The sequence below is a fragment of the Aphelocoma coerulescens genome (genome assembly GCF_041296385.1).
Source record: "Aphelocoma coerulescens isolate FSJ_1873_10779 chromosome Z unlocalized genomic scaffold, UR_Acoe_1.0 ChrZ, whole genome shotgun sequence".
In the NCBI taxonomy this organism is placed as follows: domain Eukaryota; kingdom Metazoa; phylum Chordata; class Aves; order Passeriformes; family Corvidae; genus Aphelocoma; species Aphelocoma coerulescens.
This window is the reverse complement of record NW_027184085.1, coordinates 69,444,428-69,514,929: the sequence shown is the minus strand read 5'-3', so window position 1 is coordinate 69,514,929 and position 70,502 is coordinate 69,444,428. Positions and strand designations below refer to the sequence as shown.

The following is a 70,502-nucleotide window of genomic DNA, read 5'->3' as shown; positions in this document are numbered from 1 at the left end:
CATGGGAGGGGTCTATTCCAGCCACAGGAAGGAGTCCAGGGACGAAGACAAGGGATCAGGGAAGAGTCCAGGGTTATATACAGGGCGGGGAGAGCATCAGGGGTCAATGATCTGAAGGTGCAGGGGCAGTACACAGGCGGGGCTAGGGCAAGGGGGCCAACAGGGAAGGTCCGAGGGAGTGGCAAAAGGACAGGGGCCCATGGGGGAGCGGGAAAGGGAGAACTTTCCACATCAGGGACACAGAAGGTGGAAAAGGGGCAGGGAGGCCAATGGGCCAGTCAGGGAAACAGAACTGGGGTAAATTAACATAACTAAACAAAGCATCCTGGGAGAGGCTTCTTTTGTCTCCATGAGTAAGAGGTAGTAGACTCGGAACTTTTCCTCCAAGGGACCTTCGAGGTCTCTGAATTGGCAGGCCCACCACCTCCACACCTCTCCTCTCTTAACAAGAACTTTTAACACAGCATCCAACAATTAACAAGGGTACATAGCAATTATAATGATTAACAGTAACATCTAACAATTAATTCACACTCTCAATCATTTACGAAAGCCAACTTCTTAACTGTATTTATAGCACCCTCTTTGGGCATCCATGTCCTTAATTACCTCTTGGAGAATGTGTAAACCAACTCCACATTCTTCCAAGGGATTCGGACACTGAACCGTGCCATAAATCAAATCTCTCCTGATGGGAGAGGGTGTTTTAAAAGTCCTTGCAAGGAGTTTGAGAAACAAACGGAGACTTTCCTGGAGTTTCAATGCTGCCAGATAGCTGTTTCTTAAGTCTTATCAGAGAAACAGAGTCACAAGCGTGACCCAGGCATAACACAGAGCAGAGAATGAAGGAGAAAAGTCCAATTATCAAGATTTACACAGCCTTTTAAAGATCATTTAACCAATGGTGACTAAAAACATATATTATTTTCACTTTCCTACCAATTATTCAGTAACACAGCCAGGAACTGTGGAATTTTTTGTCCAATCATCCCAAATTACTTTTACTGCAGAATATGGAGTAGTAGAAGAAGAAAAAGAAGGTTTGGAGAACAACAACAATCCTCTATTTGGATGTGTTTTGCTCTTATCTCTTTACTACAAAGAGAAGCCTAAAACCTCTAAATTTTTCACCCTGTGACAATCTTACATAGTAGTCTATCACCTAATTCACAACATTGTTTTTTCTAGTTCTTGTCTGACCGTAGGCAGTTTTTCCCAAGGCTGGAGGTTAAAACAGCGTTGTTCAGGAAAAACCCTTCAAAACAGGCAGAGAAATATTCTCAGCACTCTGGGTTCCTACAGATTCTTCGGAGCTATTTTGGGATCATCATCCCTTTTGGTGGGGCCCCTTCCCAGCTTTAGCTGTGCTACCCTCCATGGGTGCCCTGTCAGGTTTACTTCTTGAAGATCCCGTTGTGCTCGCCGGTGAGATTTTCAGTGGTCCTTCCCTGTGAACTCTTCACGGACCACCCTGGTCTGCCACTTGTCTGTCTCCTGGACATTCTCGGGAACCCAATCAATCACCCGGTGCTGGCCACTGCCAAAGGGAACTGATCTCCGAAACCAGGTGAGGTGCGCCTTCAGCTCTGCTCATTGCCCACCAGCCCTGGACAGTGGAAATATCCCAGACAAGAGCCTCCAAATTGTCAGGAAATTAATCAAAAACCACCAGAGGTTTATGTCCAAAAAGGAGACAGAGGAGTCCTTTCACTGTATTTGAATCAAGGGAGAGGCCATGGGGCATTTCCCATGGGGTCTCTCAAATTGTTGGAGGATGCAGCTTCTTTTTCATCCTCCTTTCTTGGCTGCATTTCCCTCTCTCTTTCCCCATTGGCTGAGGTACTTGAGAGGTACAGACTTCCCGAATCACCTAATAGGGACCCCACTTCTAATGTGTAACCCCACTCCCCTTTTTTCTTTTTCCTTGTGTCTCTGTTCTTTTTCTCTAAATTCAGGAATTTATCACAGCCTTGGGTGAGTAATAGTTTGTGTCAATTAGTGGAATTCCTATGGAATTTATGGTTCCTCCCATTGCTTCTTTCACTTCTCAGTATCTGGCTTTATCTCCAGCAGACCCACAGTTTGTAAAGACGCCTCCTTTGCATTCCTTGCAACGGGAAATGAGGAGACATACGCAGAAAACTACAATGGATTAAGGGACCAGACAATCGTAACTTGGAAAGGCTTTTGGCAGTTGCTTGGGAGGTTTACAAGAACAGATCACAGCCAGTTATGTAGCTCTGGCCCAGGCAGCTGGGAGTTTCCCTAAGGGAAGAGGAAGGCCCCTACGTAGAGGACAAAGACAGCAACGCCTGGGCCCTGATCAGTGCGCATGGTGTAAACAGGAGGGGCACTAGAAAAACCAATGTCCCCTGAGCCGTGCTGGGATCCCGACAACACAGCCATCAGCACCATCAGGGCCGGGACCAGTGACTGTAGCACAGCTATACCAAGAGTGACGGGCACCGGCTGGTCCTTCCCTAGCAGACCAACTGGTTAAAGTTAAGCTAGGGGAACGGGAGATTGAATTCTTAGTAGATACTGGAGCCACATTTTCAGTCCTGAACCAGACCTTAAGTCCCATAAGCAATGATTATGTCCAAGTTGTTGGGGCCACAGGAAAAACAGAAAAAGCCTACTTTCTAAGACCCTTAAAATTTGCATTAGGTAAAAAGATGGGGATACATCAATTTTTATATCTTCCAAATTCACCAAAACCCCTATTAGGCAGGGATCTATTAACCTGGTTAGAAGAAAAAATAGAATTCACAGAGCAAGGAATGAGGCTACAGGTTCCCAAAGAAAAGTTAATTATGGTCTTAAGTTTAGCAAATGTCCCTGAAAAATGAGAAATACCCAGAGATAGTGAAATAACAGATCAGGTGATCCCATTAGTATGGGATGCTGAATTTCCAGGGAGATCAAAATGGGCTTCCCCAGTGATTATTGAACTATTGGAAGGGGCACAGCCAGTGTCAGTCAAACAATATCTGCTAAGGCATGAAGCACGAGTAGGAATAGAACCGACAATTACTAAATTCATTAATCAAAGGTTGTTGAAAGAGTGTAGGTCTTCCTACAATACCCCAATTTTACCAGTACAAAAGCCAAATAGAGGTTATCGATTAGTTCAGGACCTGAGGGCAATGAATGCAATAACAAAAGCACTACATCCTGTAATGGCCAGTCCTTACACTTTACTCACAAAATTACAAAGTGACTGGGTGTGGGTTTCAGTTTCAGATTGAAAGGATGCTTTCTTTTGTCTGCCACTAGCTGAACACAGTCAGGAAATTTTTGCCTTTGAATGGGACAACCCTAAAACAGGGAGAAAGAGCCAGCTCACATGGACTGTATTGCCACAAGGGTTTAAGAATAGTCCCAATTAGCCAAATCAATTAGCCAAAGAATTAGAGACTTGGATACCACCAGCTGGAGAGGCTACACTTCTGCAATAGGTTGATGATTCGTTAATTGCCACCAGAACTCAGGAGCATTTTAAGGCATGGACTGGGAGCCTCCTGAATTTCCTAGGACTAAGTCAATACCGAGTATCTCCCGAGAAAGCACAACTCCTTCTCCAACAGTTACATAGAGTGGATACAAATTGGCAGGAGGAGAAAGAGCCCTGGGTAAGGACAGGAAAGAGGCAATCGGCCAAATGCCCCCGCCAGCTGCAATCAAGGAATTAAGAACCTTTCTGGGAATGACAGGATGGTGTGGACTGTGGATTTACAACTATGGACTCATTGTGAAACCTTTATACCGACTCCTAAAAGAAACCAGAGGAACTCACCTATGCTGGACACCAGAGACTAACAATGCATTTGTAACTCTGAAACAGGAGTTAATGCGAGCCCCGGCATTGGGCATACCAGATGTCACTAAACCTTTTCACTCGTTTTCACATGAGAGCCAAGGACTGGTGCTGGGACTTTTGGCACAGAAGCTGGGACCGTACAAAAGGCCAGTGGCTTATTTCTCCAAGCAGCTGGATGTGGTCAGCCAAGGAAGGCCCACCTGCCTGTGTGCAGTGGCAGCTGGGACCCTGAACACAGAGGAAGCCCTCAAGTTCACACTGGGCCAGCAGATAAGTGTTTTTGTCTCTCACACAGTGCCAGCAGTGCTCACACAGAAAGGAAATAGCTGGTTAACCCCATCTCGCTTTCTCAAATACCAGGCTGTCCTAGCAGAATCAGAGGGGGGTTTTTTTGAGTATTCAAGTAACTAACATCTTAAATCCAGCAGCTTACCTCCAGGGCAAAGTTACCGAGGAGCCTGTACAGCATGCCTGCATCGAAACCATGGAGGCAGCTTACTGTGATGACAAATTGTCCCTTCTCTTCTTGTATCCAATTCAAAACATCAGTTGCCATCATTGAAGCAAATCTGTTACCTGTGGGGACATCTGCTCAAAAGGCTGAGGTAACAGCCCTGACTCAAGCTTTGGTATATTAGCCTAGGGAAAACCTATCAACATTTGGACTGATTCAAGGTATGCTTTTGGGGTGGTACACGCTCACGGGGCTATTTGGAAAGGAAGAGGTTTATTAACCTCACAGGAGAAAGAAATCAAGCATGCTACTGAAATCTTAGAGTTGCTGGGAGCAGTCTTAAAACCCTCAAAGGTAGTGCATTGTAAAGGGCACTCCCAGGGTAGCACCATCCCCGAAGTGGGGAATGCTATGGCAGACATAACAGCAAAGGCAGTGGCTAGTGGTGTTCAGATTCAAGTCCTAGCTCTAATCCCTTCTAACATCCTTATGGGTGAAAAACTCCCACCGTATGACAATGATGATTCAAACTGGATACAAGAAGAAAAGGGACAAATAGGATCTGATGGGTGGGCTAGGATAGAGGATCTCATAGTCATACCCTGAATACTGGTAAAATTATTTATCCAAAGCGAGCATCCTAAAATCCACTGGGGAGTTATGCTTTACATGAGCATTTAAAGGACAAAGTGATAGCATCAGAACTAAAGGAAACAATCGAGGACATAACTTCCGCTTGTGCAATCTGTCTCAAAAACAACCCTAATACCACTGTTAGGCTAAACACAGGGACTATCCCTAAAGGAGCTTTACCAGGGGAGGTGTGGCAAATTGACTTTTCTGAATTACCCAGAAAAGAGGGATACAGGTATCTTTTAGTCCTCACAGACACTTTTTCAGGATGGCCGGAAGGCTTCCCTGGTAAAACAAGTAAGGCTAGAGAAGGTGTTAAAGCTTTAGTACAGGAAATGATTCCATGATTTGGGGTGCCCGGGGAAATTAATTCCGATAGGGGATCACACTTTGTAGCCCAGGTGGTGGTGCAGGGAGTGAGCCCTCTACTGAGTATACGCTGGCAATTACATACACCGTACAGGCCTCAGGCAAGTGGGCAAGTAGAAAAGATGAATCACTTCATAAAGCAACAATTGGCCAAAATTTGTCAAGAAACTAACTTATATTGGTACCAGGCTTTACCCGTGGCTTTGCTGAGAATTAGAGAAATTAAGTCCCTTTGAAATTCTGTATGGGAGACCTTACTGGACAAACACGATTCACAGTCATAGTGGGGCTCTGGTGAGGCAGAACTACTTGATTGATTATGTCAAGCAATTGGGCAAGAAATTGCAATCAATACGAAGTAAAGTTGTGAACTGCCAGCCACCACAACTTAATAAGCCATTCCATGATAGAAATCCAGGAAATTGGGTATATGTTAAGTCTCTTACAAGTGATCCTCCGGAGGAGAAGTGGGAAGGACCATACTTGACCCTGCTGACAACTCATACAGCTATAAAAGTACAAGGAAAGTCAATCGGGCTTCATTACACCTTTCTTCACCACAGTGAAGAAAGCACCTGAAGATCAATGGATCATGTCTGATCAATTGCCAGATGGACTCAAGTTGAAACTCAGCTGTAAATCATGAATAATTGGTTGTGTTTTGTTGCTTTTTGGCAAGTTGCAGGGACCTTCCATGAAAACAACTATGTATTCATAATAGGCACAATTGCAAATTATATTGGAATACGGAACTGTTGGTTGTGTGGGGAAATGCAGCAGCTGCAGTTCCCATTCCTAGGCATACCTGCCAGTAACTGGACAGAGATAAAGCCATATACTATACACAATGCTAGTGCACGACGCTGACCTTACCGTTCACCCTTAGGGGCACCTCCTTATCGTTTGGCTCTTGTCAATCAATCTGTGATTTAGGTTAGGACAAGAGTTCCAGGTTGCATCCAGTTTTCCAATACCAATTGGACCACAACCATCACCGCTCCTCCCCAGTGGTGTCCATTTTTGTGTGATGTATAACGCAAGCGGGGGCTTGTAATCACAAGCCCCGGCGTGCCCTCGGGCAGAGGGGACGCAGCGTTGGCCTCCACAACGTCCTCGCTGGACGGCTCAGTAGAATCGGCGTGAGATGGGTGCGTGCGCTGGCTCCTCCTCAGAGGAAGCACGTTGGGCGGCCGATGGATTAGACCCGCGTTAGTCCAGAGGCAAAGAAAGCGGGAGGGGCTTCTGGTGTGGGTTCCAACAGGTTTATTTGCCGGAGGGTCCAGGAACCAGAAAAAAGCGCCTGGAGAAGAAGCGGGCTCACCCCTTTATGGGGGGGTGGAGCAAGGCAGGGAGAGAGAAAACAACCAATGGGGTACAAGCAGAGGGGAGGATACAATTTTTCAGAACAAATGGGGAAAACAGGGAGGCAGGAGTCATAACAGGGAACCAATTAATAACTAAGAAAGGGCAAACTTTCTGGAACAGGGGGAGGTAATTTAGGATTGGGAGCCGCCCAGGGGGAGGTAACCTAGATCTCTTCTGGTCTGCCTTCCGATCCACTGTCCTGGGTGGGGAAATCTACCCAGTGGATGGCCCTGGTTTGACTGACATTTGATGGTTTCAGCCCGAGAGCAGGCTGAGCCACCCCAACAGATGTAGGCTTACAACATACTGGCTGTGGCTTGACAGAAGGCTTTTGGTGGCTGTGCGCAGCCACCAGGCTCATAAACGGCTGTCTGGGTGGTATGACATAAAACAATGCCCTGTGGGATACCTTGTCCCACCTGTACAGGTTGTAAATCATGCTAGCGAGATAAAGGGAATCGTTAAGGGTGTTTGGAAAAGATTGTGTCGGAGTGTATGTTCAAAACTCCTGGTTCGGTACAAAACAGGCTTCCACAGCTTTGTCAGGGCCTTACTATCTCCTTTAGGAATAGCACAATTAGAGACGGCAACAGTAAATATTTCAGCAGACATGGAGAGAATTGCAGATTCGACAGAAGATGCCTTAGAGAGGTTATAAACACAAGTTGAGTAGTCTTTGAAAGGAGTCATTTTCCAGAACCATATGGTACTAGACATGATCACAGCACACATGGGAGGTGTGTGTACCTTAGTCAATTCCAGCTGCTGCACGTATGTGGATCAGAGTGGACAAATATCAACAGATGTCCACACCATTTGGGACCATGCCAAAGTACTACGTGAAGTCATGATGGATGACACTTCCTGGTCAACAAATGTATGGAAAACTCTCGCTTCTTGGCTACCCGATATAGCTTGGCTTAAGAATCTTTGTGCTGTGGCCCTGCTATTTACGCTTCGCATTAGTAGCCACTGTTGTATAACTATAATGACTTGGAACTCACATGCCTATGCACAGTGACGAGAGCATAAGCTTAGAAATAAGATAGAAAAAGGAACTTACTTCCAAGAAATGCAGGAGTTGTAAAAGAATTTAAAAATTTTCAAGAGAAGGGGGAATGAAAGGGTTAAAATCATTGTCCTTGGCCATGCTTTGGTATGCTGAGGTTAGAATAAGATCCATTGTAGCCAGTGTAGAAGTTAGCTGAATAACTTGGCAAGAGATAGGGAACAAAGCCTGCAGAAATAAAGGACAAAGCTTGCTAAAACCAGTTTAAAAACGGCTGAAACAGCTAACAAAACAGCTAGCAAGAGACTGCACATGCCTAGGAAAGAAAGGTGAAAAGTGCAAAGTGAGGAAGAGATGCAGCCTTCACCAAAACTACCACCATGCCTTCCTCAGCACGACCAACAGGGAGCACTGCGCCTGCGCTCTGCGTATGCCAATGATAGCAACGAGTTCTAAGAAATGGTTTGCATAACCACATCTTTTCTAAGGAAAACAATGAATATGCATAAATTGTCCCCATGTATTGTAAACTGCCGGATGCCTGGTGTGTGCGTTCAGAGGCGCCATCCCCCACGCACCCAGCAGGCTGAATAAAGCAAAGACACACTTCTTGGCCTTTGTCTCGGAAGTGTCTCTGGGGCGAATCAGCTCCAGGGAGGATCAGGGAGTGGTGTCACCACAGCCTGGCCACTTCCTGCACCTGATCCAGCAGTACTGAGCCCGCTGGCTCGGGCAGTTTTCCACTCACTTCGCAGCTCACTCGGTCCATACCTCACCAGTCCGGCTGTAAGGAGACTGTGTGGCTGTTGAATGGTTTGCAGTGTCAGGCAGCACCCTCCCTGGTCCCCCATTATTCACAGAGTCCATCAGCTCGGCCAGCCATGATTTCCCCGTGGTAAATCTGTGCTGGCTCTTCCCAGTGCCCTTCCCTCGCAGTTGCTTGAAAGGGTGTCCAGGACCATTTGCTCCATCACCTTCCCAGGCATTCCAAAGGAGCTGATTAGCCTGTAGTTCTTCAGACCCTCCTTTGTGCCCATCTTTAAGACTGGTGTAACACTCTTTGCTGTTCTCAGGAACCACCTTCAATGGCCAGGCTTTTTTGAAGATGACAGACAGCTCCTCAGCCCTGGTGGATGCCTGGCTCAAGAGCTCCCTGGCTATTCTCCCCCTCCCCTACTGCTTCCACAGCAATGTCTGTTCACTCCTTCTGGATAACTTGATTCTTCTTCCACAATTTTTTCTTCCACATTCCTCCTTTCTGAGATGAGGTTGATCACGAGTTCCCCGCTCAGTTGATCTCCTGTCAGCCAGGGCTGTGATTCTGCTTTTCACCTTGCTAAGTTATCTTATTTTAAATTAGGCCCTTGTGAGAAATAGAACTCACTTTTCAATCAAAGTTTGAAAGATTTAATAGGGGAGAAAGTCAACAAGGCAAAAGGTAACAGCGCTGGGTGCATAGAGGCACACAGTCAACAGCAGCAACCCCCCTTACATTCCCCTGGGTATTGCATCAGCTAGTTACATATTTATAAATAATTTTTCACATTAAAACCTTTTTTGAACTAATTGCTCCTCGCCTGTCCCACCTTTTTAGAGCATGTGCAGTTGTCTTTGTCCAGGGCAGTTGTTACTTTTGAATACATTCAAGAGGTTTCGATTCCCTCACTGCTTAGATGTTATCCAGTTACAACCATCCTCCTACCTCAGTACAACCTTCCTGTTAAAAATAGCTCTAAACCCCAGTGAAAGTTAACACCCAGTCTCCTCCCCTCATAACAACAGAACCACTCTCCCGGAGCCAACATTACAGTGCACAACACATCTGCGAAAGCCAACACTATCAAATGTACTTTTCACACCCTCAACCCTGACCTTCTCATCCTCAGCCAGTTCTTGAGCGTTTCCAGGACCAAGAATTCCTCCCTCCTGTCAAAGGTCATAGGAAGATGAGTGCATTATCAACTTCGATCACTCATCATTAATGGAAAAACTGATCTGGAAGGGAAAGGAACTCACAGAATCACAGTTTCAGCCCTTGCCTAGGAATTGTCCCTGATCAAGCCATATAAGCCCACAAAACAGGCACTTATATGGCTTGAAGAACAGCCTTCGAATGATCTCTACACCCCAGCTTTTACCTCCCTCAGAGTGCTCCTTCCCACAGGATGTCACACCAGTCTGGCACAGTTCCTATGCAGGTGACATCCACTGTCACCAACAACAGGGCCACTTTTGCCACTAGTCAGAGTGAGCATGGATCATTACATTTTTTCCCACGTGAGCTATGGAACAGAAATCCCTGTTGTAAATTGTGCCAAATCTTTCTGAATACGTACATACAAGCAAAGACACCTTGCACAAAATCTACCTTCTTGGATCCCTGGTGATCAGGGCCATGAAGTCTAGTGCTGTACCCCGGAGGACAGTGCTGAGTCCAGTCCTTTCTGACACCTTTGTTAGTCATCTGGGTGATGGGGCAGGGTGTGCCCTCCCACAAAACCGGGGGAGTGGCTGATAGGCCAGAGAGAAGTGCTGCCATCCAGAGGGACGACAGTTCAACAAGGGTGACAGTTCAATGACAAGTGCTGAGTCCTGTCCTTGGGGAGGAGCAACCACAGGCACCCGTATCTGCTGGGGGCCACCCAGTTGGAAAACTAAAGTTTGGCAGGGTCCTGCTGGACACCAGGATGCCCATGAGCCAGAAATGTGCTCCTGCAGTAATGCAGAACAGCGTCCTGGGCTGCACTGGGAGCTGTGTCACAGCCGGCGGAGGGAGGGGATCCTTCCGCTCTGCTCCACACCAGTGAGGCCAGCCCTGGGGTGCTGGGCCCAGAGCTGGGCTGCCCAGTACAGGAGACAGGGACAGACTGGAGAGAGTCCAGCACAGGGCCATCAAGGGGATGGAGGGACTGGAGCATCTCTGCCATGAGGAGAGGCTGAGAGAGCTGCCACTGCCCAGCCTGGAGCAGAGCAGGCTCAGGGCATCTCCTCCCTGTGGACAAACACCCGGGGGGAGGCTGCAGAGGGGATGGGGCCAGGGACAGCCCCAGGAGCCATGGGCACAAACTGACACACAGGAGGGGCCCTCTGAGCTCAGGACACATTTCTGCACAGGGAGGGTGGCCGAGCACTGGTGCAGGTGCCCAGGGAGGTGGTGGAGTCTCCATCCCTGGAGAGATTCAAAAGCCGCCTGGACACATCCTGGGCAGCCGGCTCTGGGTGGCCCTGATGGAGCAGGGGGCTGGGCAAGGTGACCTCCAGAGGTGCCTCCAGCCTCCCCCAGCCTGAGATTCTGTGACTCGGAGAAAAAACAGGTTGCAGTTTCCTAAGGACAAATGAAAAAGCTCCACATGTGGCAGGATTCTCCTGCCCTCACCAAAGTGGTTCATGTCACGTGTCTCCCATCTGCAGATTCCTCCCTGGAGTGAGGATGCCCCTCAAGGTCACTCCTTGAGGCTGACAGAAATATTTGCCCACGGTCATTGGTTTGGGTGAGAAGCATCAATCTTTAATTATTAATTGGTTTTGCTGGCTTGAATATAACTGCTTCCATGTTGCTTCAAATATAATGCACTATACTGGAAGTGATAGTTCTCTGTACTGGGTATCAATAACTCTGATAAAGGTCTTTTTGTGTAGTCATAATAAACACTTTCTTTTTCTATAAATATATCCTTCATCCTATGGAACACAGTTGTATAAAGGTTCAATTACACCTATTATCCTACAATCCTACAATTACACCTGCAATCCTTTAAACATAAACTATGGACAAAATCTAAGGCTACGACTGCATCCAGCTGCTGTCTCCTCTCTGACAAGCCTAGGAAGTAAGGAGGTCCTTGTGACTCAACGGGAGCATCTCCTGCCTGCTCCCTGCACAGCTCTCCAGGGAATCCTGCCGGTCCCGGGCCCGCTGTGACTGCAGCAAGGACGCCTGAAAGAGGCAGAAAGCCCAGCTCAGACAAGCCCACGTGGGCAGGAGCATCCGCAGCCCCACGGTACCGGCTGTGGGGGCAGACACAGCCTCCAACTCCAGCCCTCACCAACACTCTGCCCTTGGGGAAGGGGAAAGGAACAGGCTCCCACACTGCCCCTGAACGGAGCTCAGATGATCAAAGAGTCCAGTTCATGGCTGGCAAACCCTTCCCTCATACAACCCTCAGCCACCACAGGTCTGGGAGAGAGAGTTCCGACAGAATTTAGGAACCCAGCTCTGATTGCCAAAGCACGCATTCTGGCCACTGACCCCTTTCTCCACGGGCTGTGCCTCAGCACGGGGGCTGCAGCTCCCCTGAGCTCCTGGAGGACTCTTGTCTTTCAGGGGTTGATGCATTTTTCTGGTCAGACGCGGAGACAGGCAATGTAAAGTAGTCTGGGGGGAACACTCTCCTAGAAGTTCTGATTCTCCTCCCTACCGGTTCCACCTGCACGTTGGATGGGAGAAAGGGTCACAGAAACCTGTCAGCAACCATGGGGCAAAAGGACCTCTGGACATCAAGGCAAGGAGATCTCTGCTCAGAGACCCTCAGTTGCACCAGACAACACTGGGGGCAAAGAGCTCTCGCTGGGGGCTGTGCAGGAGAGGCCAGGGTGTGTCCGGGGACACGGGGCCAGGGAGGGAGGCAGCGGAGTGAAGGTGCCTTTGTGAAAGCCATGGGCTGCCACAACAGAGAGAACAAACCAAAGGGTGTGCCCACAGCAGGGACAGGGAGAGGCAAGGAAACAAGCAGAGGACTCCAAAGCACTGCCTGGCCACACGAGTCATGATCCAGAGGAGCCTGAGGCTCTGCAGAGGCAGTGAAAGCCCACTTTACCTCAAAAGTTCTCCTGAGCTCACGCTTCTTTGGCTTGTCTTTTGCTGCTGCTGCAAGCTGGTCCCGCACACATTGCACACCCTTCCTGGAGTGCTCAGACAGCCGCTTGCCTTCTGCTCCAACAGCCTGATGGGTATTCAGAGAGGAGATGATTCCCTTCTTTCAAACACCACAAGAGCAGTCCCTCAGAAATCTCCCTCTCAGGAAGCATCCTCAAAGCTCCAGCAGTGCAGCTGCTGTTCAGCCCTCGCTACAGAACTCTGCTCAGTTCAGTCCATCACTCTGCTCACCTGCTCCATTCCTTTCCACACCAAATCCGACCCCCACATCTTGCCTCCCCTTGCCTGGGCATGGGAGAAGCAATTCCCCATGCCCAGCTTTTGGCCTGGAGCTTATTTGGACAGCAGCTCCAGAGCTGCATCAGTTGTTCCAGGCGTGCCAGCAAACAATCTGGCAGCCAATGGGCTCTGGCTGGGGCCAGGCAGACACACAAGGCTGCCTGCTGCAGCCCGGGCTGCTTTGCCGAAGCAGGCCTAGACTGACAGGGATCTAGAATCCCACCTCTTCATGGGAAACTTCATTGGATGCTTTGAGAGACGTTGCAGTGGACTGAAGATCAATGCCAGTGCCTACCTGGGGATGACTCTTTCCCTTCAGGAAGGCCAAGTGTTTCTTCAGAGCCTCTTTGGCCACTGGAGCACACAGGACTTGAGCGTTTCCTCTGCCTTCCTTCAAAGCAGCAGCCCCATGCTCCAACTCTTCCTCTTTTCTTTCATTTTCAGTGTCCAATTGTTGCGTTGTTTCCTTTCTTGGAATTTCAGGTGTTTTCATTTCATTCTTCTTTATCAGATCTCTCATCTGCTCCTCGTACAATTCCCGTTCACGCTGCCAAAACAGGGAGGTCACTCATTCCCTCTCTCGGTTTGCTTTTCATACCAGATCGGGACTCCTGCCACAGGCAGGAAAAGGCTGCCCCTCTCTCTCTGCCTCTCGGGAGGCCTCAGACCTTTGCTGGGACCGCCCTTGACGCTGAGTCTTTCCCAGCTCACTCAGCCCATCCCAGCTCCCTTTCGGCCCTTCCCCGACCTCTTGCAGCTCCACTCGAGTGTTCCTTTGGGGAGCAGCTGCCAGAACTGCAGCCAGGATTCCAAGTCCATGCTAAGCAGGATTTAGGCAGTGCCATGAGGATGTGCTCTCCATCAGGGAGAAAGGGAAGAGCAAACACCCCCAACATTTCATTCCCTGCAGCTGGGGTGACAGGAGTGGTTTTGGAGCTCTCCTGTGTAGAGTTTCCATGGCACTATCCCTGAGAGCCCCACTGCCTTCTCTTGCAGCAGCAATGGCCACATCAGTCTGTCATTCTCTGCTGCCACTCAGGATGAGTTCTCCCCTTGCAGGCACACGTCCTTATCTGCATCAGCACTTTGCTTTTCTCTCTTTTCTCCCCACTGGCTGCTCTCTGATGGCCAAGGCCAAACACCTTTCTATTAACAGCAAACTTGGCCTTCTCACCCCTCTTTCCAGGTCCAGGTATTTGAAATCTGAACGTGAGTTTGGACACGAGGAATTGCCCAGACCATGCAATATCCATAGAGACAGCGTGGACATTGAGAACTACAGCTTGTAGGGCACAAAACTCCAGCATGGAGGACACCCAGCAGCCTCAGCACTAACTGGCTTTGACATGACTACGACATCTTTTCCTCCTTATTCAGAAGAGTGCAATTTGAAAAGTTCAACTGGAAAGAGGTGCTCCTTAGAACGATTAACATAAGGGCCAAACATAGCTAGGAAATGGCCCTTCATGGCATCTGCCGTTCTCACCAGCACATCCTTCCTTTCCTTCTCCAGGCTCTCCAGTTTCCTCTGCAGAGATGCCACCTCCTGACAAAGAGTCACACTCTCTTCCTTCAGGGCAGTGGCCTCTTTCTCCAGGGCAGTTTCTCGAGAGGTCTTCTGGTGTTCTGCCCTCCACAGCGCTGCAGCAGGAAGGAGAAGGAGAATGAGAACAGCAAAGCAAAGGCAAACTGATGTGCATCCTGCAGGGACAACAGCACTGTCTTCTCGGCCGGCCTGCGTTTGCCAGCCCCTAAGGCCACAAGGGCTTCCAAAGCTGACAGAAATGAAGGAGAAAAAAGCAGGAATCAAAGGGGCAAGGTTCAGAGGAATAGGAAAGTGTCTTTGCTCTTGGGCTTGTGCAGAGTGAGCAATCCAAGAGAGACAAAGGGGCGGGGATGCCTGTGCAGCCCTGCTCCAGAGAGGCCAATAGCCTGGGGGCTCTGGCAGGGCCTGGAGTTGGGGGGAATGGAGCTGAGGCATCCAGCTACAGCTCCTCAGCACAGACACAGCACCTGAAAGGCACCACCTGTGCACGGGATCAGCCATAGCTCAGCCAGATGGCACTGCCAGCCACGGCATCTTTCTCGAGAAAAAGCTTTCACTGGCACTGGATGGAGAAATCTCCTGCTGGTTGTTTTTCCTCTCTGCCATCTCTGGGCACTGCCCTTTTTCTCTGGGTGGCATCAGAGAGCCCTGCTGGGACAGGATGGGGCAGTGGGTGGGAGAGGAGAAGGTGTACCTGCTCGAATTGCATCCAACTGTTTCAGCAGCTCCTGATTGCTGGCTCTGAGATTGTCCCTCTGAGCCTGCTCCGTGCCCAGCTCCAGCTCCAAGGCCTGTATCTTCTTCCTTGCATCATTCTGCAAGAGGCAAGAGGAGCAGAATCACCTGTCAGTGCCACTGCTGGCAGGAGACAAAGGGCTACAAACACTAAAGCAGAAGTAGCCTAGGTGGGAGAGGGCAGCTGGACCGTACTGGTAGATGAGATCGTCATCCTCCTGCCTCCCCATGCCAGTGAGACAACCCCCCTACAAGAACTTCCACCCATCCTGGCCTTGGCACTCTGCTTGTCCAACAGCCCAGCAGCAGGACAAGATTTCTGGGTGCATATTACCAGATCTTTCTGGGAATGCTCCAGGTGCTGCTGCAGGTCTTGCAGAGCTGCTGACACTCTGTCCACTGTGAGCTCTGCGGGGACATCCCCATCCTGAGAAGCACTTAGGCCCAAGACATGACCCTTTTCTGAAAAGAGAAGACATTCTGTTTCAAGATTTAATCCAACGGTCTCCAACAAACAAGGCCTCTTTCTACCTAGGAGGAGGTGCCTTTGTCCTAGAGCTCGCCTTGCAGCAGGATGTGTGTCACAGGCTGACGTTCTTTTGATGACCACTAATGTCAGCACTGCCCCAAAGACAACTGCATGGGCCCTGTGGCTTGACAGGACTTGGGCCCTTCTCCCTTCTGACTGATCATTGCTCTACAAACAAACATGGACTTGTGTCTCTGCAGGGAGACAAGACTTCCCATGGCCTGAGTCAGCCTGAACTGACAGGGTGAGTGTGTCATACCAGGATGACCAGTGTTATAAATCAAGTATGTAATTCGTGCTATTATATATAAAACTGGAATGGAATCAGACCTTACAGAGACCCAGTTTCAAAATCTCTGCACCAGCCGGGCTGAGAGAAAAATTTCACAACACTAAAAGTATTTCTTTCACAATAAGTGAGGATTCTGCCTAGGTGGGGTTGGATCTTATCACCAGGACATTTGCACCATGAAGACTTGATCACCACACTCTGATATCTACATCGCATCTGATAAGGAATCGGACATTCCGGGAACTAAGAATAACTATTCCAGGAAGCAGAGATGGCCCCTCCATCAGCAGAAATGGCCCACTCATCACCCAGGAGGGACAATTCATCAGACCCAGGAAAGGCTTTGTGCGGCCCAACTCCAGGACAAGAAAACTTCATCAATACGAGAAGAATAGAATTAATTCGGACTCTGCCCAAAAACTGTATAAGAAGGGACCAGCCAAAGCAGCAGTCGTGACTTGGGAGGTCTGGTGCGATAGAGATCAGATCTAGGCGTGTTCACCCAGCTCCGACCCCGGGCTCGGTGCTGCTTTTCTCCATCGGGGCTTTTGAAACCGATATTTCAGGCGCATAATAAATGCCATTTCTTTCTAAATTTTGATTGGGCAATTTTGTTTATCCCACCAGGAACCACCCCCTCGCTCCACCTGCTCTCCCAGCCTCCCACACTTGCCTGAGCTCCAGGTGACCAAGTCTCTGCTGTCCCTGATCATGTGGTGCAGAACCAGGAGCAGTTTGTCCAGCTGGGATTGAGTTTCCTGGTGAGCACCACTGGCCTGTTGACACTTTGTGGCCAAGGCCTCTGCTCTGTTCTCAGAGCTCTGGAGCTTCCTACGCAGCTCAGACACCTCAGCCTCCAGCACCTGCACAGAGTCCCTCAAGCTCCCTTCTCCTGCTCGGGACTCCTCCAGCTCCTGCAGCAGCTGCTTCTCTCGAGTTGCCTGGCTAGCCTCCATCTCCAGCACTGCCTCCTGCAGGGCCCGCATCTGGAAGATGGATGCACAGAGCCTCAGGGACAGGGCTGCTCCTGAGGCAGCAGAGCAGGCAGTAGAGCAAGCAACAAAGGAGAAATGACTTCAGGCAAAAAAACATGCCCAAAACAGAAGGCACAGAGCCAAGGATTCCAATGGAAACAAGTGTCCTGAAAATAGGGAAAGGGAGCCAATGGGCATCCTTGAGGCTGCAGCTCTGAACACCGGCTGAACTGGCTGCGCTGGAAGTGCCCTCCCCAGCCTGCCATAGCCACGTCTGTGTGCCCCCATTGCTCGGTGCCCAGCACAGGCACCAACTCCATCTGGGACAACACTGCTAACAGAGGGATGGAGAAGCTCCAAAGGAGTCTGCTGCTGCTTCTCCTCCCACATTTCCCCTGCTGGGACCCGGGAGAGAACGGAGGAAACCATCGGCAGCAGACACCAGATCCAGCCTTGGCCTGTGGCTGCAGCAGCACCCCAGGGCAGAACACGGCAGCAGTGGATGCTGCTGGGAGGGGAAAGCAGTTGGGGCCTCCAAGGCAAAGGTGATGATGTGTGTCCCTGGAGAAGAGGATGCCAGGGCACACATTACCTGGGTGTTGAGCTCCAGCACTTGTCCTGTGCGGTTTGAACAGAGCTGCTTGGCCTTGCGAAGAGCAGAACGAAATTGAGACACCTGATTGTTCAGTGCCTCGTTCTTTTCTTCCAGTGTTCTGAGGCACAGGTTCTTTTCCTCCAGAGCCAGAAGCAGCCTAAAAGGGAAGCATGCAACTCATTACTACACGGTATCACAGTTTAGGAACTCTTAGGACTCGCAGCACCTCGGGGGAAAACTGCTCTGTCTGATGAGGTTTGTCTAAAGAACGTGGCTGTTTGTTTGTTCCCCCTGCAGTCACAGCCCAGCATGTGCCCACTCTGCTTTTATTCATGAAAGAATGGGCAGTTGCTGCCTACATGTCCTACCTTCTTCTTGAGATGGGAATGTGAATGCAGACCTAACAAAGTCTTGCAATGAAGAGATTAGGGGAGAGGAAGAGTTTTCTTCTGACTACCCAGGCTCCAAGGGGGAAAGGTTTGGTCAACGTGGAAGAGACATTTCCTTGCCCCATCTTGTATGTCCAGGTAGGAGGAGCAGCACCCTACAGCCAGTGGATCTCGGGGAAGTTCCCCAGGATTTACCAGCACCCATCCTACTTCCAGCTGGAGAAACAAAGGCCAATAGCAGAAGTGGCAACAGAGCCTTGGAGCACAACCTGATGGAAGATGCAGAAACCTGCAGGCAAGCAAGAGGGCCCTGCCTTTTCTTTGTCTTCTTCTTGGAAGAAGAATCCTGTGGCACTGAAGACCGGCAGCACTTGGTCAGCTGCAGGAGCCCCGCTAACCTTGCTCTTGTTTCTTGCATTCTTTGCACAGTCAGTATTGCCTGTGACTCTGGAGGCTGGCAGGGACCCTGCTTGAGCCCCCCCAGGCACCTGGGGGCATTTTCTGAGGAACGATGCAACAGAGACATTCTTGGTTCTTGGGTGCCTTTGAGGGCAATCTGGCCTAGGTCAGCAATCAGGGCCTTGAGATGGTTCTGCCAAGCAAAGGCATCAGGATGCCAGGCGGGTCCAGATTCCAAAGGCTTCAAGTTACAGGACCCAAGGCGGAGCGGCTGGATGTGTCCAGCTCCTTACACTGCAGCTTGGGCAGTGTTAGCACACCCACCTCACAACAGAACACACCCCTAGAGGGAAAGAGCTACTGCAAAAGCCTTTGTCTTCAGAAAAACTCTAACTGAAGGCTTGAAAGGAAAGAAAATGAAACACAACATCCAGACAACGAGACGCGTCCGCACGGAGAGTTCAGAACTCTGCCACGTAGGAAATGCTGCCAGAGCCCCTGGCAGGTGCAAAGATGGCAAAGAGGGAATCCATTGCCCACAAGGCAGAGTCCCACAGGCTTTCATTTACCTGGCTTTTTCCTTCTCCAGGGTGTTCGAGTAAGCCCGAAATCCTGAATTTTGGTGTGCCACTTCTTGCCATTGACTTCTTTCCATCTCCAAGTTCTTCAGGTGCACTTGCAGCTCCTTGTTCTGATGTTCTGCCTCCTCCAGCATCTTCTGGAGCTGCTCAACCTCCAACAGCTTCTGCCTTGACTGCTCCTGGGCCTCACTCACATCTTGCTGGGCTCTCTGAACAATCGTTGCCTGGGACTCTCGGGAGGCTGCCAGCTGAGATGTCAACTCTCCCACCTCCAGTCAAACAGAACAAAGCAGTCAGAGGCTACAGCCACAGCCTGTCACTGTCAGCCACAGCAGAGGCTGTGAGAAAAGGCAAAGGCCAACTTTCCATTTCTCCCTGTCCTCAGAGCACCAGATTCACAATGCATACGGACAACTTGTTTCAATCTCTACGTGGCCCACCAAGGGCACCTGAAAAAGCACCTCCCACACCAAGGCTAGCAAGAAGAGGCCAGCAGGAATCCATGCTGATGGTTGCTGGCCAACAGCCCAGAGGACCAGCCCAGCTGTCCAGGGCAGCAGCTGAGATGCAGCAGAGCACTGAGGGTCCTTCAGAGCAGCTGCCAAGGAGCCCAGAGCACGAGGCAGCCCCAGGGACCACCCCAGCAGCTGCTGCTCTGCCATGGAAAAGCAAGAAGGGCACAGACCCCCTGCTGGATGCTGCGGTGCCACTGCTGTTTCACTCACCTGCTTTTCTAGAGCCTCCCTCTGCTCAAGGAGGAGATTCATTTCCTCTTTGATGCCTCGTAGTTCGTCCTTGTGCCTCTTCTGCGCTGCCTGGATTTGCCCCCAAGCTTCCTGCAGCTCAGCTTGCAGCTTTGCCTGGATGGTCTGGCAACAAAATGCAGAGCAACTTCCTGCCACCTGCCCTCAGGCTCAGCTTTTCCCACTTGCTGTCTCAAAATCCCATTCCTTCAGCGACTTTTTTGGCTTCTCTACCCAGCTCTGCTTCCATTGCAAGCCTTCCTTCCCGGGCCTGAGCTCTGGAGCTTGCCAGGCTCTGTGCTGCCAGGGCCTGAAGCAGCCCTTGCCTCCTCACTCCCAGCACCTGCCTTTTGTGCCCTTGCCACTGCCCTGCACTCTGTTCCCTGCCTGCTCAGACTTACCTGCCCCTTCTCTTGCTGCTCTTTCACCTCCTGCCTGAGCTGCTGCACCTGCTGGCAGGCTTGGCTTAGCTGTCCCCGAGTTTGGAGCAGTGTCTCTGATAAAGAATTCTTCTCCTTCTGCTTTTCCAGCAGGACCTGCACAGAAGGAAAGAGCAGAGGGCTTGACACTTCCCCTGCAAACTCTGTGTGGCAAGACGCAAAGACTGATGGGCTCACGCGCTCTCAGAGCACTTGGCTGCTGCTCCCCTGGGCCACTGTCTGCCCTGGGGGGGACACAGCTCCCCAGGAAGTGACTTAGAACACAGCCCAGGAGACATCTCTGGGTTGCTGTTCAGAAATACTCCAGGCGAGTCTTCAAAAAGATTTGTCTCTTGTCAGCGTTCCCGCTGCGCCCTCCCTGTGCCCACAAAAGAAAAGTCCTACAAACTCAGTTTGGCTATGGACTCCGACCAGTACACACCAAAAGAGGACCCATAAGAGAACAGTGAAGATCCTCCGAGGTAAGTCTTAGGAAAACAGAGCACAAGAGCAGCACAAAAATCCCAATGGAAAGCTGATGTTTCTGCCTAGTTTCCTATGAGAGGGCTCATTCCTGGGCTCAAAGATAGCCCTGTTCACCTTTCACCTCCCCAAATTCAATGTAGAAGACATGGAGGGCATGCTCCACACAGCCCCATAGCCTGCCATCTCCCACAGCTCCAGCCTTGCAAAAAATCACACCAATTCTCAATTCTCCTTGCACAATCATTACCTCTTGCTTGGCATTTTCAAATCTAGTTTGTTCCTCTTGTCTTTGAGCCTGCAGGGTGGCAACTTTCTGCCTCATCTCAACCAGCACCTTCTCGTGCTCCTGCTCTCTCTCTGCCTTCTCTTTTCCCCATTGCTGCAGCGTCTCCTGCATCTCTGCATGGTGCCTTTCCCGCTCACTTGCCTGAGGAGGGGAGGAAAAATCTTCAAGTTGAAGTGCCCAGGCAAGCTCCTCGCTGAAAAACGTGAAGCTTCATCCCTCCCACAAACCCCAACCTGAAAAGACAACAGCACTGGCTCTCTGCTCTCCAGAAACCGTGTCCTGTCAGGGAATTTAAAAGCAGGCTCAGCAGAGCCCAGAAGAATCCCAGAACCATGGAATCATTTCTGTTGGGAAAGACCTGCACAAGCATTGAGGCCAACCATTCAGAAAAGGAGGTGTCACCTTCTGGCACCCTGATGCCCCAGTCACAAGGACTGAAGGACCGGGGCCTGTTCCATTTGCTTCCAGCCCAAAGCTAATCCCTCTGTCCACCGTGGGAGCACAGCAAGACAGGAACCGAGTTCCAGCATGGAGGACACCCAGCAGCCTCAGCACTAACTGGCTTTGACATGACTACGACATCTTTTCCTCCTTATTCAGAAGAGTGCAATTTGAAAAGTTCAACTGGAAAGAGGTGCTCCTTAGAACGATTAACATAAGGGCCAAACATAGCTAGGAAATGGCCCTTCATGGCATCTGCCGTTCTCACCAGTGCATCCTTCCTTTCCTTCTCCAGGCTCTCCAGTTTCCTCTGCAGAGATGCCACCTCCTGACAAAGAGTCACACTCTCTTCCTTCAGGGCAGTGGCCTCTTTCTCCAGGGCAGTTTCTCGAGAGGTCTTCTGGTGTTCTGCCCTCCACAGCGCTGCAGCAGGAAGGAGAAGGAGAATGAGAACAGCAAAGCAAAGGCAAACTGATGTGCATCCTGCAGGGACAACAGCACTGTCTTCTCGGCCGGCCTGCGTTTGCCAGCCCCTAAGGCCACAAGGGCTTCCAAAGCTGACAGAAATGAAGGAGAAAAAAGCAGGAATCAAAGGGGCAAGGTTCAGAGGAATAGGAAAGTGTCTTTGCTCTTGGGCTTGTGCAGAGTGAGCAATCCAAGAGAGACAAAGGAGCGGGGATGCCTGTGCAGCCCTGCTCCAGAGAGGCCAATAGCCTGGGGGCTCTGGCAGGGCCTGGAGTTGGGGGGAATGGAGCTGAGGCATCCAGCTACAGCTCCTCAGCACAGACACAGCACCTGAAAGGCACCACCTGTGCACGGGATCAGCCATAGCTCAGCCAGATGGCACTGCCAGCCACGGCATCTTTCTCGAGAAAAAGCTTTCACTGGCACTGGATGGAGAAATCTCCTGCTGGTTGTTTTTCCTCTCTGCCATCTCTGGGCACTGCCCTTTTTCTCTGGGTGGCATCAGAGAGCCCTGCTGGGACAGGATGGGGCAGTGGGTGGGAGAGGAGAAGGTGTACCTGCTCGAATTGCATCCAACTGTTTCAGCAGCTCCTGATTGCTGGCTCTGAGATTGTCCCTCTGAGCCTGCTCCGTGCCCAGCTCCAGCTCCAAGGCCTGTATCTTCTTCCTTGCATCATTCTGCAAGAGGCAAGAGGAGCAGAATCACCTGTCAGTGCCACTGCTGGCAGGAGACAAAGGGCTACAAACACTAAAGCAGAAATAGCCTAGGTGGGAGAGGGCAGCTGGACCGTACTGGTAGATGAGATCGTCATCCTCCTTCCTCCCATGCCAGTGAGACAACCCCCCTACAAGAACTTCCACCCATCCTGGCCTTGGCACTCTGCTTGTCCAGCAGCCCAGCAGCAGGACAAGATTTCTGGGTGCATATTACCAGATCTTTCTGGGAATGCTCCAGGTGCTGCTGCAGGTCTTGCAGAGCTGCTGACACTCTGTCCACTGTGAGCTCTGCGGGGACATCCCCATCCTGAGAAGCACTTAGGCCCAGGACATGACCCTTTTCTGAAAAGAGAAGACATTCTGTTTCAAGATTTAATCCAACGGTCTCCAACAAACAAGGCCTCTTTCTACCTAGGAGGAGGTGCCTTTGTCCTAGAGCTCGCCTTGCAGCAGGATGTGTGTCACAGGCTGACGTTCTTTTGATGACCACTAATGTCAGCACTGCCCCAAAGACAACTGCATGGGCCCTGTGGCTTGACAGGACTTGGGCCCTTCTCCCTTCTGACTGATCATTGCTCTACAAACAAACATGGACTTGTGTCTCTGCAGGGAGACAAGACTTCCCATGGCCTGAGTCAGCCTGAACTGACAGGGTGAGTGTGTCATACCAGGATGACCAGTGTTATAAATCAAGTATGTAATTCGTGCTATTATATATAAAACTGGAATGGAATCAGACCTTACAGAGACCCAGTTTCAAAATCTCTGCACCAGCCGGGCTGAGAGAAAAATTTCACAACACTAAAAGTATTTCTTTCACAATAAGTGAGGATTCTGCCTAGGTGGGGTTGGATCTTATCACCAGGACATTTGCACCATGAAGACTTGATCACCACACTCTGATATCTACATCGCATCTGATAAGGAATCGGACATTCCGGGAACTAAGAATAACTATTCCAGGAAGCAGAGATGGCCCCTCCATCAGCAGAAATGGCCCACTCATCACCCAGGAGGGACAATTCATCAGACCCAGGAAAGGCTTTGTGCGGCCCAACTCCAGGACAAGAAAACTTCATCAATACGAGAAGAATAGAATTAATTCGGACTCTGCCCAAAAACTGTATAAGAAGGGACCAGCCAAAGCAGCAGTCGTGACTTGGGAGGTCTGGTGCGATAGAGATCAGATCTAGGCGTGTTCACCCAGCTCCGACCCCGGGCTCGGTGCTGCTTTTCTCCATCGGGGCTTTTGAAACCGATATTTCAGGCGCATAATAAATGCCATTTCTTTCTAAATTTTGATTGGGCAATTTTGTTTATCCCACCAGGAACCACCCCCTCGCTCCACCTGCTCTCCCAGCCTCCCACACTTGCCTGAGCTCCAGGTGACCAAGTCTCTGCTGTCCCTGATCATGTGGTGCAGAACCAGGAGCAGTTTGTCCAGCTGGGATTGAGTTTCCTGGTGAGCACCACTGGCCTGTTGACACTTTGTGGCCAAGGCCTCTGCTCTGTTCTCAGAGCTCTGGAGCTTCCTACGCAGCTCAGACACCTCAGCCTCCAGCACCTGCACAGAGTCCCTCAAGCTCCCTTCTCCTGCTCGGGACTCCTCCAGCTCCTGCAGCAGCTGCTTCTCTCGAGTTGCCTGGCTAGCCTCCATCTCCAGCACTGCCTCCTGCAGGGCCCGCATCTGGAAGATGGATGCACAGAGCCTCAGGGACAGGGCTGCTCCTGAGGCAGCAGAGCAGGCAGTAGAGCAAGCAACAAAGGAGAAATGACTTCAGGCAAAAAAACATGCCCAAAACAGAAGGCACAGAGCCAAGGATTCCAATGGAAACAAGTGTCCTGAAAATAGGGAAAGGGAGCCAATGGGCATCCTTGAGGCTGCAGCTCTGAACACCGGCTGAACTGGCTGCGCTGGAAGTGCCCTCCCCAGCCTGCCATAGCCACGTCTGTGTGCCCCCATTGCTCGGTGCCCAGCACAGGCACCAACTCCATCTGGGACAACACTGCTAACAGAGGGATGGAGAAGCTCCAAAGGAGTCTGCTGCTGCTTCTCCTCCCACATTTCCCCTGCTGGGACCCAGGAGAGAACGGAGGAAACCATCGGCAGCAGACACCAGATCCAGCCTTGGCCTGTGGCTGCAGCAGCACCCCAGGGCAGAACACGGCAGCAGTGGATGCTGCTGGGAGGGGAAAGCAGTTGGGGCCTCCAAGGCAAAGGTGATGATGTGTGTCCCTGGAGAAGAGGATGCCAGGGCACACATTACCTGGGTGTTGAGCTCCAGCACTTGTCCTGTGCGGTTTGAACAGAGCTGCTTGGCCTTGCGAAGAGCAGAACGAAATTGAGACACCTGATTGTTCAGTGCCTCGTTCTTTTCTTCCAGTGTTCTGAGGCACAGGTTCTTTTCCTCCAGAGCCAAAAGCAGCCTAAAAGGGAAGCATGCAACTCATTACTACACGGTATCACATTTTAGGAACTCTTAGGACTCGCAGCACCTCGGGGGAAAACTGCTCTGTCTGATGAGGTTTGTCTAAAGAACGTGGCTGTTTGTTTGTTCCCCCTGCAGTCACAGCCCAGCATGTGCCCACTCTGCTTTTATTCATGAAAGAATGGGCAGTTGCTGCCTACATGTCCTACCTTCTTCTTGAGATGGGAATGTGAATGCAGACCTAACAAAGTCTTGCAATGAAGAGATTAGGGGAGAGGAAGAGTTTTCTTCTGACTACCCAGGCTCCAAGGGGGAAAGGTTTGGTCAACGTGGAAGAGACATTTCCTTGCCCCATCTTGTATGTCCAGGTAGGAGGAGCAGCACCCTACAGCCAGTGGATCTCGGGGAAGTTCCCCAGGATTTACCAGCACCCATCCTACTTCCAGCTGGAGAAACAAAGGCCAATAGCAGAAGTGGCAACAGAGCCTTGGAGCACAACCTGATGGAAGATGCAGAAACCTGCAGGCAAGCAAGAGGGCCCTGCCTTTTCTTTGTCTTCTTCTTGGAAGAAGAATCCTGTGGCACTGAAGACCGGCAGCACTTGGTCAGCTGCAGGAGCCCCGCTAACCTTGCTCTTGTTTCTTGCATTCTTTGCACTGTCAGTATTGCCTGTGACTCTGGAGGCTGGCAGGGACCCTGCTTGAGCCCCCCCAGGCACCTGGGGGCATTTTCTGAGGAACGATGCAACAGAGACATTCTTGGTTCTTGGGTGCCTTTGAGGGCAATCTGGCCTAGGTCAGCAATCAGGGCCTTGAGATGGTTCTGCCAAGCAAAGGCATCAGGATGCCAGGCGGGTCCAGATTCCAAAGGCTTCAAGTTACAGGACCCAAGGCGGAGCGGCTGGATGTGTCCAGCTCCTTACACTGCAGCTTGGGCAGTGTTAGCACACCCACCTCACAACAGAACACACCCCTAGAGGGAAAGAGCTACTGCAAAAGCCTTTGTCTTCAGAAAAACTCTAACTGAAGGCTTGAAAGGAAAGAAAATGAAACACAACATCCAGACAACGAGACGCGTCCGCACGGAGAGTTCAGAACTCTGCCACGTAGGAAATGCTGCCAGAGCCCCTGGCAGGTGCAAAGATGGCAAAGAGGGAATCCATTGCCCACAAGGCAGAGTCCCACAGGCTTTCATTTACCTGGCTTTTTCCTTCTCCAGGGTGTTCGAGTAAGCCCGAAATCCTGAATTTTGGTGTGCCACTTCTTGCCATTGACTTCTTTCCATCTCCAAGTTCTTCAGGTGCACTTGCAGCTCCTTGTTCTGATGTTCTGCCTCCTCCAGCATCTTCTGGAGCTGCTCAACCTCCAACAGCTTCTGCCTTGACTGCTCCTGGGCCTCACTCACATCTTGCTGGGCTCTCTGAACAATCGTTGCCTGGGACTCTCGGGAGGCTGCCAGCTGAGATGTCAACTCTCCCACCTCCAGTCAAACAGAACAAAGCAGTCAGAGGCTACAGCCACAGCCTGTCACTGTCAGCCACAGCAGAGGCTGTGAGAAAAGGCAAAGGCCAACTTTCCATTTCTCCCTGTCCTCAGAGCACCAGATTCACAATGCATACGGACAACTTGTTTCAATCTCTACATGGCCCACCAAGGGCACCTGAAAAAGCACCTCCCACACCAAGGCTAGCAAGAAGAGGCCAGCAGGAATCCATGCTGATGGTTGCTGGCCAACAGCCCAGAGGACCAGCCCAGCTGTCCAGGGCAGCAGCTGAGATGCAGCAGAGCACTGAGGGTCCTTCAGAGCAGCTGCCAAGGAGCCCAGAGCACGAGGCAGCCCCAGGGACCACCCCAGCAGCTGCTGCTCTGCCATGGAAAAGCAAGAAGGGCACAGACCCCCTGCTGGATGCTGCGGTGCCACTGCTGTTTCACTCACCTGCTTTTCTAGAGCCTCCCTCTGCTCAAGGAGGAGATTCATTTCCTCTTTGATGCCTCGTAGTTCGTCCTTGTGCCTCTTCTGCGCTGCCTGGATTTGCCCCCAAGCTTCCTGCAGCTCAGCTTGCAGCTTTGCCTGGATGGTCTGGCAACAAAATGCAGAGCAACTTCCTGCCACCTGCCCTCAGGCTCAGCTTTTCCCACTTGCTGTCTCAAAATCCCATTCCTTCAGCGACTTTTTTGGCTTCTCTACCCAGCTCTGCTTCCATTGCAAGCCTTCCTTCCCGGGCCTGAGCTCTGGAGCTTGCCAGGCTCTGTGCTGCCAGGGCCTGAAGCAGCCCTTGCCTCCTCACTCCCAGCACCTGCCTTTTGTGCCCTTGCCACTGCCCTGCACTCTGTTCCCTGCCTGCTCAGACTTACCTGCCCCTTCTCTTGCTGCTCTTTCACCTCCTGCCTGAGCTGCTGCACCTGCTGGCAGGCTTGGCTTAGCTGTCCCCGAGTTTGGAGCAGTGTCTCTGATAAAGAATTCTTCTCCTTCTGCTTTTCCAGCAGGACCTGCACAGAAGGAAAGAGCAGAGGGCTTGACACTTCCCCTGCAAACTCTGTGTGGCAAGACGCAAAGACTGATGGGCTCACGCGCTCTCAGAGCACTTGGCTGCTGCTCCCCTGGGCCACTGTCTGCCCTGGGGGGGACACAGCTCCCCAGGAAGTGACTTAGAACACAGCCCAGGAGACATCTCTGGGTTGCTGTTCAGAAATACTCCAGGCGAGTCTTCAAAAAGATTTGTCTCTTGTCAGCGTTCCCGCTGCGCCCTCCCTGTGCCCACAAAAGAAAAGTCCTACAAACTCAGTTTGGCTATGGACTCCGACCAGTACACACCAAAAGAGGACCCATAAGAGAACAGTGAAGATCCTCCGAGGTAAGTCTTAGGAAAACAGAGCACAAGAGCAGCACAAAAATCCCAATGGAAAGCTGATGTTTCTGCCTAGTTTCCTATGAGAGGGCTCATTCCTGGGCTCAAAGATAGCCCTGTTCACCTTTCACCTCCCCAAATTCAATGTAGAAGACATGGAGGGCATGCTCCACACAGCCCCATAGCCTGCCATCTCCCACAGCTCCAGCCTTGCAAAAAATCACACCAATTCTCAATTCTCCTTGCACAATCATTACCTCTTGCTTGGCATTTTCAAATCTAGTTTGTTCCTCTTGTCTTTGAGCCTGCAGGGTGGCAACTTTCTGCCTCATCTCAACCAGCACCTTCTCGTGCTCCTGCTCTCTCTCTGCCTTCTCTTTTCCCCATTGCTGCAGCGTCTCCTGCATCTCTGCATGGTGCCTTTCCCGCTCACTTGCCTGAGGAGGGGAGGAAAAATCTTCAAGTTGAAGTGCCCAGGCAAGCTCCTCGCTGAAAAACGTGAAGCTTCATCCCTCCCACAAACCCCAACCTGAAAAGACAACAGCACTGGCTCTCTGCTCTCCAGAAACCGTGTCCTGTCAGGGAATTTAAAAGCAGGCTCAGCAGAGCCCAGAAGAATCCCAGAACCATGGAATCATTTCTGTTGGGAAAGACCTGCACAAGCATTGAGGCCAACCATTCAGAAAAGGAGGTGTCACCTTCTGGCACCCTGATGCCCCAGTCACAAGGACTGAAGGACCGGGGCCTGTTCCATTTGCTTCCAGCCCAAAGCTAATCCCTCTGTCCACCGTGGGAGCACAGCAAGACAGGAACCGAGTTCCAGCATGGAGGACACCCAGCAGCCTCAGCACTAACTGGCTTTGACATGACTACGACATCTTTTCCTCCTTATTCAGAAGAGTGCAATTTGAAAAGTTCAACTGGAAAGAGGTGCTCCTTAGAACGATTAACATAAGGGCCAAACATAGCTAGGAAATGGCCCTTCATGGCATCTGCCGTTCTCACCAGTGCATCCTTCCTTTCCTTCTCCAGGCTCTCCAGTTTCCTCTGCAGAGATGCCACCTCCTGACAAAGAGTCACACTCTCTTCCTTCAGGGCAGTGGCCTCTTTCTCCAGGGCAGTTTCTCGAGAGGTCTTCTGGTGTTCTGCCCTCCACAGCGCTGCAGCAGGAAGGAGAAGGAGAATGAGAACAGCAAAGCAAAGGCAAACTGATGTGCATCCTGCAGGGACAACAGCACTGTCTTCTCGGCCGGCCTGCGTTTGCCAGCCCCTAAGGCCACAAGGGCTTCCAAAGCTGACAGAAATGAAGGAGAAAAAAGCAGGAATCAAAGGGGCAAGGTTCAGAGGAATAGGAAAGTGTCTTTGCTCTTGGGCTTGTGCAGAGTGAGCAATCCAAGAGAGACAAAGGAGCGGGGATGCCTGTGCAGCCCTGCTCCAGAGAGGCCAATAGCCTGGGGGCTCTGGCAGGGCCTGGAGTTGGGGGGAATGGAGCTGAGGCATCCAGCTACAGCTCCTCAGCACAGACACAGCACCTGAAAGGCACCACCTGTGCACGGGATCAGCCATAGCTCAGCCAGATGGCACTGCCAGCCACGGCATCTTTCTCGAGAAAAAGCTTTCACTGGCACTGGATGGAGAAATCTCCTGCTGGTTGTTTTTCCTCTCTGCCATCTCTGGGCACTGCCCTTTTTCTCTGGGTGGCATCAGAGAGCCCTGCTGGGACAGGATGGGGCAGTGGGTGGGAGAGGAGAAGGTGTACCTGCTCGAATTGCATCCAACTGTTTCAGCAGCTCCTGATTGCTGGCTCTGAGATTGTCCCTCTGAGCCTGCTCCGTGCCCAGCTCCAGCTCCAAGGCCTGTATCTTCTTCCTTGCATCATTCTGCAAGAGGCAAGAGGAGCAGAATCACCTGTCAGTGCCACTGCTGGCAGGAGACAAAGGGCTACAAACACTAAAGCAGAAATAGCCTAGGTGGGAGAGGGCAGCTGGACCGTACTGGTAGATGAGATCGTCATCCTCCTTCCTCCCATGCCAGTGAGACAACCCCACTACAAGAACTTCCACCCATCCTGGCCTTGGCACTCTGCTTGTCCAGCAGCCCAGCAGCAGGACAAGATTTCTGGGTGCATATTACCAGATCTTTCTGGGAATGCTCCAGGTGCTGCTGCAGGTCTTGCAGAGCTGCTGACACTCTGTCCACTGTGAGCTCTGCGGGGACATCCCCATCCTGAGAAGCACTTAGGCCCAGGACATGACCCTTTTCTGAAAAGAGAAGACATTCTGTTTCAAGATTTAATCCAACGGTCTCCAACAAACAAGGCCTCTTTCTACCTAGGAGGAGGTGCCTTTGTCCTAGAGCTCGCCTTGCAGCAGGATGTGTGTCACAGGCTGACGTTCTTTTGATGACCACTAATGTCAGCACTGCCCCAAAGACAACTGCATGGGCCCTGTGGCTTGACAGGACTTGGGCCCTTCTCCCTTCTGACTGATCATTGCTCTACAAACAAACATGGACTTGTGTCTCTGCAGGGAGACAAGACTTCCCATGGCCTGAGTCAGCCTGAACTGACAGGGTGAGTGTGTCATACCAGGATGACCAGTGTTATAAATCAAGTATGTAATTCGTGCTATTATATATAAAACTGGAATGGAATCAGACCTTACAGAGACCCAGTTTCAAAATCTCTGCACCAGCCGGGCTGAGAGAAAAATTTCACAACACTAAAAGTATTTCTTTCACAATAAGTGAGGATTCTGCCTAGGTGGGGTTGGATCTTATCACCAGGACATTTGCACCATGAAGACTTGATCACCACACTCTGATATCTACATCGCATCTGATAAGGAATCGGACATTCCGGGAACTAAGAATAACTATTCCAGGAAGCAGAGATGGCCCCTCCATCAGCAGAAATGGCCCACTCATCACCCAGGAGGGACAATTCATCAGACCCAGGAAAGGCTTTGTGCGGCCCAACTCCAGGACAAGAAAACTTCATCAATACGAGAAGAATAGAATTAATTCGGACTCTGCCCAAAAACTGTATAAGAAGGGACCAGCCAAAGCAGCAGTCGTGACTTGGGAGGTCTGGTGCGATAGAGATCAGATCTAGGCGTGTTCACCCAGCTCCGACCCCGGGCTCGGTGCTGCTTTTCTCCATCGGGGCTTTTGAAACCGATATTTCAGGCGCATAATAAATGCCATTTCTTTCTAAATTTTGATTGGGCAATTTTGTTTATCCCACCAGGAACCACCCCCTCGCTCCACCTGCTCTCCCAGCCTCCCACACTTGCCTGAGCTCCAGGTGACCAAGTCTCTGCTGTCCCTGATCATGTGGTGCAGAACCAGGAGCAGTTTGTCCAGCTGGGATTGAGTTTCCTGGTGAGCACCACTGGCCTGTTGACACTTTGTGGCCAAGGCCTCTGCTCTGTTCTCAGAGCTCTGGAGCTTCCTACGCAGCTCAGACACCTCAGCCTCCAGCACCTGCACAGAGTCCCTCAAGCTCCCTTCTCCTGCTCGGGACTCCTCCAGCTCCTGCAGCAGCTGCTTCTCTCGAGTTGCCTGGCTAGCCTCCATCTCCAGCACTGCCTCCTGCAGGGCCCGCATCTGGAAGATGGATGCACAGAGCCTCAGGGACAGGGCTGCTCCTGAGGCAGCAGAGCAGGCAGTAGAGCAAGCAACAAAGGAGAAATGACTTCAGGCAAAAAAACATGCCCAAAACAGAAGGCACAGAGCCAAGGATTCCAATGGAAACAAGTGTCCTGAAAATAGGGAAAGGGAGCCAATGGGCATCCTTGAGGCTGCAGCTCTGAACACCGGCTGAACTGGCTGCGCTGGAAGTGCCCTCCCCAGCCTGCCATAGCCACGTCTGTGTGCCCCCATTGCTCGGTGCCCAGCACAGGCACCAACTCCATCTGGGACAACACTGCTAACAGAGGGATGGAGAAGCTCCAAAGGAGTCTGCTGCTGCTTCTCCTCCCACATTTCCCCTGCTGGGACCCGGGAGAGAACGGAGGAAACCATCGGCAGCAGACACCAGATCCAGCCTTGGCCTGTGGCTGCAGCAGCACCCCAGGGCAGAACACGGCAGCAGTGGATGCTGCTGGGAGGGGAAAGCAGTTGGGGCCTCCAAGGCAAAGGTGATGATGTGTGTCCCTGGAGAAGAGGATGCCAGGGCACACATTACCTGGGTGTTGAGCTCCAGCACTTGTCCTGTGCGGTTTGAACAGAGCTGCTTGGCCTTGCGAAGAGCAGAACGAAATTGAGACACCTGATTGTTCAGTGCCTCGTTCTTTTCTTCCAGTGTTCTGAGGCACAGGTTCTTTTCCTCCAGAGCCAGAAGCAGCCTAAAAGGGAAGCATGCAACTCATTACTACACGGTATCACATTTTAGGAACTCTTAGGACTCGCAGCACCTCGGGGGAAAACTGCTCTGTCTGATGAGGTTTGTCTAAAGAACGTGGCTGTTTGTTTGTTCCCCCTGCAGTCACAGCCCAGCATGTGCCCACTCTGCTTTTATTCATGAAAGAATGGGCAGTTGCTGCCTACATGTCCTACCTTCTTCTTGAGATGGGAATGTGAATGCAGACCTAACAAAGTCTTGCAATGAAGAGATTAGGGGAGAGGAAGAGTTTTCTTCTGACTACCCAGGCTCCAAGGGGGAAAGGTTTGGTCAACGTGGAAGAGACATTTCCTTGCCCCATCTTGTATGTCCAGGTAGGAGGAGCAGCACCCTACAGCCAGTGGATCTCGGGGAAGTTCCCCAGGATTTACCAGCACCCATCCTACTTCCAGCTGGAGAAACAAAGGCCAATAGCAGAAGTGGCAACAGAGCCTTGGAGCACAACCTGATGGAAGATGCAGAAACCTGCAGGCAAGCAAGAGGGCCCTGCCTTTTCTTTGTCTTCTTCTTGGAAGAAGAATCCTGTGGCACTGAAGACCGGCAGCACTTGGTCAGCTGCAGGAGCCCCGCTAACCTTGCTCTTGTTTCTTGCATTCTTTGCACAGTCAGTATTGCCTGTGACTCTGGAGGCTGGCAGGGACCCTGCTTGAGCCCCCCCAGGCACCTGGGGGCATTTTCTGAGGAACGATGCAACAGAGACATTCTTGGTTCTTGGGTGCCTTTGAGGGCAATCTGGCCTAGGTCAGCAATCAGGGCCTTGAGATGGTTCTGCCAAGCAAAGGCATCAGGATGCCAGGCGGGTCCAGATTCCAAAGGCTTCAAGTTACAGGACCCAAGGCGGAGCGGCTGGATGTGTCCAGCTCCTTACACTGCAGCTTGGGCAGTGTTAGCACACCCACCTCACAACAGAACACACCCCTAGAGGGAAAGAGCTACTGCAAAAGCCTTTGTCTTCAGAAAAACTCTAACTGAAGGCTTGAAAGGAAAGAAAATGAAACACAACATCCAGACAACGAGACGCGTCCGCACGGAGAGTTCAGAACTCTGCCACGTAGGAAATGCTGCCAGAGCCCCTGGCAGGTGCAAAGATGGCAAAGAGGGAATCCATTGCCCACAAGGCAGAGTCCCACAGGCTTTCATTTACCTGGCTTTTTCCTTCTCCAGGGTGTTCGAGTAAGCCCGAAATCCTGAATTTTGGTGTGCCACTTCTTGCCATTGACTTCTTTCCATCTCCAAGTTCTTCAGGTGCACTTGCAGCTCCTTGTTCTGATGTTCTGCCTCCTCCAGCATCTTCTGGAGCTGCTCAACCTCCAACAGCTTCTGCCTTGACTGCTCCTGGGCCTCACTCACATCTTGCTAGGCTCTCTGAACAATCGTTGCCTGGGACTCTCGGGAGGCTGCCAGCTGAGATGTCAACTCTCCCACCTCCAGTCAAACAGAACAAAGCAGTCAGAGGCTACAGCCACAGCCTGTCACTGTCAGCCACAGCAGAGGCTGTGAGAAAAGGCAAAGGCCAACTTTCCATTTCTCCCTGTCCTCAGAGCACCAGATTCACAATGCATACGGACAACTTGTTTCAATCTCTACGTGGCCCACCAAGGGCACCTGAAAAAGCACCTCCCACACCAAGGCTAGCAAGAAGAGGCCAGCAGGAATCCATGCTGATGGTTGCTGGCCAACAGCCCAGAGGACCAGCCCAGCTGTCCAGGGCAGCAGCTGAGATGCAGCAGAGCACTGAGGGTCCTTCAGAGCAGCTGCCAAGGAGCCCAGAGCACGAGGCAGCCCCAGGGACCACCCCAGCAGCTGCTGCTCTGCCATGGAAAAGCAAGAAGGGCACAGACCCCCTGCTGGATGCTGCGGTGCCACTGCTGTTTCACTCACCTGCTTTTCTAGAGCCTCCCTCTGCTCAAGGAGGAGATTCATTTCCTCTTTGATGCCTCGTAGTTCGTCCTTGTGCCTCTTCTGCGCTGCCTGGATTTGCCCCCAAGCTTCCTGCAGCTCAGCTTGCAGCTTTGCCTGGATGGTCTGGCAACAAAATGCAGAGCAACTTCCTGCCACCTGCCCTCAGGCTCAGCTTTTCCCACTTGCTGTCTCAAAATCCCATTCCTTCAGCGACTTTTTTGGCTTCTCTACCCAGCTCTGCTTCCATTGCAAGCCTTCCTTCCCGGGCCTGAGCTCTGGAGCTTGCCAGGCTCTGTGCTGCCAGGGCCTGAAGCAGCCCTTGCCTCCTCACTCCCAGCACCTGCCTTTTGTGCCCTTGCCACTGCCCTGCACTCTGTTCCCTGCCTGCTCAGACTTACCTGCCCCTTCTCTTGCTGCTCTTTCACCTCCTGCCTGAGCTGCTGCACCTGCTGGCAGGCTTGGCTTAGCTGTCCCCGAGTTTGGAGCAGTGTCTCTGATAAAGAATTCTTCTCCTTCTGCTTTTCCAGCAGGACCTGCACAGAAGGAAAGAGCAGAGGGCTTGACACTTCCCCTGCAAACTCTGTGTGGCAAGACGCAAAGACTGATGGGCTCACGCGCTCTCAGAGCACTTGGCTGCTGCTCCCCTGGGCCACTGTCTGCCCTGGGGGGGACACAGCTCCCCAGGAAGTGACTTAGAACACAGCCCAGGAGACATCTCTGGGTTGCTGTTCAGAAATACTCCAGGCGAGTCTTCAAAAAGATTTGTCTCTTGTCAGCGTTCCCGCTGCGCCCTCCCTGTGCCCACAAAAGAAAAGTCCTACAAACTCAGTTTGGCTATGGACTCCGACCAGTACACACCAAAAGAGGACCCATAAGAGAACAGTGAAGATCCTCCGAGGTAAGTCTTAGGAAAACAGAGCACAAGAGCAGCACAAAAATCCCAATGGAAAGCTGATGTTTCTGCCTAGTTTCCTATGAGAGGGCTCATTCCTGGGCTCAAAGATAGCCCTGTTCACCTTTCACCTCCCCAAATTCAATGTAGAAGACATGGAGGGCATGCTCCACACAGCCCCATAGCCTGCCATCTCCCACAGCTCCAGCCTTGCAAAAAATCACACCAATTCTCCTTGCACAATCATTAACAGCAAAATGTCTATCAGGATCTATTCCAGTTCTGGACATTTTCAGGATGGCTGAGGAAAGCAATTTTGCTTGCTGAAGCAAGTGAAAATTCACTGGGTTTCTCCTTCTTGGACAAAACCCACATCCAAGTGTCCCCTCCTCCAGTGTGCAAAGCAGCTCTCTGCAACGAGGGCATGCCTGGCAGGGAAACAGCTCTTGTGGTGAGCAGTCCTTTAGTGACTGATGGCAGTCTGGCTGATGTGGCCAAAGCAGACTCTATTTGTGCAGCAGTTCACACCAACAATACCATTTACTTGTCTTACACAAAGAAGGTGTCTCATGGCCCTTGCTGGTATTCAAGCCTGAAGACTACACTGTGCTTTTGAGCTTTTGTCTTCAAAAGCAAAACCTCTGCTGTGTATTTGCCAAACCTACCACATACTCCAGAACTGAGACTGTCTGACAGAGACCATCAGAAACAAACCCTTCTCTCACAGCTCTCCTGTACCACCCAATCCAAACCTCCCCTGGCACACTTGGGGCCGTTTCCTCTTGTCCTGTTCCTTGTTCCCTGGGAGCAAAGACCAACCCTCACCTGGCTGCACCTTCCTGTCACAGGGAGTTGGAGAGAGCAAGAAGGTGCCCCCTGAGCCTCCTTTTCTCCAGGCTCAGCCCCCCCAGCTCCCTCAGCCACTCCTTGTCACACCTGTGCTCCAGACCCTTCCCCAGCTCCGTTCCCTCTTTTAGAAGCTCTGGGGCTGCCCAAAGGAACAAATTTTGCAGAAGCATGTAACCCTTTGCTGATGAACATGCATATGCCTGGCTAATAAATGCGTGGGCCATCTTGAGCCAGGTGTGCACAGCCGTGTCCCTCTCTTCTACTGCCAGAAACGGCATCTGGCCTGATCTGGCTGGCACAACTCCCACTCCCACAGGTGCTGCCTAGGAATAAGGTGTCCAGAGCCACGGTAACATCATGCCCCTCTTGCTCCAGCAGCTCCCTCTGAAGCTGCAATTCCTCCAGTGCCTGCCTGTTGACTTCCAGCTCCCTCTGCAGTGATGGGTCTTCTCCCTCGAGTGCAGCCAAGTCCTCCACTGTACAAGAAGGGGCAAGACAAGTTTTCAACGGAAAACCAGCCTCATTTCCAAAACCAACCTCCATCCTGTCCTGCTGCTCCGCCTTTTCTGTCTGGGCTGACACTTCCTTCAGCTGCTTGGTGTTCTTCTGGCGCAGACTCAAGGCTCCTGGCTCCGGAATTCCAGTACATTGCTGCAGCTTCTCCTTGGACTTCTCAAGGTTTTCACAGTCACTGCAGAGACAAGGCTCAGCCAGAAGAAGGAAGAGGCCTGAAGAGCCATCGATCCCATTTTCAGCCCTCCACCATGGAGCTGGGGGCAGTGGGCTAAGGAAGACCTTGCTCTTTCCCTCCCAAGCAAATCCTCCAGAGGCAAAGGGAAAGGAAGGCAGGATTTTGCCTTCCTTCAGTGACAAGCAGTGGCTGGACAGGGGCTCTCAAAGAACAGAATTCAGGGAAGCAGCACGGTGAGAGGAAGGAGTCTTCTATTCCAACATCGCTGTGCATCTCCCAGGCAGCCTTGGGAGTCACAGTAGAGCATGAAAAGCCCTGACAGGACGATGCTCGAGAGCCACACTGAGGCCTGCACATGGTAGGGCAGGTGAGTTCTTCGCCCAGAACACCTCCGAACTCCCAGACCTGGATGCAGATTGCCTCTGGAACTCAGGAGCAGGAGGAAGAAACACTCACCCCCTTCTGATTTCTTCAATCACAGAGTCTATGTGCTCCTGCTGGCTTCTGAGCCTCTTGCATTGCTCCTCCATTTTCTCAAAACATCGCTGCAAGCGCCCACAATTCTCTGTGGCTTCCCAAACCAAGTCCAAGGGATGCTGTGCATGAGTGGATGTCGGAGTTGAGAGGCGGTTCCTGAAGGCTGCATGCTGGGAACGGTCAGCGCCGGTGATGGAACTGGCCATGCTGTCACTGCCGTCTAACAGCACCTGAAAGCCCACATCCAGCTGTTAGGCAGGTACTCTGTTCCTATTCCAAAGTACCACTGAGATGCCTCTTCTGATTCCACAAGAACCAGTGTCCATCCGTGGAGGACCAGTTTCAAATCCGAGCCAGCTCAGCACAGTTTACTCACCTCAGGGGCTCTGGAGAAACGTCCCTGGTGAGAAAGGCCTCGAGCTCCCTGGAAGAGCACAGGGAAGAGCACACTCAGACTGCATGGCTGCCCCTGAGGCAGTCGCCTCTAAATGCTTCCCAGCCTGGAATTCCAGCTCAGCTCCTTCCTCTCCTCCTTGGGAATATTTTCAGCCCAGTAGGTTGACAGCAGCACAAACAAACATGCTGGAAGGTGTCTCATCACTTCTTACAACACCACAAGGGGAATTGCCCAGAGCCCCATCCCACCTGGTCTTGAACACTGCCAGGGATCCAGGGGCAGCCACAGCTTCTCTGGGCAACCTGTGCCAGGGCCTCAGCAGCCTCACAGGGAAGAATTCCCTCCCAATATGCCATTAAACCCTGTCCTTTCCCTGCAGGCCCCTGGCTTAAGTCTCTCTCCAGCTCTCTTCCAGCCCCTTCATGCATTGGAAGGTCACCCTGGAACCTTCTCCAGGCTGGACAACCCCAACTCTTGCATCCTTTTCCCTTGGCACAGGTGCTCCAGCCCCTGGAGCATCTTCCTATCATCCTCGTGGCCTCTTCTGCACCACTGGGGATCATCTTGGAGATGTCTGGGAGAAACCCATTCTTGTCTCTGGGAAGCACTCAGGCTGCGCTGTGAATTGGGCTGAGGGGAAGGCAGTGAAAGCTGCTCCCTTGTTTGTGCCCACACCCTCCAGTGGGACAAGGACAGAGGAGGAGATGTGGGTGTGCTCTGGGATGGCCAGGAGCCCCCCCATTCCCTCCCAGGCCTGTCCCCATGGCCAGCACCAAAGCTGCTGCCAGCTCTGGAACAGCCAACTGTTAATCCCTTGCTATTCCCCAAGGGAACTGTTCCCAGTGGCACAGCCCAGGCCCACCCAGGCCCCTGCTGGGCTTGGCACAAAGAGGGCAGCAGCTCTCTCACTCACCCGCCGGCTCTCCATCTGCCCCTTGGCACGAGCAGTGACCAAATGTCAGTGTCCAAAGGCCCTTGGCCTTTGCAGGGTCTAAACCCCAATCTCCAAAGGCTTTTGGCCTTTGCAGGGTCTAAACCCCAATCTCCAAAGGCTTTTGGCCTTTGCAGGGTCTAAACCCCAATCTCCAAAGGCTTTTGGCCTTCGCAGGGTCAAACCCCAATCTCCAAAGGCTTTTGGCCTTCGCAGGGTCAAACCCCAATCTCCAAAGGTCGTTGGCCTTTGCAGGGTCAAGAGCACAAGATCAAAGTGCTGTTGGCCGTTGCAAGGTCAAAGCCCCAATGTTCAGGAGCTGTTGACAGTTGCCAGGGTGCAAACCCCAACATTCCATGGGCTGTTGATGGTTGCCAGGCTCCAAACCCCAACATTCCATGGGCTGTTGATGGTTGCCAGGCTCCAAACCCCAACATTCCATGGGCTGTTGATGGTTGCCAGGTTCCAAACCCCAACATTCCAGGGGCTGTTGGAGAGGCCCTCCCCTGGCTCTCCACCCATCCCAGCTCACTGCTGCCCCGGCACCTGCACCAGCACCCCCACATCCCCACAGCCCAGCTGGGCAGCTGGGCAGGGACCTGGCTCAAAACATGAGTTCAAAGTTGCTGGCCCAGACAGCATCAGTTTTAAGGCTCAGCATTCCTGAGACCCGCATGCTCTTTAGGGATGCGCTTAGTTCCTGAGTCACAGGAATTCGTCTGTCTCCCCTGACAAAGGGGAGCTGTAAGAAAAAGCCTAAAAAGGTTCTTGGTGCTTACAAATATTCATGGAAAGTAAAGCTTTGCATCTAGAACAGCCCCATGAGGAGGAAATGGTGTTTCAGGGTTTTTTCAAATTCCTACAGAGAAATGCCAAGAGTTGCAGTGTTTAAGGCTCATAAAAGAGATGAAGAATCCTGAAACAGACACGAGTGCATTTTTTTCTCTGCTCTCTGTTTGGCAATATATCACTAGGTCTTTAGGCAGAAGAAAAGTCTTGCTGCTTATTTCAAAGATTCCTCGCTAGGAACAGACCTTCCAGAACCAAATGCTTGGGAAAGCTTTGGTAGATATTTTTCTCCCTCATCTTGAGAGCGTTTTTCTGTGTTCTAGGGAGGATTTTTGTGCCCCAGTTGACAGGAATTGGTTTCTGGCCGGGTACAAATCGTCTGGGGAAGAGAAGAACGGCACCTGCCTTCTCCAGGGCCTCTCCAGTCTCTCTCCAGAGACTGACAGCCCAGGGATGTCACTGCCAAGTTCAGCTTCAGAGACCGATGCAGCTTCGAGTCTCTGCTTCCAGAACAGCAGCTCTGGGCTCCTTGAGCACAGCTGCAAAGGAGCAGGACAGCTCCCGGTGAAGCTCTGAGCTCCTGGCTGGTCCTTGCACACCTCTCAGTGTAGTTCTGCCAGTGCTGTTGGTCTCGGGCCAGCTGTGACTGCAGCAAGGACGCCTGAAAGAGGCAGAAAGCCCAGCTCAGACAAGCCCACGTGGGCAGGAGCATCCGCAGCCCCACGGTACCGGCTGTGGGGGCAGACACAGCCTCCAGTTCCAGCCCTCACCAACACTCTGCCCTTGGGGAAGGGGAAAGGAACAGGCTCCCACACTGCCCCTGAACGGAGCTCAGATGATCAAAGAGTCCAGTTCATGGCTGGCAAACCCTTCCCTCATACAACCCTCAGCCACCACAGGTCTGGGAGAGAGAGTTCCGACAGGATTTAGGAACCCAGCTCTGATTGCCAAAGCACGCATTCTGGCCACTGACCCCTTTCTCCACGGGCTGTGCCTCAGCACGGGGGCTGCAGCTCCCCTGAGCTCCTGGAGGACTCTCCTACTTGAGCTGCTGGACAGTCAGCCCCGGCAGGAGGGGAATTTGGTGCTTGGCGTGTTTTGGTGCTTTCTTGAAGCATTTTAGCACCCAAAGCCCCTTTCACACCGCCCCGGTTTTTAATTATACATTAAAAAGGGCTTTAACTTCTTTATATTTATTCATATTTATTATGCTTTCACTCAATTTTACTTAATCCCAAGGGATTCTTAAAGGGGTTTTGGGGTTTTTTTTTTGGGGGTTTTCCACACTTCAGTGCACAATATGCCTTTTCAACTCTCCACTGTTTAAATGTAACTGAAATAGAGCCTTAAATCTTTCGTAGCTATTCAAATTTATTCCATTTTCGTCAGTTTTGTTGAAATTCCGAGGAGGCGTTGGGCCTTTTCTGAGTCCCTTTGTGTACCCGCCCAGCCAATGGCTGAGGGGAGTTGGGCTGAGGCGGGAACAGCTCTCGCCCCGCCCCCTGTCCCGCCCAGCCAATGGCTGAGGGCGCTTTTCCCCGCCCGCCGGTTGGGCGGGAGCCGCTCCCCCCTTGTCAATCAATGAGGGGGGTCCGGCTGAGGCTGGAACTTCCCCCTCTCCCCCTCCCCGGCCGATCACTCCCGCCCCTCCCTGCCTCGCTGCTGCTGGCCCCTTGTGACTCGGAATTTTCTCCACCTGCCCCACTCTGCACTGGTTTATACTGGTTTATACTCCCCCCTCCCCAGGTAGTCAAGCTCCTGCACCCCCCACACCCACCCCGCAGTGGGTAAAATTCATGTCGCTTGAGGTTCGTGTCCACAAAGGAGACACAGGAGTCCTGTACAAGTCCCTTGATCCTGTCAGGAAAATTAATCCACAAACACCAGAGGTTTAGGTTCAAAAAGGAGACAGAGGAGTCCTTTTACTTTTTTGGAATAAAGGGAGAGGCCATGGAGTCTTTCCCATGGGGTCTCTCAAGTTGTTGGAGGATGCAGCCTCCTTTTTATCCTAATTTCCCAGCCGCATTTCCCTCTCTCTTTCCCCATTGGCTGAGGTACTTGAGAGGTACAGACTTCCCAAATCGCCTAATAAAGACCCCCTTCTAATGTATACCCCCCTCTTACTTTTTTCCTTGTGTCTCCGTTCTTTTTCTCTAAATCCAGGGATTTAGCGCAGTCTTGAGTAACAGTCTGTGTCAATTAATGGAATTCCTATTGTTGTAAACGACCCAGATCCAATATGGAAATGAGTTATTAAAAATTTTATCGAGAACTATAAAATTCAGCAAAGCAAAAGGGATTGTGCTGGGAGCACGGCCAGGGGCCAGAGGCTCAATCACAAAATGGTGGTGCTACCTTTTATACCCCTGTGGTTGCATCAGCCTTATGCACACTGGTGTACAGTTTTGCATAGTCTCACCCCACGTCACTCTTTTAGGAGCCGGCGCAGTTCTGTTGCTGTGCTCCTCGGGGTCCTCGTTGGATGGAATCCCACTCCTTTTATGGTTGCGTCTTCAAAGTCGGATTAGCAGCAGCAGCTTGTCCTATTATAAGCTTACAGAACTGACATTACCACACACAAAACCACACAACCCCCACAAAAGCCAGCCCCATAACCAGACCACCCCAACAACATTCCAACATATCCCCCCATCCTTACACTTTTCAAGGAGAACATCACAATATTTAATATTCCAACTCATAATATGATTCATAATATAACTCTCAACTCATACAACATACGGCGAAAGCCAACTCTGAATAACTTGTTTATAACACTATGGAATGTATGGTTCCTCCCACTGCTTCTTTCACCTCTCCGTATCTGGCTTTATCTACCAGCAGACCCACAGTTTGTAAACACACCTCCTTCTCATTTCTTTCAATCTCTCCTCTTTCTATTTTCTCAAGAACTGTCTTTACAAACTTTAGTTACCATTGACTGGGTAACTTCTGTTCCTGGGTCTTTTTTGCTTTTGCTATTATTTGCAGTGACATCATATTCTCTCCTTCTGTAGCCCTTTCTGGATCAGGAAGCCTGGCTGCCACTTGCATCCCCTTGATCACCTGCTGAAGGAGCTGAGCTCAGCAAGGTGTCATGCATGGCAAAAATATTAGAGTTGCTACAGCACATAAGAGGAAAAAAAAAAGCATTCGTTTAACCCATAGTCCACCAGGTAACCACAAAACGTGTCCCATTCCTGTCTTTTCCATGTTTGAACCAGTACATACGCTAACTTTCAAGAAGGTCAAGAGCTGTAGTTGTCCGGTTGGTTATTATTTTAAAGACGGCTTGTAACTTAATTATCCAATTTAAATTATAAATGGGTTGTCTGGCACCTGATATTAATTCATTTGGATTCCAAGTGGCTGCTCCACAGTGTTGTATGATTCGCTCAGGCGGCCATTCATCTTTTCCCCACTTTTGCATGCTCACTTCAGCCAGGCATGCATCAATTGACTGCTTTTCCCTAAGATGGTCATAGACCTTGATTCCTAACTGATTTCCCTGAACTTGTGGTAGCAAGCAGAACGACAGTCTAATATACCCTACAGAACATATCCCTGACCAGTTTGGAGGTAACCTGTGATGTTACCCATGGCCAGTTGTTGGAGAATGGTTAGAGGATCAGGGACATGGGTCATTGATAAAGGGTACAAATCAATAACAGAACTGTACAAGCAAAGGCCTGCAAGAGAAAATGTTTGCATGAGAAAATGCCTGTGTGAGAAACAGGCCTGAGAACCAAAAGGGAGTTTTAAGGAGGTACAGTCCTGTGCTGATAAGATATACTGACCATGAGAAGGGAGGAAGATCTTTGATCTCTCAAGTCAAAACATAAATCATAGAAGCTTGCCAAATGTAGTCTTTTCTCTAACCCAATTATGTACAAGTAAGAATGCGCTTTTGTAAGTTTAAGGTAATTAAAGAACTGATAAGCATGTACTTTCACACGATATAAGTGCCTCTGTATTGCTAATAAACGAAGCTTGCTTTATCAATCACACTGATTGTCTGCATGTTTTCCCCCGCCGAAGTCAGCAGCCAGTCTTCAGCTTCTCCTGGCCCTCTGCAGACCCAACAATTGCAAGGGTTAAAGGTTTTTGCTACTTTTCCCAGGACTAAAAGACGATTCTCCCACCTCTGGTGCAAACCTAACTGACAATGTAAAGAGAAGATTATTAAGAAAACCATTCTAATGGTGTCATCTAATCACCTAATCTAATTCTCACGTTGTCTTCCGCACCACCTGTGGCGCAGAACAGAAACAGCTTAACATAAAGAAAACAATGACAGCAAGGATTGGCCCCCCAGTGACTGGAGATCCGAGAGGAGGGATGCCCGTGCAGGCTGCTCCAGCAGACAGGCTGTGGGTAGGCACATGGGGCTTCTCCCGATGTCGATGCACTGGCTGCTGCTGCGGCCCACTCCTGCGGGGTGTCAGTCGTGGCCTCCCGTCCTTCTTCTCCAGCTGAGATGTCCAAATCTCTGGGGCCTCAGAGACTTTGACCCAAGTGTGACGGGTCCACCCATGTTCAGCTGTCTTGATGGCTGTTTATGTGGTCAGTAACACTTGGAAAGGTCCACGCCACTTTGCCACCAGTGGTGCTTCTTTCCACTCCTTAACTAGGACCCAGTATCCTGGCTGAATGTTATGAGCAGCAAAGTCCAAAGGCAGGGTCTATGCAAGCTGAGCTTCCTGTCGAAGAGATTTCATAAGGGACAGTATCCGGGCCACATATTGTTTTAAATAGACATTATTTATTTCTACCCTCCCACTAGGCTGAGAATTACAAAGGTAAGGAATTCCAAACATCAATTCAAAGGCAGATAATTGAATGTCTCCTCTGGCTCTGGCCCTTATTCTTGCTAAAGCCAGTGGCAAAAGCCATACCCATGGCATCTTGGTCTCTATCACCAGCGTCAGAAGGTGTTCCTTTATTTCTCCATTCATTCTTTCAACCCAGCCTGACTCTGGGAGTGCCAGGGGCTATGGAGGTTCCATTGTATTCCTAAAGCAGTCCTAACCCCTTGAAAATTTTTCCTGTAAAATGAGTTCCCCTATCTGAGTTTATTGCTTCCTTTATAAACAACCCAGATCTGATATGGCAATGAGTTATTACAATTTGTTGAGAACTCAATAAAAACGGCAAAGCAAAAGGGGACAGCGCTGGGAGCATGGCTGGGTGCCAGAGGCTCGCCCAGAAAATGGTGATCCTGCCTTTCATACCCTTGTGATTGCATCAGCCTGATGCACATTTGTTGACAGCTTTGCAGAGTCTCGCCCCCTTGTCAATCTTTTGGGAGCCCGTGCTTTTCTGGTGCTGTGGCCTTCAGGCTCCTCGTTGGTTGGAGTCCCATTCCTTTTGTGGTGGTGCTTTCGAAGTCTGGCTGGCAACAGCCCGGCCCTTTGCACACCCCACAGAACTGGTATTACAACACACAGATCATACAGCCCCTAGAAAAACCAACCTCACAACCAGACCACCCCAACTACCAATAAACAAGTCTCAATATGTAATATTATAACTCATAATCCATAACCCGGACAACATGTGGCAAAAGCCAACTCTCAATCATTCATCTATAACAATCTTATTTTTTTGAAAATACATTTGGCTTGAGCTGTATGTTGAATTTGACACCTGTGTTCCTAATTCATACCTTTTGTATATCTGTTGTGCTTCCTCAAGTGGGTCTCTCATTTTGTTGTTTCTTTTTAGAGCCATGATCTTTTGGAGGCCCCACAGACTGTTTTGGATCCATAGGTATTGTTACCAACTGCGTGTGTTGTAGCACATGGTTTATTAGTCTAATAAAACAGGATATAAGGCAGGGGAGATACAAGAATCCCGCTAAAGAGCATAATACCATGAATCCAAAGCTTTCCCACCATGCTCCTCCAAATAAATTATTCCACCAGTCACTGTTTAACATGGATTCCCACTTCTGAACAGGTACATGTGCAATTTTTCTTCATTATTTGGCCAAATCAATCACTGCCTCTCTATTATCATCTATGTGTAAGCAGCAGTCTGATGTGTTGAATTTTCCACATGTAATAAATGAGGGCCAGTTATCCGCAAAGGTGACTAACTGGTGATTTATTAAAAGAAAAGAGAACAAAACAAACAGACCAGGTGGAAGAACCAGGAGGGGAAGTAGCCCTCTCCTCTTAACCCAGAGGTGGGAGGACCTCGCTGTGGTAGGCTTCAATCACAGGAGGACTTCACTGTGACAGACTCGAAGCCACAGGAGGCCCAACTCTCAGGTGAACACCGCCTTTTGTGCTCTCTTGCAGTCCTTCTGATTGGTCAGTCCACGGGGTTGCTGCTCAGCAACTCAGTGCATTGGCTTAGATTTCCTGCTTCTCAGGTGATGGTTGGCTCGTCACTAGGTCTCTCCCTCTCCCCTCACGATGACTGGTGCAAGGTCCGGCTTGGAGGGAGGCTGGTGATTGGTGGGTGCAGCTGCCTCTCTCAAGGCTGATGTCATCCCGAGGGGGCTTAGGGACCTTCAGTACTCTACATCAACACCTCCTGGCCTCCTTTATTAACTGCAGTCCTCCAAACAAAGGGCTTCTAACTCCATTCAACACTTTGAACAGCATAACTTCATACAACCCAAATCATAACATTCAACCATCCTACCTAACACCTGTACAACCCGAATTAGGACGCACAAAACCGCCTAAACTGGAATAGCTCCTATAACAACTCCAGCCTCTAAAATGTGATGGGACTTTCGCCCGCATCAGTTCTTTTCCTCTTTTCACAGGACTCTCATAGTCTTTGTATATTTTTCTCCGCTTTTTATACTGCTTTTCCAGCTTCTTAGCACTCCATGGGGTATCTGGGAGAGGACTTCTTTGCATCAACATAACTTTTGTCACTTTTTCTTCAGACATCTTTTCTAATGACTGTTGTACCACAGAAGTGCTCTCCGACTAACTACTTTCAGCGTTGTAGTTACTGCTCTGATAACACAAGGGAGAATACATGGAAGAAAGATTATTCCTGAGAGTACAAAGATACCGATTACCACAGCCTTCCTCCACCATTCCCTTCTAAACCATTTTTCTAACCATGTACCTTTAAATAAGGGGGTCCATGTTTGAGGGGGAACATGTGCTAATTTACGGGTGTTGCTGGTAATATTGCGGATGATTTCCCCGTTACCGTCGATCTCCAAGCAGCATTCGGAGGTGTTAAACTCTCCGCATACACCCCCTTCCTCGGCCAATCAGTAATCTAAGGCTAATCTATTTTGGTAAATTGCAGTCCTTATCTGATCCTGTTGGGTGGTTAACAGATCGATGGCCAAAGCACTTCGATTGGTGACTATATCTAAGACCACTTGCAATCGGATGATGCGGTTTATCATCGACATCGGGGTCCTTGGCCCCCCCTTGGTCCTTGGTCATTAGTGGTCCTCCACACACCCAACAGTGAGGTTGAATTCCTTGCTTATCCGTTCCCCCAGGTCCACAAATAAGTTCCGTCCCCGCCGGGGTAGTTCTATTTCATTTTTCAATGTCTCTTGCATCTGTGCATGTATGTCTGGTTTCTGTAGCTGAGTGGATACAGGTGGGCTCACCTGTGGCAAGCCTTTTGGTGGTATTCTGTATTATTTCTTGCTTTAGCAGATCTTGTACTCCACCTCCATCTGAGATATCCCAATGTCCACTTTCAGTGAAAAAAATCCATCCTTCTCCTCGGGGGCATCCTAATCCTTTTCTTATTCCCCTAGGTCCTAAGTTTTTTGCCACCCAGTAGGGTGGTCCCTGAATGCTGCAAGTCTCTAATCTCTTTGGATCGTAACACTGTTGATGTGAGTGTGGGCCACCAGATAAGAACCCCAGGTCTTTCCAAAATACAGGTTTTGATAGCACTTCCAGCAGGAGTCTGCTTGAGTCTCTGAGCAGATAAGAAGTAAAATCAACATCGGAGGTCCAAGAGGATTCCCAATCCCACCGCCGTAGCTGGTGGGGTTGCTGCCCATAGCTAACTTCTTGCGTGGCAAATGGGGATATCCATCTGGCCTTGCCCTCTGCTCCTGTAGACTCATATCCACATCAGCTGGAGTTCCTGCTGGTAGTGGGAATACGGGGTTTGACTTTTTCTGGTGTCCTTCCCCCATTTGGATTTGGTTAATTATTGATTCTCTTGCAGCAATGCTTTGAACTCACAACATCAATTACAGAGAGGGTTGGTTTGTTGGAATAATGATACTATCAATATTGGTCACACCTTTGTATTTATATTCAACCCAATTAGCATGTGTCACATTGGGATACTTCAGATAAGGTATGTAGGTTAGAGAGAACTCCCTAAATTTCAAAGGGTCACGTGGGGTTTTCCTTCTCCTATACTTCACAAAGGCAAAAGTTTTATTGTCCTTTGAAGTTAGTGCTGGATATGTCCCAGAACTCCCATTTGTAGAGGGATCAGACTATCGCAGGGATGATGTCAGGACTTAGACAGTTTTCTTTGGCTATCTCAAACCACCAATATAGTCTGTAAGGAGCTTCCCAAGTCTCTTTAATGGGAGCGCAGTCTACTTGCCACACCAGAGGCTGGTGTCCTTGTGCCGGTTTGGGCAAATTTGGAAATATATCCTCTGAGAGAAGGCAGGTTACAACCATCTCTCCCCCCACCAGGTTCAGGAAAAAAAGAATTTTCCTCGAAGGAAAGTGAAAGAGATAAAAACTATTTCTTTAACAAACACACAGGAAAAGAAGAATAATGCTAAATAATAAAACCTCTCGCTCTGCTGAGAGAACCTGGGAAAATTTCAGAGTCCATCCGTAGATCTCTCTCCTCTCTTTCCCTCGGAGCTGGGACGGGGTGGGCTCCCTCCTCCAGGGCCTCCACCTCAGTGAAAAAAGTCCCAATGTGTTCTGATGTTGAAACAGTACAAAAAAGAAGAAGGAAAAAACCCCCCAAAGTCCCAGGAAAACCAAGGTTCAACTCTCTGTTTCTCTCCAGAGAAAAAGGAGCTGAAAAACTGGCTGGAAAGCAAGCTGCTTCTTCCTGCTCCCCCTGCTGCTGTTAGAGGCAAGAGAGGTTTATCTGTGTCCTTGAAAACATGAAAACAAAGTGCAAACTGCTTTGAAAAAGTGCACTTTTCTCTCCCCCCTCTCAGGCTCAGTTTAAAGGCATAGAAAGGCACCAATTTAATTTCTGGGCATACAACAGCGATATGGGATACAACATTATAAAGTCACCCCAAGGCAGTCCTGCTTTTAGAATCGTCCTCAATTGTCCCAGTGATAATGTCACAGTCCACTGGCAGGGTTCCTCTACAGATCCTTTGGTTCTGTTGGCGTGCGTCTACCTTCACTCGACAGTTCTGACTGCTGTCTCTGCTGTTATTAGCACCTGAAAGGGACCTTCTCACTGTGGTATTAATGGTTGTTCATTTCAAGATTTCAAAGGTTATATGAATTAGTGACCACAGGGTATCAGTCAAAAGTCCTCTTATTTTATTCTCGTAATTCTTGTACCTATCCATAGGTACCATCTAATTTCTTAATAGGCACATAGGGGTGTTATAATGTATACAGCTCAAGGATTCCTCTTTAATCAAAGAATTGTTAACAGATAATTCCTATGCCCTTCTGAGAAAATAGGATATCAATGGATTTGTATTGGGCAACTTTTATTAGTTCTTTTAATCATATTGAGTATCATGTCTAATTTACCCTGATTCTTTGATCCTGCCCACACAATTTGGTTTATCCAATTTTCATCCCTTTTAATTGGAGCAATTTAACTACCATTTCCCTTCTTTTTAGCAACGCCCCAATTCCTAATTGTACTTACAAGCCCCTCCCGAGGAAATGCCATTCTACTCCTGGTATTAGTAATATACCTCCCATTCCTGTTCCATAACCTCCCTTTAAAATCACTTGTTTAATACTAATCACTGAAAAGCCTTCCCCTTTCTATACTTCCCTGAAAACCTCCAGATCTTGACTCCTCTGAGGGCAATCCCTCCTTAGATATCCCCTCCTTTTACAATCAAAACGTACAGGACTGTGACTGGTATTTTGTCCTTACTTCACCCTGTTTGTTATTATTTCTGAATGTCTCCTGTTGACACCTCCTATCCTGTCGAGGGGTTCCACTTCTCATAGGTCGATTCCCTTCTCTCACAGCTGCTGCCATAACTTTGGCTTTTGTCTTTATTTTCTCCTTCTCCCTTCCAACATGGACCTTCTGAGCCTCCCTCAATAGTTCATTTAATTCTCGTTCCTGCCAGTCCTCAAGCTTTTGTAACTTCCTCCTGATATCCGGCCAGGCGTGTGTGACAAAGTTGACCTTTAACAGGGCCTGGCCAGCCAGTGTCTCTGGATCTATGCTGGAGTATTGCCTCATTTTTCTCCTGAGCCTTCCCAACCGTTCTGTGGGGGTTTCCTCTTTCCCTTGCTGTTCACCAAAAGCCTTATTAGCATTCTGATTTCACGGGGTTGCCTCCTTTATTCTCCTAATTATCAAAGCCATATAGTCCTCCATATTCCGTCTTCCCTCTCCGTTGTTGTGATTCCAGGGAGGACGTCGGATTGACATTTTCTCCTCCCCATTTTGTTGCCCATTTTGGTGTTCCCTGTCCCAGATTCTCATACCTGCCACCCTGACTGTTATAAACGAGGCATGAACTTTTTGGGTGGGGTAAAAGTCTGCTCGTTTATTTAAAAAGAAAAACCAGGAGCAGAGACTCGAGATAAGCCCGAGTCCCACTCGGCAACCCAGAAAAAGACAACAGTGCGACGCACAGGGCGTTCCTTCAGACTCAGGTTCCTCAGGAAGACCCCCGGGGGCTGAGCCCCGGGGTGGTTTTATAGTCCCTCTGATGTTCTGATTGGTGGAGCTGGAATCCTCCCTCCGATGGCTCATTGCTAGGGTCCTCATTGGTGGTCTGCTCCGTCAGTCTCTGGGGCGTCGAGTGATTGGTTTGCCCCCTAACCAGTAATTCTTCAAGATGTTTACCTCATAGATCATTAAGTCATCTTAAGAACATTCCAGAACGTTCCCCTCTTCTCTATAGACCCATCACTCTTCCCCATTGGTGTCACCATCTAGCGATCACATAGCAGCATTACACCCGCACGGTCGCAATAATAATCAACTTATTAACTGTATATAACAAGTAAATATTAACTTCTTTTTAACCAAAAGAAAAAAACTTGTAACCATTTATTACAGGAGCGCATGGAAAAGCTCCCCTGGGGAATCCAGGATTGACTTCAGCTCATCAGGAATGCAGGGAAGTGTGGAGATACAGCTGGAAAGCAGAAGTGAGAGCACTGCTAACCTCATGTCAGAAGTAGACGCGCTAACGCTGCTGGGCCGCAAACCGTGGCAGGCAGTACGGCCTGTAATGAAACAGTCAGCATAAAAGGCATGCTTGGTATGTACCTGTGATAGTCAGTGCTAGCTTCTAGTTTTGCAATGTTATTAAACACATAGATATGGTTGTTATAGGGATTGCTGCTTATATAACTGCTGAAAAGGTATAAATACTCAGCTCAGTATCAATAAAATCGACTCATTGCATCCAAGCAATCTGCCCCGTCTCTTTCATCGCCGAGCGTCTCACAACAACTGGTGCCTCCGTGTGAGGACTGGGCTTCCTCCTACGGGACAGTCGGCGACGCCCTGCAGAACTTCAGTCACTTCACCGAAGGTTAAGCCGCAGGAGAAGCGGGAGCCTTCGGAACTGTGGTTAAGCCGCAGGAGAAGCGGGAGCCTTCGGAACTGTGGTTAAGCCGCGGGGAGAAGCGGGAGCCTTCGGAACTGTAGTTAAGCCGCGGGAGAAGCGGGAGCCACGCCGGCCGGCAAGTGATCCTCTGAAAAAGAGGTGAGTCACTGCGGGAACTATGGGCCAGGGTCAGGGTCAGGGGATGAGCACCCTAGAGAGAGACGTGCTTGAGCTTATGTCTATGCTGCTTGGCAAGCAAGGCAAATCTTTGCCTGCACACAATTTAAGAACTTTACTCCGATGGACTGCTTCTAAACTGGAAGGAGTAACTCAGTCCATGATTTTTACGGCAGATTTTTTGGGATAAAGTAGGGGTGGAACTTTGGAATGCTGCGGCTAACGGTGATAAAAATGCTGCACAAATGATTTCCTCCTGGAAAGTAATTTTTGAAGCTTTAAAACTCAGGAAAGATCTCTTGCTAAAGATAACGGGGATACCCCTTGCTCCCCCTCCGCAGAAGCGGGGCCTCAGAACTCTTTGCACTTTGAAGAGACTGTGCCTCCTTCACCAAAGGCTTCGGCCCCCCTTGCAACAAAAAGGGAGAAGGGCTCCTCACGATCTATAAAAGCACTCACTGCTGGCTACGGTCCAGCTGAGAGCAGCGAGGATGAAGGAGAGGAGGATCCCTTTGACCCTGGATCTATCAATCCTGAAAGAGAGCCAGATTTATTTCCCCTCAGCCCTCACGAGGCCTGGGTCCGCTTGAAACAACAAGCATTAAAAGAAGGGGACTTAGACTTTGCAGACAAAATTGTGGCACCTGTCTTGTACATGGGACCGAGAAAACGGAACGCCCATTGGGGACAGATATCTTTCTCAGAGATCAAAGAGCTTCAGCGGGCAGCCACAGAGCACGGTATCAGTTCACCGTATTTTGTGACCCTGCTAGATTCTGTGCTTGCAGCCCATATTGTGACACCATATGATTTAAAAACAGTGGCACAGCTGCTGCTATCTCCCGCTCAAAACGCTTAATGGGAAAAGGAGTGGGAAGAAGGTCTACAGGACCTGCTCCTAACTTACATGGGTCATGCTACTCAGACCCTGGTGGCCCTCACAATTAGACAGCTTATGGGAATGGGACCATATATCAACCCTAATGTCCAAGCTGGAGACATTCCTTAGGGGACTCTTGAGGGAGTCTGAAACGCGGCTCGCCAAGCTTTCCTGAAGGTCCCTGATGCAAAGACGCCTCAGAAATCATTTACGGTCGTTGTCCAGGGGCCCCAAGAATCCTATATGCAGTTTATGGACCGTCTTAAGCAGGCGCTCGAACGCCAAATTGATAATGCAGCAGCCCGTGAAATTTTGCTTCTGAAGCTCGCAGTTGAGAATGCCAACGCAGACTGTAAAAAACTCCTTAAGTCTCTGCCTAAGCAGAATCCAACTCTGGTTGAAATGATTGAAGCCTGCAATCGTGTTGGCACCCTAGAACACCAATATTCAGCCATGGCTGCAGCCCTTGCAGCCATGAGAGGGCCCCCTGCAACTTCAGGAGTCTGTTTTGGCTGCGGCCAACCCGGTCATTTGAGAAGGGACTGTTCTGCTCCAAAAAGAGATAAACCCAAAGCCACTCCTGTGTGCTCACGGTGCCGCCCAGGCCCACATTCTGCTGACCAATGTCGCTCTAAGTATGATTGCGAAGGTGTCCTGCTCCAAGGATAACAGGGAAACTGGAACTCTTAGGAAAGTCCTCCAACAGCCTTCCAGGGCTTTCTGTTCTCCCTGCAGTTCTGGACTTAAATTTTAAGGACAAACTTAAGATCATAGTTTGGACCTCCAATCCACTGTGTTTTATCCCACAAGGTACCTGTATTGCTAAATTAATTCCTCTCCCATATGATTCACCATCCTTTGTAGAAAAATATGAACCCAAAGTGGGAGCATCTGGTTTTGTAAGGACCCCACTATGGGCACAAACAATTTCTGATGAGCGTCCTGCCTGGCAGTGCACCCTGTCATTGCTGGGACAACAAATAACGCCACCGGTATTTTAGATACCGGAGCTGATGTTACTGTCATTTCTCAAGATACGTGGCCCTCTAACTGGGCCCTTATGGAGGTGGCCATGGCCCTCAGCGGGATAGGAGGAAGCAGTCACAGTTATCCAAGTTTCCATTTGATTCAAGTGACAGGACCAGAAAACCACCCAGCCTCTGTAAGGCCATTTGTTCTAGCTGTGCCCATCGTGTTATGGGGACGAGATGTACTCTCACAATGGGTTTCAGAATTCAGTCAGATTTTTAATAGGGACCATTGAGGCACGGAACAGCCTGGAATTAACCTGGAAAACTGAGACACCCATTTGGGTGAATCAATGATCCCTGCCACTGCCTAAACTGCGTGCACTCACTGAATTGGTCCAGGAACAACTTCAAAAGGGACGTATAGTCCCCTCCGCCAGTCCTTGGAATTCTCCTGTGTTTGTTATTAAAAAACAATCTGGCAAGTGGCGCTTGCTCCATGATCTCTGCAAAATTAATGCTGTTATGGAGGACATGGGAGGCCTCCAGCCTGGCCTCCCATGTCCTACCATGATCCCCCAAAATTGACACTTGACAGTCATTGATTTAAAAGACTGCTTGTTTGACATTCCCTTGCATCCTGATGATGCACTGAAATTTGCCTTTTCTGTCCCGAGCACCAATATGCAGGCACCCTTGCAAAGATATCACTGGGTTGTCCTGCCCCAAGGCATGCAAAATAGCCCCACTCTTTGCCAGTGGTTTGTTGCCAAAATCCTCGGTCCCATTCGCTTAGACATGCCTGACACTCTTCTGTATCATTATATGGATGACATTTGAATTGCTGCAGAAAAACAAGAAGTCATGGAGAAAGCCTTAGCCCTTGTCAGTAATGCTGTAACTCAAGCAGGACTTTGCGTTGCTCCTGAAAAAATTCAGTGTCAACCCCCTAGGAAATACCTGGGCTGGTGAATTAGAACCAAGAGTATTTCTCCTCAACCTTTACAAATTCAAACTAACATTTCTACTTTGCATGATGCTCAGAAACTTCTGGGGACAATTAATTGGGTTCCTCCCCTGTTAGGAATCTCAAAGGCAGACTTGAGCCCTCTGTTTGCTCTGTTAAAAGGAGAGCCTGATTTACTGTCACCTCGGCAGCTTACGCTGGAAGCTCGCCAAGCATTGCAAAAGGTAGCTGATGCTATCTCAAACCGGCAATCAACCCATTGTGCTCCAGAGTTGCCCTTTCCTTTAATCATTTTAAATCCAGCTAAACAGCCTCTTGCTTTGATTTTTCAGTGGGACCCTAACTTGCCAGACCCTTTACTAATTATTGAATGGATTTTTCTGCCACAGCACATGTCTAAAACTGTTAGTACCCAACATGAAATGTTAGCTTTGCTCATTGTAAAAGCTAGACAGAGACTTGTTACACTTGCAGGTGTTGATTTCTGCTTGATCTGTTTGCCTGTTACTGCTGTTTATTTACAGGGGCTTTTTCAACAGTGCAAAGTGTTTCAGATGGCTCTTACTGATTTCTCTGGACAACTTTCTACACGCCCCCCCCAGCACAAGCTCGTGGCAGCAGGTTTTAACCTTCTAACACAACCCAAAAGAAGCGAGGTTCCCTTGCAAGCATTAACTGTTTTTACAGAGGGGTCTGGTCGCAGCAACAAATTTGTGTTGTTTGGTGGGATTCCAATCTCAACTGATGGGACTCGGATGTCACCGCTGTCTCAGGATCCCCTCAAATTGCAGAATTAGCGGCCGCTGTACGAGCCTTTGAACGCTGGTCTGTTCCTTTTAACCGAATAACTGATTCTGCTTATGTTGCAGGACTGGTGGAAAGAGCTGAAGCTGCTGTGTTGAAAGATGTGCCTAATGCAGATTTGTTTTATTGGCTGCAACAACTTGTTTTTCTTTGAGATAACAGACAGGAATCATATTTTGTGAGGCATGTTAGATCTCACACTACCTTACCTGGTTTCATTGCAGAAGGGAGCTGCCAAGCGGATTTACTTACGCTACCTGCGCAAGTAGTGCCTGATCGCTTTTCCCTGGCAAAAATCAGCCACTCATTTTTCCATCAGAACGCTGCTGCACTTGCGAGAACTTTTGCTTTGCCTTCTCGCCAAGCCTCTAACGTTGTGGCTGTGTGCCCAGACTGCCAAAGACACTCCTTTCCCTCTCTAGCGGGAGGTGTTAACCCTAGAGGACTCCAGAGCCTCGACATTTGGCAAACAGATGTTACTCATTTTCCTGAATTTGGCAGACTTAAATATATACACTCCCCTATAGACACCTTTTCAGGTGCCCTGTTTGCACCTGTCTTGTCCTACAGGAGAATCGGCAAAAGATGTTTGCTGTCATTTCGCAAGTGCCTTTGCAGTCTTGGGAATTCCTTCACAAATTAAAACTGATAACGGCCCAGCGTATATTTCCCAGAGAGTTGCCAAGTTTCTTGCCCTCTGGCGAGTGAAACACAAGACAGGGATTCCTCATTCCTCCACAGGCCAAGCTATTATTGAGCAAGCCCACTGTTCACTAAAGCGTCTTTTATTACAACAGAAAGGGGGACTGGGGAATGCTGCCCCAGCTGAACGCTCGCAGAAGGCACTGTAGGTGTTTAACTTTTTAAATTGTTCCCTGATGGATCCCAAGCCTCCGATTGGAAGGCACTTTGGCAGTAACCGACAGTTGGAGGTTAAAGAAAAGGCCCCAGTCCTTGTTAAAGATCCAGAAACAGGTCAGATCCTGGGACCTTATCCCCTCATCACATGGGGAAGGGGTTTTGCCTGTGTTTCTACAGAGAATGGCCCAAGGTGGATCCCTGCCAAGAACGTGAGGCCCTTCAGAGAATCCTTCAAAGCTTCTCCTGAGGACTTTGAAGATCTCAATCACCCTGGCACACTATCAGCAGAGACCCCGGCCATCCCGGCCTCTGCCTCGGTTCCAGAGACCACAGAGGACACCTCACCCCAACCATCAGCTCAACCAGCTTCTACTTGATTCCAGGGCACTTTCTGACTTTACACCACCTTTTGATTTCCAGGGACAACCCACTCCAGCAGCAGTACAAAATATAATTGCAGGGCAAGTCTCTCTCCATGAGCAGTCCTGGAAACGGTTTAAAGAGAGACTTGGAGTTGAGAGCAACCCTATTCCTTGTTTTATTTGCAAAAATTATGCTCATCAAGTGTGGGTTTTGTGTTGGTGTCGAAAGTGTCAGAAGCGGTGGTATTGCATATGGCATCGCCGCCGTGGCAACTGTCCACACTGTGATCCTTTGTGCCATTCCTATGGTAACTGTCTCATTTGAAAATTTGTGTGTGGACATGAAGATGGCTGGCCTCCACAATGGTATCTTTGGGAGCCAGAGCTGCCTTGTCAGGCTGGTCCTCTTAGCAGGACTCCTTCTCGACGACGGAGAAGCCACGCAGTGCCACCCCTCCCAGAACGCAATGCTTGGCTTACGCTTGCTGAATCCTTAAAGGAGTCTACGCTGTGCCTGCCCATGACCTCCCCTGGTGACCCTTTCCAAACCTGTTTGGTGGCTCTGCCCCTAGGGAAAAGTGAATGGGATACCTTATTCAATGTAACAGTTCGAAGGGAGTGCACTGCCATGGGCCGAATTGAGCCAACCTGGTGGTGCCAGGAAAGCTGGCGAAAAAGGGCTGGTGAATCGGCTGGATGGTGCTTTTCTAGCAACAAAGGTTTAGGGGTAAATAAGGTCCTTCATTTTCCCCCTCTTCCTATGCAGCCCCAAGAGTTGGATAATTTTGGGTCCACGCAGTCCTTTGCATGTTTTTACCTAAACTATACTAACAGCCCCAACAGAAAACTTGGCTTAGATGTGTCAGGAACAGGAGTTTACACCAATGCTTCTGCCTGGTGTAGTCATACTTTGCCCCAACCAATCCCTCCTGGAAGTGATGCTATTGGACTGCTGGACAATATATTCTTGATATGTGGAAACAGAGCATGGAAAGGGATACCAGGCAGTGCTATAGGAGGTCCTTGCACTTTTGGGTGACCAACCATGGTTTCACTCCTTTTGGGGAAACTTGCCATCTCTGCATAAACTGATGTGAGCAAAACGCAGCACGCACACATATAGCCAAGATTGTGATGAGAATGTTCAATCTTGGAACCTGGGAGCCCGAGTGTTTGCATCTATCATTCCATCTATCAGAACAGCTCATGCCCTGAAAACCCTGAATAACCTTGGCTGCTGGCTTGCAACACAAACTAATGCTACCAGCTGTGCTTTAACAGGCTCATTAACAGACATAGACAGCGTGAGACGTGCTGCACTGCAGAATAGAGCTGCAATTGACTTTTTGCTTTTAGTGCATGGACACGGCTGTGATGAATTTGAAGGCTTATGCTGCATGAACCTGTCTGACCACTCCCTGTCCATTCATGCTAACACACAAGCCCTTTGGGATAGTGTTAGCAAACGGAGAGTTGTAAAGGAGAACGACTGCCTTGGAAGCATACTTGGAGGATGGGGACTGACTGGCTGGCTTAGGCATTTAGCTAAAGCAGGAATTTACATTTTATCCATGCTGCTGCTTATGATGATTTGCCTGCCATGTGTTTTGCAATGTGTTCAGAGACTGATGGATAAGCCAACAGAGAAAATTTTACTCGTGGATAAGAAAGGGGGAGATGTGGAGATACAGCTGGAAAGCAGAAGTGAGAGCACTGCTAACCTCATGTCAGAAGTAGACGCGCTAACGCTGCTGGGCCGCAAACCGTGGCAGGCAGTACGGCCTGTAATGAAACAGTCAGCATAAAAGGCATGCTTGGCATGTACCTGTGATAGTCAGTGCTAGCTTCTAGTTTTGCAATGTTATTAAAAAGCAAAATATGGTTGTTATAGAGATTGCTGCTTATATAACTGCTGAAAAGGTATAAATACTGAGCTCAGTCTACATAAAATCGGCTCATTGCATCCAAGCAATCTGCCCCGTCTCTTTCATCGCCGAGCGTCACACGACAGGGAAGTGGAGGGGAGGATGGGTGCCCCGAGGGTGACTGAAGCACTTGGCACTGGGAGGCCACTTGCCCGAGAGAGAATGGGGGACCCTGGTGTTAAGGACACCCACCCCTTCAAGGTGCCACATCCCTCGGCCTCCCAGCGAGCCCTGTCCCCCCCAAAAAAATTGTGCCAGCCCTGGGGGTGCTGCAAAGGCCAGAAGAGCCCTCTACAAAGAGAGAGAACACGGCTTTGGGGCTCCCAGGCAGGGGGATGAGGTGTTAAAGCCCCGGGGCTCCTGATGAGCCCAGCCCCACTCAAGAGGGCTGTCATTACCGCGGGGGTCCCGTGGAGAGGGGGTGTAATCACTACAGGAGGATCTCAGAATTTGGGGGGTTGATGGTCCTGAGTGTCCTGATGAGCCCTGACCCCCAAAACGGGGCTGCCACAGTTCTGCGAGTCCTACTGAGCCCGGGCTCCCCTCAGCAACGGCTGTGCCAGCCCTGGGGGTGCTGCAAAGTTCAGGAGTCCCCCTAAGAAAAGACAGGATCCTGGCTGTGGGGGTCCCAGGGAGAGGGGTGCCATGTCACCACCCCAAGTGTCCCACGGGTCCTGCCTGCAAGCCCAGCATGCTCAGGAAAGAGGGTCCCGTGGAGGTCCGGGGCCATGCTGCTGCCAGCCCAGCACGCAGGAACAGCAGCCACGGGGCCAACGCTTGCCCACGTGTCCCTGGGGAAGTCACCACGCCCCACAAGGAAGCCAGCACCTCAGCCCTGTCCCCTGCCAGCAGCTGCCCCTGTCCCCAGACCCCCGGCAGAGCCCTCCAGCCCGGCCTGGCCATCCCACCAGCCCCGCATCGGGGGCTCCCACCCCTGCAGCAGCCTGGTGCGGGCAGCGAGAGCTCAGGACACGCCTTTGTTCTCCTGCAATCGGACTTTATTAACAGAGACTGCAGCGAACAATCCTAACAACGGAGACACTCAGAAATATTGATAACAACGAACACAAAACTATTCCTAACCGGAAACAAACACAAAAGTATTTAGAACAACAAACAAACGCAAAAATATTTATAACAACAAACAAACACAAAATATTTCGAACAACGAACAAAAAAATATTTGCAACAACGAACAAACACAAAAATATTTGCAACGAACAAACGCAAAACCGCTCTGAACAAAAACTACCACCCCAAAGCCATCGCAGCAAACCCGAGCGAGCAGGCGAGGCGCATCCGCAGCCAAGGGAAGCCTTCCTCCGTTCCCAGCTCCAGCGCTGCCCCGACGCGGCTGAGAGACCCCCGGGCGCTCACAGGTCCCGCCCGCGGCTGAAGAGCGCCCGCCGGCCGCGCTCGCGGAGCCGCCTCTGCCCGCGGAACTTGCGCAGCTCCTCCTTGAACGCGGAGTGCAGCATGGGCCGATAGTCCCGGGGCTCGCAGTGGCTCTGCAAGCCACGGACGGCTCCGTCAGCCCCCGCAGCACAGCAGCCGCCGGCCCTGCAGATCCCCGCCCGTGGCGGCGAGGATGCTCAGAGCCACAGCTGCCCCTCGCCACCGCCGTGTGCCCCCGCCACTTCTTCCCTCTCGGCGCCGACCGCCTGCCACCGAGGGGACACGGGGACGGCACTCACCGGGAACTGGAGGAAGAACTCCCGGTAGCCGCCCTTCAGCACGTACAGCTCGGGGTAGTGCAGCTGGGGGTACTCGTGGCAGCGGCGATCCCTCTCCCGCAGGAACTTGCACCTGTGCCACGGACAAAACGCGCGGCATCACCCCCGTGCCGGGATCCGCGGCTGGCAGAGCCCAGCGGGCCCCCCGGGCCATCACTCACATTTTGGGCCCCCGCTCAACAGAGAACTCGCAGTGGAAGATGACGATCACCCTCCTGCTGGAGTCCAGGGGCACGATGGGCTGCTCCAGCAGCGATTCCTCCACGTCCCGCTGCAGCGGCAGGTTGACAGCGCCCTGGCGAGGCAGAGAAGGCGCCTTTTCCCCCTCCGTGTCCCATTGCATTTTGTGCAGCGACTCAAGGACGCTGCTCCCCCAGCAGCACCGTCACCCGCGGTCCTGGGACACCGTCACCCTCCTCCTTGCAGCTGCGAACCAGCCCTTCAGGGGGTGGCTCGGCACTGCCCAGGGGCTGCTCCACCCCACCGGGCGGCTCAGTGCCCTCCGGGGGGGCTGCTCGAGCCCTCGCCGTGGGCTCAGCACCTCCGAGGGTGCTTCGGACCCCGCCCTTCCTCCCGGCCCCAGGGCCACGAGGGGCTTCTGACCTTGACGTGGCCCCCCTCGTACTCGTAGGGATAGCGGCAGTCCACGACGAGGCTGCTCTCGATGCTGCTGCTGAAGTGCCCCGCCAGCACCGCCGCCAGCTGCGGGGGGAGCGCGTCACCAAAGGGGGGGACAGCCGGGGGACAGGGCGAGAGCAGGCAGGCAGCCCCTCGGGGGGGCCGGGGAGGGGCTGCAGCCCCCTTACCGTCTCAGGGGAGATGTACTTCAGGCCCGGCTCCTTGCCCTCCACCGTCGGCAGGAGGTGAGGCTGCAACAGACAGGCTCTGGGCTCAGCCCCATTCCAAGGACACCTCCCAGGCCTGCAACCTGTCGCCCCAGCCCACAAGCCCCCGAGCGGCCAGCTGTGCCCCCGCGGGAGGGCAAGGGCCACATAGACGGGGCTGTGCCACACGGCTGGAGCAGAGGAGCGGCCATGGGGCTCTTCATGCACCGCAGCGATGCTGCAGGCTGGCAAGTCACGGCCCCAAGGCCCCGTGGCCCCAGGCATGGGCCACCAGCTCGCTTTGGGCTCTCACAGCGCTGCGGGGCTCCAGCCATGCTCCCCGTTCCGAATGATGGGGGCACCCCCTCACCTGCCCCATCCTCGTGGCCCTACCTTGGAGAAGTCGCCGATGAGCTCCTGGTCATCGTTGGCCAGCAGGTTCGCGAGCTCCTCACGCCGGGCGGAGCGGGAAGGCTCCAGCCACGCTCCCTGCCGAGGCACCAGCCAGAGACACCCCCAAATGTCAGCAGCGGCTCTGCCAGAGCCGGGCCGGGGCCCAGGCCCGCCAGGGACACGCTGGCTCTCAGCCCACACCTTCCCCAGCACCCACCGGCTCCAGCGACGCCTCCTGGCCAGGGCTGCCGGCCACCCTCCTCTGCCGCTTGGCCTCCACAGGGCTGTCGCTGTCCGAGGGCTGTCCCCGCTTCAGGACGGGCCTGGCGACACTGCCCGGCTCCGAGGGCGAGCGGGACAGCTGCCGGCACTGGCTGCGCTTCCCCGGCCGCTGTGGGGAGAGCCCGCGCTGCTGCCTGGCGCTCTGGCAAGCCCCAGCACCAGCAGGGCAGCGGCCGAGGCTCCCGCTCCCCGTGACCAAGACAAGCCCACAGTCTCTGGGCTGCTGCTGCTCACCAAGCAGCGGCCCCAGACGCCCCAGTGGAGACTCCAAGAGGGGATTGTGGGGCTCTGTCCACTTCCCAAAGGCTCCCACGTACCAGCTTTGCCTCCTCCTTGCTCATCACCGGCGTGCTCACCACGTTCTCCTTCTCCTGGGGCACGGTGGCATCGCTCTGCCAGGGCAGCAGCTGGGGAGACTTGGGGCACAGGCAGAGGAGATCGTGAAATGGGCACAAGTCCTGCCAGCTGCTTCCCAGCCGCAGGCAGGCACGGATCCCATAGGCGAGCTCCATCCACCACCTGCCGGTGCCTTCCAGCTTTGGAGACGCACGGGCTGTCCCCGTGACCCCCCGGCCCGGCCATCTCCCACCTCCGCAGCTCTCCAGGCCACGCGGGCAGCTCGGAGCGGCAGCTCCCACGCGTGCAGCCCCGGCATCACCCATCGCTGCTGCCCTCCCGAGCCCTCCAGCCTCTCTCACCAGCAGCTCTGATGCGGCCCAGGGGCTCTCGGCAAGGGGCTCCCTCCTGGCGGCCCCATGGCTCCGCTGGCCCGGCCTCGGCAGCTTCTTGGCCACAAAGCCCTCCTGCAGCGGGGGGGACACGGCGTCAGCACCCCTCTGTCCCCTCCCTGCCCCCCAGCTCTCGCTGCCCCCCTCACCTCATCCTCGGGCTCCCTGCGGCGCCGCCGCGCTCTGTCCCTGCGCTCCTGCAGCTGCGAGATGTCCTTCAGGACGCGGCTGCCGTCCCGCTGCCACGCCTGTGGGACAGCCAGCGGTGAGAGGTGCGCACCAGCCCTGCCCCCTCTCCTGCCTCCATCCTCCTCGTCCCGGCTCGCCCAGGGACTCGGCAGGATCCTGCCTCGCTCTGCTCAGCCCTGCGCAGCCTCCAGCACTCACCGGCAACGCGTGCATCCTCTGCCGAAGGAGCTTCCTGCTGCAAGAGCCGGCAGAGGAAAGGGTCAAATGACAGCAGGTGGCCTGGGCCGCTGAGTCCCACCCCTCTGCCATTGCCACCTCTGTCCCCCACGTGCTCAGGGCGGGGTGAGACGCCCCCCCCCCCCCCCACCCGGGGCTGTCACAGCTCCCCAAAGGGACCTGGGGCAAAACCACCTCCAGGCACTGAGGAAACACCAACGGCCTGAGCGGGACCCCAGCAGGGGGAACGGGGACAGCCTGGCTTTTGGCTGTGGGACAGGGACAGCCTGGGCACGGGGACAGCCCGGCATTCATGTCCTGCGGCAGGGACAGAGCCCCTGCACTTACTCTTTGAGCGCTCTCCCGAACGCCGGCATCGTTCTCTGGGAGCTGTGGGGAGAGCAGAGATGGGGTCAGTGGCGGTGGCATCCACGTCGCCGCCCAAGCAGGCCAGCTTGCCACCGCCCAGGCACAGCCTGGGGCTCACAGCTGGCTGCACAGCCGCCAGCGAGGCTGAGAGCGGGCCCTGCTGCGCGGGGGAGGGACAGGGGGTGTCCCCGGGAGGACACGGGCATGGGGCCGCTCACTCTTCCTGCGCGGCCGCGGGCTTCTGCTGCGTGGGGAAGTCCGGCTCCAGTCCTGCGGGAACAAGGCACTGGGCTAGTAGCCCCGCTGCGGGGATCGGCCTCCTGCCCCCAGCCCGGGGCCCCGGGCACTTCGGGGCCGGGCACGGAGTCCCCCAGCAGGCGGGTGCCAACGGCCCTGCGAGCACCGCTGCCCATGGAATGTCGCGTGTCCCCCGGAGCAGGCTGTCACCGCAGCGCTTCCCGGCTGCGCCCCGGCCAGCGCAGCTCTAGGCTCCCGCCCATCCCTCCCCACCAGCTGCCCCGCCTCGAGCCCCTCGCCAGCCCCTCGGCCAAGCCCTCCCGCCACAGCCCTGTCCCCTTAGGCTAACACCCTCTGCAGGAGCCCAGGCCCGGGCAGCGCCCGGGGACGGAGCAGCCGCATCCCTCACCTGCATCCGGGGGCTGGCAAGAGAGCGAGTGGCGGCCACAGTCCGAGGCCAGCGGCTGCGGGGACGGCGTGTGCCACAGCCGCGGCAGGGGCAGCCCCCCGTGGCCCCGCTTCGGGGTGTCCCGGTGCCTGCGGGCGGTCAGGACGGGGCAGTGTCAGCGGCCCGCTTGGGCCTCGCCCCTTGTGGCCCTGCCGGGCCGGGGGCAGGAGCTGCAGCAGGGGATCCCCAAAGCGTGCCAGCCCCCTTTGGCACGGCCCCGCCGCCGAGCCCCGCGCGGAGCAGCCGTGTCCCGTCGGGGCAGTCCCGCGTGCGGCGGGCGGCCAAAGCCCCTCCCAGCCGCTGGCCCTCGGCCACCCCCTCACCTGGCGGGGCCCGCCGGGTCACCCTTGTCCAGCGGCGTGAGCGGGGCCGTGCCCGGCGAGGGCAGCGGGGAGATGGCCGCCAGCCCGGGCAGCCCGCGGCCGCCGCACAGTGACATGGCCCGGGCAGGGAGCGAGCGAGCGAGCGACGATCGAGCTGCGGCAAGAGAGCGGCGCCAGGGGACAGGGGACAGGTGGCAAGAGATGGTAAGGAGTGGGAGGGGAAGAGAGCTAAGAGGTGAGAGGTGCTAAGAAGGGCCCAGAGGCGATAAGATGCGCTAAGTGGCGAAGAGAGGGGACGAGAGGTGCCAGGTGAGCCCCGGGCCGCTCCTGCTGCCAGGAACAGCACGAACAACAACAGCGGCGCCCGCAGCCAATGGCAAAGCGCAGCCGGCACGAGGCGACGGCGGCAGCCAATGAGAGGTGGCGCTGGGCGCGAGGGGACGGCGGCGGCCAATGAGAGCTGCGGAGGGCGCGTGGGGGCGGAGCCTGAGCCGAAGGGGCGGTTGATGGTCGAAAGGGGCGTGGCTAACGAGGAAAGGGGCGTGGCCAACGAGGAAAGGGGCGTGGCCAGCCCGGTCCCCGCGCCTGGCCTGGCCGGACCTTGGCACTGCAGGGGACACTCGGTCACCCCTGATGGCCCTCGAGTGTCACCTGCAGGGTAATAAAGTTATGACCTAACAGCACCCTGAGAACCAGGCCATGGCACTGAGTGCCACGTCCACTGTCGAGAAAGCAGGGTTGAAATCCTGCAGGTTGGGTTTTTATGGGTGGAGTTTCTGGTTTCTAATGGCACTTGTGAACAGCCTGCTTTGTTCACCTGCTGAAAACTTTTCTTTCTGTACCGGACTTCAAAGAAACCAAATCAGCTGGTTGTCACTTTTACTTAAGGGCACTTGATTTCTTTGCTCTTCAAACGTGCCCTCGACATGGAGTCCCTGGTGTTGATGTCCTCGGTGGTTCCAACCTGCCTCACTTTCCTCATGGATGTGCCAAAGCAGATGGAACTTTAGCGGAGCTAAAGACTGGGGGCAAAAAGAATCATAACCTAGAACTAATCCCAAAGGTGTTCGACTGGGCCTCCCTTTTCTCCCACCTGGAGATCAAAGCCGGCCAGGGAGTCCAAACCCACTTTGTGGGTGTTGGGAAGGCGCCCCGTTCCTTTGTGGAGGGCCAAGAGCTCTGACAGGAGCCTGCAGAAAGCACCACTTCCTCCTGCTCACGGTGAATTTCCGTGTATTTTTCTAGATACCTGTACTTCTATAGAAATCAGGAATTCTGAGAAAGCTGGGTGTCACGCCCGTGACCTTTGATGCTATTCAAGCACTGCCGACTGCTGCCCTGAAACATTTGAAGAGCTGCAAGGGGATTATTTGACAAAGAATAAAATTGCGGGTGATTTTAGGAAAGGTCTTTGTTTTTGCCATTTTGTGCTGATGCCTTTTCCACTCTTAAAATCAAGAGTCATACATGGTTAGAAGGGGAAAAGGGATTTTACCTTGGTGTTCGTTTTTAAGGATTCTTAGGTGTACACGTCCAGGTCATATGCATCGAGATGCACCCCGCCGAGACTCTCTGTGTCCCCCTCTCCCCCAACATTGGGTATAACATTATAGGTTTTACTAATTAGCATAACTATCAAAGATTCCCCAATGAGAGGCTCAAGTGAGCCCCCCTCCCCAAGGAACCTTCCCCTGTTTGGTTCTATCTTGCTTTACAGAATGTGTTCTGGAGAGGACCTTGGGCTCTGGGGCACACTGATCCCTAGCTACGAAGCTTCTAAAATGTTTAGTCTCTTAGCTTGACAAGCAAGTCCAAGACTGTGGGGAAAAAGCACTAGGAATAGAGAAGTTGTAAAAGGGTATAACTGGTATAAAAGAAAAGGCAAAAATCTTCATGGCATCAGTGCAGTCCTCTGTTTTGCTCTTGTGACTTCTCATTGGCGTTGCTGTTTTCTGCTTGAGCTACTCAGCTGTGTGGCCTTCCTGGCACCCCAAAGTCCTCTGATTACTCACCCCCCCCCCCCAAGGTCTTCTTCAGTAGAGGACACGCCTCTTTGCCCGTGTGTGTGCCAGTGCTCCTTGTCAGACTTTCAAACCAGGATTGTCCGTGAGGCAGGAGCTGATCCAGGAGCCCATTGGCAGTTTGGGATGGAGCAGGATGTGGATATGGGGCCAAGGAGGTGCAGGCAGGAGCCAGGGCAATTTTGGCCAGAGATGGATTCTCTGGTGGGGCACAAAGCAAAGCAAAGGCCAGGCCCAACACCCATAACCAGGCCCCTGTCACCTGGCTGGGGAAGGGAGGGCATGGAGAAGCCCCCCTGGGGCATCCAGGAGTGACTTCAGCTCATCAGGAACACAGGGAAGTGGAGGGGAGGATGGGTGCCCCAAGGGTGACTGAAGCACTTGGCACTGGGAGGCCACTTGCCCGAGAGAGAATGGGGGACCCTGGTGTTAAGGACACCCACCCCTTCAAGGTGCCACATCCCTCGGCCTCCCAGCGAGCCCTGTCCCCCAAAAAGGAATTGTGCCAGCCCTGGGGGTGCTGCAAAGGCCAGAAGAGCCCTCTACAAAGAGAGATAACACGGCTTTGGGGCTCCCAGGCAGGGCGGTGAGGTGTTAAAGCCCCGGGGCTCCTGATGAGCCCAGCCCCACTCAAGAGGGCTGTCATTACCGCGGGGGTCCCGTGGAGAGGGGGTGTAATCACTACAGGAGGATCTCAGAATTTGGGGGGTTGATGGTCCTGAGTGTCCTGATGAGCCCTGACCCCCAAAACGGGGCTGCCACAGTTCTGCGAGTCCTACTGAGCCCGGGCTCCCCTCAGCAACGGCTGTGCCAGCCCTGGGGGTGCTGCAAAGTTCAGGAGTCCCCCTAAGAAAAGACAGGATCCTGGCTGTGGGGGTCCCAGGGAGAGGGGTGCCATGTCACCACCCCAAGTGTCCCACGGGTCCTGCCTGCAAGCCCAGCATGCTCAGGAAAGAGGGTCCCGTGGAGGTCCGGGGCCATGCTGCTGCCAGCCCAGCACGCAGGAACAGCAGCCACGGGGCCAACGCTTGCCCACGTGTCCCTGGGGAAGTCACCACGCCCCACAAGGAAGCCAGCACCTCAGCCCTGTCCCCTGCCAGCAGCTGCCCCTGTCCCCAGACCCCCGGCAGAGCCCTCCAGCCCGGCCTGGCCATCCCACCAGCCCCGCATCGGGGGCTCCCACCCCTGCAGCAGCCTGGTGCGGGCAGCGAGAGCTCAGGACACGCCTTTGTTCTCCTGCAATCGGACTTTATTAACAGAGACTGCAGCGAACAATCCTAACAACGGAGACACTCAGAAATATTGATAACAACGAACACAAAACTATTCCTAACCGGAAACAAACACAAAAGTATTTAGAACAACAAACAAACGCAAAAATATTTATAACAACAAACAAACACAAAATATTTCGAACAACGAACAAAAAAATATTTGCAACAACGAACAAACACAAAAATATTTGCAACGAACAAACGCAAAACCGCTCTGAACAAAAACTACCACCCCAAAGCCATCGCAGCAAACCCGAGCGAGCAGGCGAGGCGCATCCGCAGCCAAGGGAAGCCTTCCTCCGTTCCCAGCTCCAGCGCTGCCCCGACGCGGCTGAGAGACCCCCGGGCGCTCACAGGTCCCGCCCGCGGCTGAAGAGCGCCCGCCGGCCGCGCTCGCGGAGCCGCCTCTGCCCGCGGAACTTGCGCAGCTCCTCCTTGAACGCGGAGTGCAGCATGGGCCGATAGTCCCGGGGCTCGCAGTGGCTCTGCAAGCCACGGACGGCTCCGTCAGCCCCCGCAGCACAGCAGCCGCCGGCCCTGCAGATCCCCGCCCGTGGCGGCGAGGATGCTCAGAGCCACAGCTGCCCCTCGCCACCGCCGTGTGCCCCCGCCACTTCTTCCCTCTCGGCGCCGACCGCCTGCCACCGAGGGGACACGGGGACGGCACTCACCGGGAACTGGAGGAAGAACTCCCGGTAGCCGCCCTTCAGCACGTACAGCTCGGGGTAGTGCAGCTGGGGGTACTCGTGGCAGCGGCGATCCCTCTCCCGCAGGAACTTGCACCTGTGCCACGGACAAAACGCGCGGCATCACCCCCGTGCCGGGATCCGCGGCTGGCAGAGCCCAGCGGGCCCCCCGGGCCATCACTCACATTTTGGGCCCCCGCTCAACAGAGAACTCGCAGTGGAAGATGACGATCACCCTCCTGCTGGAGTCCAGGGGCACGATGGGCTGCTCCAGCAGCGATTCCTCCACGTCCCGCTGCAGCGGCAGGTTGACAGCGCCCTGGCGAGGCAGAGAAGGCGCCTTTTCCCCCTCCGTGTCCCATTGCATTTTGTGCAGCGACTCAAGGACGCTGCTCCCCCAGCAGCACCGTCACCCGCGGTCCTGGGACACCGTCACCCTCCTCCTTGCAGCTGCGAACCAGCCCTTCAGGGGGTGGCTCGGCACTGCCCAGGGGCTGCTCCACCCCACCGGGCGGCTCAGTGCCCTCCGGGGGGGCTGCTCGAGCCCTCGCCGTGGGCTCAGCACCTCCGAGGGTGCTTCGGACCCCGCCCTTCCTCCCGGCCCCAGGGCCACGAGGGGCTTCTGACCTTGACGTGGCCCCCCTCGTACTCGTAGGGATAGCGGCAGTCCACGACGAGGCTGCTCTCGATGCTGCTGCTGAAGTGCCCCGCCAGCACCGCCGCCAGCTGCGGGGGGAGCGCGTCACCAAAGGGGGGGACAGCCGGGGGACAGGGCGAGAGCAGGCAGGCAGCCCCTCGGGGGGGCCGGGGAGGGGCTGCAGCCCCCTTACCGTCTCAGGGGAGATGTACTTCAGGCCCGGCTCCTTGCCCTCCACCGTCGGCAGGAGGTGAGGCTGCAACAGACAGGCTCTGGGCTCAGCCCCATTCCAAGGACACCTCCCAGGCCTGCAACCTGTCGCCCCAGCCCACAAGCCCCCGAGCGGCCAGCTGTGCCCCCGCGGGAGGGCAAGGGCCACATAGACGGGGCTGTGCCACACGGCTGGAGCAGAGGAGCGGCCATGGGGCTCTTCATGCACCGCAGCGATGCTGCAGGCTGGCAAGTCACGGCCCCAAGGCCCCGTGGCCCCAGGCATGGGCCACCAGCTCGCTTTGGGCTCTCACAGCGCTGCGGGGCTCCAGCCATGCTCCCCGTTCCGAATGATGGGGGCACCCCCTCACCTGCCCCATCCTCGTGGCCCTACCTTGGAGAAGTCGCCGATGAGCTCCTGGTCATCGTTGGCCAGCAGGTTCGCGAGCTCCTCACGCCGGGCGGAGCGGGAAGGCTCCAGCCACGCTCCCTGCCGAGGCACCAGCCAGAGACACCCCCAAATGTCAGCAGCGGCTCTGCCAGAGCCGGGCCGGGGCCCAGGCCCGCCAGGGACACGCTGGCTCTCAGCCCACACCTTCCCCAGCACCCACCGGCTCCAGCGACGCCTCCTGGCCAGGGCTGCCGGCCACCCTCCTCTGCCGCTTGGCCTCCACAGGGCTGTCGCTGTCCGAGGGCTGTCCCCGCTTCAGGACGGGCCTGGCGACACTGCCCGGCTCCGAGGGCGAGCGGGACAGCTGCCGGCACTGGCTGCGCTTCCCCGGCCGCTGTGGGGAGAGCCCGCGCTGCTGCCTGGCGCTCTGGCAAGCCCCAGCACCAGCAGGGCAGCGGCCGAGGCTCCCGCTCCCCGTGACCAAGACAAGCCCACAGTCTCTGGGCTGCTGCTGCTCACCAAGCAGCGGCCCCAGACGCCCCAGTGGAGACCCCAAGAGGGGATTGTGGGGCTCTGTCCACTTCCCAAAGGCTCCCACGTACCAGCTTTGCCTCCTCCTTGCTCATCACCGGCGTGCTCACCACGTTCTCCTTCTCCTGGGGCACGGTGGCATCGCTCTGCCAGGGCAGCAGCTGGGGAGACTTGGGGCACAGGCAGAGGAGATCGTGAAATGGGCACAAGTCCTGCCAGCTGCTTCCCAGCCGCAGGCAGGCACGGATCCCATAGGCGAGCTCCATCCACCACCTGCCGGTGCCTTCCAGCTTTGGAGACGCACGGGCTGTCCCCGTGACCCCCCGGCCCGGCCATCTCCCACCTCCGCAGCTCTCCAGGCCACGCGGGCAGCTCGGAGCGGCAGCTCCCACGCGTGCAGCCCCGGCATCACCCATCGCTGCTGCCCTCCCGAGCCCTCCAGCCTCTCTCACCAGCAGCTCTGATGCGGCCCAGGGGCTCTCGGCAAGGGGCTCCCTCCTGGCGGCCCCATGGCTCCGCTGGCCCGGCCTCGGCAGCTTCTTGGCCACAAAGCCCTCCTGCAGCGGGGGGGACACGGCGTCAGCACCCCTCTGTCCCCTCCCTGCCCCCCAGCTCTCGCTGCCCCCCTCACCTCATCCTCGGGCTCCCTGCGGCGCCGCCGCGCTCTGTCCCTGCGCTCCTGCAGCTGCGAGATGTCCTTCAGGACGCGGCTGCCGTCCCGCTGCCACGCCTGTGGGACAGCCAGCGGTGAGAGGTGCGCACCAGCCCTGCCCCCTCTCCTGCCTCCATCCTCCTCGTCCCGGCTCGCCCAGGGACTCGGCAGGATCCTGCCTCGCTCTGCTCAGCCCTGCGCAGCCTCCAGCACTCACCGGCAACGCGTGCATCCTCTGCCGAAGGAGCTTCCTGCTGCAAGAGCCGGCAGAGGAAAGGGTCAAATGACAGCAGGTGGCCTGGGCCGCTGAGTCCCACCCCTCTGCCATTGCCACCTCTGTCCCCCACGTGCTCAGGGCGGGGTGAGACGCCCCCCCCCCCCCCACCCGGGGCTGTCACAGCTCCCCAAAGGGACCTGGGGCAAAACCACCTCCAGGCACTGAGGAAACACCAACGGCCTGAGCGGGACCCCAGCAGGGGGAACGGGGACAGCCTGGCTTTTGGCTGTGGGACAGGGACAGCCTGGGCACGGGGACAGCCCGGCATTCATGTCCTGCGGCAGGGACAGAGCCCCTGCACTTACTCTTTGAGCGCTCTCCCGAACGCCGGCATCGTTCTCTGGGAGCTGTGGGGAGAGCAGAGATGGGGTCAGTGGCGGTGGCATCCACGTCGCCGCCCAAGCAGGCCAGCTTGCCACCGCCC

General features: G+C 52.8%; 1 protein-coding gene across 1 annotated transcript; it reads right to left on the bottom strand.

Annotated features, from left to right (window-relative positions):
- Window positions 1-11,921: 11,921 nt before the first annotated feature.
- LOC138103889 (centrosome-associated protein CEP250-like) lies at window positions 11,922-62,399 on the bottom strand. Its single transcript, XM_069002501.1, is given in 34 exon segments — window positions 11,922-12,077; window positions 14,292-14,446; window positions 15,046-15,133; window positions 16,684-16,893; window positions 17,474-17,633; window positions 18,834-19,114; window positions 19,571-19,714; window positions 20,741-20,920; window positions 21,489-21,643; window positions 22,243-22,330; window positions 23,880-24,089; window positions 24,670-24,829; window positions 26,030-26,310; window positions 26,767-26,910; window positions 27,937-28,116; window positions 28,685-28,839; window positions 29,439-29,526; window positions 31,076-31,285; window positions 31,866-32,025; window positions 33,226-33,506; window positions 33,963-34,106; window positions 34,382-34,510; window positions 36,262-36,415; window positions 37,269-37,316; window positions 39,609-39,670; window positions 59,352-59,463; window positions 59,552-59,685; window positions 59,994-60,092; window positions 60,197-60,259; window positions 60,608-60,703; window positions 60,825-61,031; window positions 61,207-61,305; window positions 62,005-62,041; window positions 62,371-62,399. Coding segments are annotated over 34 exon segments (4,899 nt in total).
- Between the last annotated feature and the right edge of the window lie 8,103 nt (window positions 62,400-70,502).